At 32.3% G+C, this 72,089-nt stretch overlaps 4 protein-coding genes across 5 annotated transcripts; all 4 read left to right on the top strand.

The window, feature by feature from the left end:
- The first annotated feature begins 7,840 nt into the window (after window positions 1–7,840).
- Window positions 7,841–9,427, top strand: LOC105349099 (perlucin-like protein). Its single transcript, XM_011458776.4, has 5 exons — window positions 7,841–7,993; window positions 8,466–8,554; window positions 8,655–8,751; window positions 8,851–9,085; window positions 9,257–9,427. Exons 1-5 carry the CDS (start codon window positions 7,861–7,863, stop codon window positions 9,288–9,290), a joined length of 588 nt encoding a protein of 195 aa, XP_011457078.4. The 5' UTR covers window positions 7,841–7,860; the 3' UTR covers window positions 9,291–9,427.
- Window positions 9,428–11,497: 2,070 nt separating this feature from the next.
- LOC105349103 (echinoidin) lies at window positions 11,498–15,199 on the top strand. The gene is made up of 5 exons (XM_011458790.4): window positions 11,498–11,573; window positions 13,781–13,869; window positions 14,064–14,160; window positions 14,267–14,504; window positions 15,123–15,199. The coding sequence occupies exons 1-5, from the start codon at window positions 11,513–11,515 to the stop codon at window positions 15,172–15,174; spliced, it is 537 nt and encodes a 178-aa protein (XP_011457092.2). The 5' UTR covers window positions 11,498–11,512; the 3' UTR covers window positions 15,175–15,199.
- A 5,143-nt stretch (window positions 15,200–20,342) lies between these two features.
- Window positions 20,343–49,118, top strand: LOC105337457 (sacsin). Of its 2 annotated transcripts, none has more exons than XM_066086894.1 (9): window positions 20,343–20,462; window positions 26,907–27,058; window positions 28,152–28,268; window positions 28,551–28,698; window positions 29,057–30,205; window positions 32,912–33,044; window positions 33,369–33,652; window positions 34,024–44,759; window positions 47,476–49,118. In XM_066086894.1, the coding sequence occupies exons 2-9, from the start codon at window positions 26,933–26,935 to the stop codon at window positions 47,740–47,742; spliced, it is 12,960 nt and encodes a 4,319-aa protein (XP_065942966.1). In that variant the 5' UTR covers window positions 20,343–20,462; window positions 26,907–26,932; the 3' UTR covers window positions 47,743–49,118. The 2 variants fall into 2 exon arrangements, with proteins under 2 accessions (XP_065942966.1, XP_065942967.1); XM_066086895.1 differs by lacking the exon at window positions 20,343–20,462 and adding an exon at window positions 22,991–23,054.
- A 5,895-nt stretch (window positions 49,119–55,013) lies between these two features.
- On the top strand, window positions 55,014–65,300 carry LOC105338338 (sacsin-like). The gene is made up of 7 exons (XM_066088640.1): window positions 55,014–55,068; window positions 58,170–58,313; window positions 59,959–60,075; window positions 60,472–60,619; window positions 61,677–62,813; window positions 64,112–64,235; window positions 64,506–65,300. Exons 2-7 carry the CDS (start codon window positions 58,188–58,190, stop codon window positions 64,990–64,992), a joined length of 2,139 nt encoding a protein of 712 aa, XP_065944712.1. The 5' UTR covers window positions 55,014–55,068; window positions 58,170–58,187; the 3' UTR covers window positions 64,993–65,300.
- The last annotated feature ends 6,789 nt before the right edge of the window (window positions 65,301–72,089 follow it).

Genomic DNA, 72,089 nt, shown 5'->3' on the forward strand with positions numbered 1-72,089 from the left:
TCACATTTCTGTTTGACACAACTACCCAAAGTCCACAATCTTATTGAAATGTTTCTACTCAAACTCCATTCTGTATGTTGTTCCGATGGGGCCACTTCGACCTTCGCACTAAATTTCGCCTATAGGGCGAAGATGCGAGAGTGCGAAGTTGCGATTACGAAGGAGTGAAAGTGCAAAGATGCAACGGCGAACATTCTATCTACACTCTCATTAGAAATATGATGTGAATTTTTCATGGAATCAAATATTTCTTTGCCTTTAGTCTATGTTTCCACAATATCACATTTGCATGGATAAACTCAGAAACTATAATACACATATGTGTAAATCTTTATTGGAAATTTTCTGAGAGAAATTATAAAATAACAAATATATATATCAACTTCTGTCTTCTTATTTGAACATCGTGATGAGCCTTCCGTGATTTAGCGTGAATGTAATGCGCACGCGCAAGATTGTAAAATCCAAAAAATCCAGATGATTTCCGGAATTCTTATTTTAGAAATTTTTGTTGCTTAATAATTAGCGAATCTTAATTGAGAAAAAATAAAAACATATTGGTGATCTTCAAGTACCAATGATGTTTAAAATCTACAAGTTTGGCTTTTTTTAAAAAGCTTACCGTCTTTAGAACAAACCCTAAACAGCAATTAGTTATCAAAGACAGTCTAATTCTTTTTATATAAATGTCATAGCATGTTCTTTTTATGTTGATATATACAAATTATTGCCATACATGTGATTTTCTAATCATCAATACCCAGACCAAGTGGCGGCCTACCATACGCATTATGACTTGCTCACTTAATGTTTTAGACAATGGGTAACTCAATAGAACAATATCGAGCCGCCATAGGGTCTTTCTATATGAGATACCACAACATCTTTAAGAAATCTTACTTTACCATTTTCAAACTTGCTTATTTACTATATGCAGTCCAATCATTGTTATTCAAAACTAAACAATTATTCAAATTTCTTTCAAATTGGTCTATTACTTTCAATTTTTGTGCACAAATTTTTATATTTTGTGTTCTCTTGTTATCTGGAGATATTGAAACTAATCCAGGTCCCTCTGCTGAAAACTCTCTTGATATTATGCATATCAATATAAGAAGCATAAGAAATAAGATAGACTCCTTATTGTATTTAGTTCAAGATTTTGATGTATTATGTTTTACTGAGACCCATTTGGATGTAAATATTAGCAATGACAGTCTAAATATAGAGGGATATAAAACTAGCTTTAGGAAGGATCGCAACTCCTATGGGGGAGGTGTAATGATATATATTTCTGACTCTATAGTTGCATCTCGGAGGTATGATTTAGAACCCAACGGTACAGAAATCTTATGGATTGAAATACCACATGCTATTGAGAATCTTCTTTTATGCTGTGCATACCGCCCACCAAATTCTAGTAGTACTTTTTGGCAAAAATTTTCATGGTCGATTGAAAGAGCTAATGATATCTCTTCTAACATCATAGTTCTAGGTGATCTGAATGTCAATTTTCTCAACCTTATTTCCACACATGAGATCCACACAATTATGAGCTCGAACAACTTAACAAATACAATACATACACCTACAAGGATCACTGAGCATACATGCACTTTAATAGATCCTATTCTTGTAAGCAAAAACATCAAAATCCACGATTCAGGTACTATTAGTCATACACTCAGTGACCACAAAGCAACTTACATTTACATACAACAAAATTCAAATGAAAATATTTCATACAAAAGAAAAATTTGGGACTACAAAAATGCAAACCTTATACTACTTAACAATCTTATTAAAGAATGTGACTGGAGCAATATCATTAATAATACAGATGACATAAATACTGCTGCAAACAATTTTACACATCAATATATGTCTATCATACACAAATGTTTACCAGAAAAAACTGTTACTATTAGGCCAAATGATAAACCCTGGATGGATTCACTTTTACGCAAAACTATACGTATCAGAAATAGGTTGAGAAAAAAAGCTCAGAAATCCTGCAAAGATTCAGATTGGTATTTGTTTCGGAAATTTAGAAATAAGGTCAACAACATGAAAAAATATGCCATTTCAAATTATTATGATAATATTGATTCCTATTTGAGTGATGCAAGTAAAAACAATCAAAAGCTCTATTGGAAGTTGATGAAAGATGTTTTTCACACTAAATCTACAACTGAAATACCACCTATGCATTACACAGACAATAATGGCACTGATAAGTTTGCATTCTCAGATAACGATAAGATTGAACTTTTAAATACATACTTTAGTTCAATTTCTAATTTAGATAATAACAATAAGGACTTACCTATTTTGCAACACAAGTGTACAGACAATTTTTCAAACCTTGTCATTCAAGAACACGAAGTTTTTGACATTTTGTCAGTAATACCTGTTAATAAAGCAGTAGGCCCAGACAGTATAAGTCACAAAATGCTCAAATCCTGCAAAGAAACTATTTCAAAACCTTTGTGTCTTCTATTCAACAAATCACTAACATCTAAGACTTTTCCTGACTGCTGGAAATTGGCACATGTAATTCCTTTATTTAAGAAAGATGATCCATCTATCACATCAAACTACAGACCTGTGTCATTGCTGAGTTGTATTAGTAAAATTTTTGAGAGAATCTTGTTTAAACATCTATATAATTTTTTACACGCCAACAACTTATTTTATAAATACCAGGCTGGTTTTTTGCCTGGACATTCAACTGTTTACCAACTTTTAGAAACATATCATTCTATTGTGAAAAGTATTGACGATGGTAATTACTGCTGTATGATCTTTTGTGATCTTTCAAAAGCTTTCGATAGGGTCTGGCATAAGGGTCTAATTCATAAACTTAAATCGTATGGAGTCTCTGGGCCAATTCTTGAATGGTTTATTAGCTATTTAAGTAATAGAACACAGAAGGTTATGTATAAAAACAAACTCTCTTCCAGCCAATTCATAAATGCAGGTGTTCCCCAGGGCTCTGTTCTTGGCCCATTATTGTTTTTACTCTATGTAAATGATGTGGCTGATAACATGAGATCAATATGTAGACTTTATGCTGATGATAGTTCATTACAACAGTGTTCAAACAATATTTCTGTCATAGAAGATAATCTTAATTATGATCTTCATGTACTGAAGGAATGGTCAAAGCAATGGCTTCTAGAATTTAATCCACAAAAAACAAAAGTTGTATTCTTTAGTTTTAAAAATGTTGAAAAATTTCCTAATTTGTTGTTTGATGATTGTACCTTGGAATATGTTTCACAACACAAGCATCTAGGAGTATTGTTATCTTCAAATTTAAGTTGGTCTAATCACATAGACATCATTGTTAAAAAAGCTTACAAAAAACTTGGTCTACTTAAAAAACTTAAATTTACTGTATCTAGAGATATTTTAGCACAAATGTATGTATCATTTATAAGACCACAACTAGAGTATGCTGTTGAAGTTTGGTCTGGATGTACCCAATTTGATATGGATAAGCTTGAAAAGGTTCAACTTTATGCAGCAAGAATAGTTTCAGGTCTTTCAGTCATAGCCTCAAGAAATTCTCTATATTTGGAAACAGGATGGGAACCATTAATAACGAGACGAGACCGCCTTAAATTATCTACTATGTTCAAAATTCATAACAATCTTGTTCCTTCTTATCTAAAAGACATAACTCCTGGAATTAGAAATGTCACTTCCAACTATAATACTAGAAACTCCTCAAACTATTCTTTGCCTAGATGTAGATTAGAAGCTTTTAATAAGTCATTTTTTCCTGACACTATTCGTAAGTGGAATAGTCTGAATAATAATACCAAGGAAGCTACTTCGTTAAATATTTTTAAGAAATCACTACAGAGCAATTATACAAAACCTCCTAAGTATTTTTCTTTTGGTAAAAGATTCTTGAATATCATTCATACAAAATTAAGGCATAATTGTGTTCTCAATTGTGATCTTTATCGGTGTAACATAATAGCCAACCCAATGTGTTCATGTGGAAGTTTAGAAGATGCACATCACTTGTTCTTCGTTTGTAAAAAATACTCATCATTAAGACAATCATTTATGTATAATCTTTTATCACTGAACTTTTTGAATATAATTGATGTACATTTGTTACTTTGGGGTGACAACACTTTATCTTATGATGAAAACATAAAAATATTTAAAGAAGTTCATACATTTATACAAAAGTGTGGTAGATTTATCTAAGTTTTAAATTATTTGCATAACTTTCTTATCCAACCTAATTCTAATTCTAGATTTAAAACTAATGATTTATTTGTATTTCATTACATGTTTTATAACTGTTATCAATGTTAACTGGCATTGTATGGCACTGTAATATATTATGTACAAGGAGAGGACATTCTAAGTTTTTGGAACTTGTGTCCAATCCTTTTGGCATTAGTCAATAAAATATGTTCAACACAACACAACACATAGCATGGCGAGTGAAACATTTTATGTCATGTGTCGTTTAAGCCTTCGTGTCTAAAATTGAGAACTGCGTACCCGAGCTTGTAAGTTGTGATCGACTATAGGGTAAAGAGATCTTAGGTAGGGTCGTAGACTCGTATTATTTTTTATAAAAACAAAGTTATCCCACTGCATTTATCTATCTAAGGTGCAAATAACTTTGCCGATATTAGACACACCGCATCAATTTTTTTTATTTTGTATAAATATTTGAATAAACAATGCTAAAAGAAAAACAAATAATTTCAAAAGATATTACAGAATATTACTTTCAACTAGTTGGACCTGAAAACCAAAGGCTGAATTTCATTCATAGCAATTTTGTATTGCTTTTTCGTTTTCTCACTTTTTAAGATTTGAAATCTACGAAATTTGTTAAGTCGTACATGGAAAAGATCATCAGAAAATAATCTCCCTTGCGCCGAACAGTATTTCAACCAATGAAATAAATGTAAATTTTCACATCAAGTATTTTCTACCAATCACAAAGGAAAGGAAGTGCACAACCCGAAGACTGTAAATTATTTCAACTCTTTATACCGTCTTCCAAGGAAGACGGTAATGAAACATAAGACAGACGATGAGTGCTCTTCCGATTTATTGGTATTAAAGGCCAAACATTCGAGTCTATTATTTTAATATTATAGTAAGTATACATGTAACTTAAGTTCATTTCATCGTGAATTTAGTATATAATTAGTATCTTTTTTTCCTTCTACAAACATCACCAGAAACATCACCTTCGACCAAAATGCCGGTCATTACCACTACTAAAAAGCCAGGAAACATCGGAGCCATTCTTCCAATCTTAGGGAGTGGAGTCCTTTTCCTTGCTTTAATCGCCGGTGGGGCCGCTGCTTTAGCGTCCTCGGCTGGATAGAGGTCACACCTGTCCCTCAATGCCACACAAAATCGAAATCTGGATTTTATTTTGCCTTTCTGTCAAATAAGTCAAATTTCATATCAAAAAATGTTCTGTTGTTTTTCACTCTGATTTTTTCTTTTTGTGTTGTTTTTTTTTTTTTTGGTTTTTTTTTTTTTTTTTTGGTTTTTTTTTTTTTTTTTGGGGGGGGGGGGTGGGTTTAAATAAATTAAATTCAAGTTTATACTTCTCAATTATACATGTGCTATACAATACTGGTTCTTAAAATAAGTTTTTCTTCGTTCCTTAATTAAATCTAACTATGATATTTCTTAATTTTTGTTTATTGGCTAATTGTATTCGGCGCGCCCGTGCGTTCATCTTATCTTTTCTATTCCAAGTAAAATCTTCCCGTGGTAAAACACTCAAATGACGTCGATTTTTCTTTATTTTAAAGCATTATCGCTTACATTCATGTCAAGAAATATCGATCCCGATAGTAATTACCTTGACAAATAGTTTTGATTCACTTTTATAACGGTAGGCGGTAGAACTTTTAAATATCGCAGATTTATTCTTTAGTTGTACAAACCAATGTTCTTTGTATTATATCTTTTAATTCATGATTTGACCATGGATATTGTATATTTTGCTATAACGACATTGATCCTGGAGTCTACTCTTGTAAGACAAATTTCGGCCATAAAATGTCATACAGGGTATCAGTGTTTTACAAACACGTACTGTCCGTATTTATTAATATCAACTTAGAATATATTATATATAATCGGCTGGATATTGGACTTGTTGAGTCAATAGCCCAAGTGGCCTAAACATTATAAACCCGGGTGTGGAGTCGCCCAGTATGTAAATTAATTTTACATGTATAGCTAAGATGGTGCCCAGGGCACAAATGTCTAACATTGTAATATCTATTTTAGAAATATGACAATATTCAGTACTATGATAATAATTATTATAGTACAGAGAATTATCTCATTATCGCAAGAAATATTTTTAACATCATCCAGCTGCTTCCCTCTCCCCAATGCTCTAGTGAAAAAAATAAAGCTGATTTCTAGTGGTATTTAGCATTATATGAAAATAACATGATGTTTGATGATGAAAAAAAACCCCGTAAAACTGTATTATAACCAACACATCTATTTCGTAAATGTCCTATATCATATGCAATGTCAATCCGTGCACGCACGGGTTAAAGTCTTGTACCTTTTAACCAGCGCTGACTAGGCCTTATTATTACATGTATGTACTCCATATAGAATGTAATGCCCGCCATAATGTATGTGCATTTCCAGACTTCTGTCACTTACCAGTCTGCTTACCTCAGTTCAATACATGTACCATGGTTAAAGGGACATGGTCACGATTTTGGTCAAAAATTATTTTTTTGATTTTAATGTTTACAATACTTTAGTAAAGCATTTTTAATAGGCAACCAAAATTTGAGTGTCATTTGATGAGTTATAAAACACTGTGCCGGATAACTATGCCAGTGCCAAGGTGGCATTTTTGCACCCGCTTAAGCTGCACATATCGAAAAATTCAAATATGCCATATGATAGACCATTGCTTAAAGAGTTAACAACCACCTTTGTTATCATTGTATCTCACCTGTCAGGTGAGATATTTACCTCTCAAAAATAAATTCCTTTAGGAAAATAATTTTTCCTGTAGGAAAAACAACATTCTTATAGGTAATTTGAAATTTCCTATCGGAATACAAGAACTTCCTATAGGAATTTCAATTCCGATAGGATTTGATAAAATCCGATAGGAAAACTTAATATCCTATAGGAAAACTACATGTCTGAATCAAATTCCTACAGGAAATACCATTCTCCTATAGGAAATATAATTTCTATAGGACTTTTAAATAATCCTATAGGATTGTCAATATTTCCTGTAGGAGAATCAATTCTCCTATGGGAATTATCATTTTCATATGGGATATTAATTTTTAAAGGTAAATATCTCACCTGTCAGGTGAAACACACTAAAAACAAAAGTGGTTATATACCCTCTAGACAATGGTGTATCATTTGGTATACATGGATTTTTCCGTAACTGCATCTTAATTAAGCGGGTGCAAAAATGCCACCTTGGCACTTGGATAATTATCCGGCACAGTGTTATAAGCGAGTTACAGAGCTTACAATTCTTTGCTTTGTAAACAAAGCGTTTGTTTACATTTCGAATGTTGAAGTGAAAATTCCAGTTTTAGACCGAAAATAAATGTGTTAATCATTAGGAACTGTTTATTTATGCTTTAAATGAATAATAAGATAGACAAACCAGCTTTAAAGAGAATTTTTACTGGTATATTTAACCTATGTAAACAAAATTTTTCACTTTATCCACGAAAATTGATACCCTTGAATTTTATTGAAACCACAGTATAGCAACGATAGTTCATGGCCACAAAGCGTGAAATACTAAAATTTACATCTATCATTTAAAATTTTCACGATTAATCCCATTTAATGCCGAGTATAGGACTGAGTCGTCTTATCAGTTGGGGACAGGTAACTTTCATTCAGAAAAGTACATTTAGAATGGCGACGGAATACTATTCCATCGCACTGATTGCCTTGTCTTTGAATATCCTGCAACCAGGTTGGTAAAATTTAAGTAATGCTATATTTTCAAAAGTTAGCAATAGGAGCGCGAAAAGTAAATCGATATTTTCATAAAATTCATAAACTGATAAATTAAAAAAAAGCTGGTTAATGAACCAGTAACAATATGAGTTTTATAAAATCAAAATTAAATAAGTAAATATAGTTTGAAAAAAACTAATTTGGTCCACATCTTTAGACGAATACAACTAAGGTTCCATCTAAGCTATTTAATCACAGTGGGTATGCTAGAATTAAAGAAAGAAATTTCAAGGGTTTTAAACTTAGGTGCCTAATTATCGTGCATCTTCGTCATAAAAAAGTACTATTGAACAAGTTTTAGCTTTACATTAATTAGAACACTTACTATCTATTCTGTCTATATTGGTGCATTTTTGGCAATGTTCCATTCACACTACTGAGTGTTTTGCATCCTGAATGTTCATTTGTTTGTTTGGTTTTTTTCTAAGTGATCGGAGATTGCAGGGATGGATGGACAAAATTCCAGGGAAGTTGTTACTTGTTTGCCAGTGAGCAAGCCAATTGGCCGGAAGCTCAGGTTATGAATTATATTTGATTTGTCTATAAGCCCTATTTATAAAAAAATACAGGATTCAATAAAAAAGTTTAATCTAATATAATTTTAACCTCATTATCAGGCCGTCTGCTCAAGTATGAATTCCCATTTGGTCGAAATAGAAACCCAGACAGAAAATGCTTTCGTTGAAGGAGAACTAAAGATCATACATAACCATGGTTTGTAGAATGATATATTGAGTCCACTTGTGTCGTTTTTAATGCAGCGATGTGCTGGTAGATCAGATCATTAAATTATACCCCATCATATTCAAATAGATTCACATTCCAATAATCAAAACGACGTATCTTACTGGTTGGGCGGAAATGACATAGAAATTGAGGGAGTGTTTAAATGGGTCAGATCTGACCAACCACTGACGTACACGGACTGGAGCCCGGGCCAGCCTGATGACGCCAATGGCGAGGACTGTATGGAACTGAGGGGCGCGTTCCAGTACCACTGGAATGACCTCCCCTGTAACATTCCCCACCACTTCATTTGCGAAACACAGTAGGTTTATGTAGTGTTGTATTCAGAAACATGGTTGCAACAGAATTTTACTCGACAATCGCCATTGTAGTAATTTGCATTTCAAATCATGCACAGCATGGGTAGTTTTTTGTTAACCATACAAGACAGTTTTGTTCGCCAGAAAACGTTTTATCTTATTTTTAATTACAGAGTGTCTGAAGGAGTCAATATCATAGGAAAGTGAAAAGAATGGCAGAAACAGAGCGTCTGAAGGAGTCAATGTCATAGGAAAGTGAAAAGAATGGCAAAAATATGGTTAATTTTTGTAAAATGGTTTATACATTATAATAAAATAAATGTTTCCATTGATATATATTTACACTTGCAAATGTTTTCCCTTATATAACAATGTTTGCGCAATCCGCTGTTATTCCTGCATAACATGGGTCAAGATGTCAAAGAAACGCATGAATAATCTAGGTCAATATAGTAAATTTTTCTATGACTGTGCTCAAACAAACCGACTTGTGCTCAAACTAACCAACTTGTGCTGAAACATACAGAATTACAGAATTAGATATTGTATTGAAAACATAATTTAGGCATAAAAATAAACGTGTCTGTATTTTGTTATACGAAGTTTTATTCATTCATTTTCTTAAAAAATATAACATTAATATTGCGGGGGATAAATGATTCATGTTAGATAGGCCTGTAAACCGAATAATGTTTATGGATCGACATCGAAACGGGGTGTTCTTGAAAATAACAATCGCAATTTGTCAAAGGAGTTTATTCAGTTAAAATTCATTTCTGACTTTATTACAAGACTCGAGCAAAATCGCAAAAGCAATATCAGAGATCTTTCGTGTTAAGTCCCTGTCTACACGGATCACGGTCAAATTTAACTCCTTCTGCTTCTCTGTCCGTTTTATTCCGTAAAAAAAACTTAGTCTAAATTGGCAGAGGAAAATCATTACGCTCTTGAATCTGATTTTGCAACAGAGTTTCCCCTGATAATGCCTAAGTAGACTCTAACTCAAATTTCAGTCACTTTGTTTTCAAATTTCTAACCGCTCTGCGACTTTAACAGAAGTGGTACTATTCCGCCAAGCTTCAATCGGTTTTTTTTCCAATTGTACAAGTGAATTATCTTTTGTGTTTCACTTTCTTATAATAAAAAAAGTGTTGTCTTGTCAAAAGTAGTGTCATATTTATTTATCATGATAATCAAACACTTGCAACATTGTTGTACTATTTTTTGTTACGTCATCTTAATCGAATCGGATTTCTAGATCATCACAAAAAAGAAAGTATGGAGCATCGTTATTGTCATAATTTGCAACAAATGTAAATATAAGAAATAAGGTATCATTATTGGATGTATATCGGGCTTAATGGGATTTGATTACGTGACCAACCCCTATTTATATACCGATATACATCTAAAAATGATACCTTATTTCTTTTAAGTATACCAAATATTCTATTGCTTCAGTATCTACATGTATTTTTCTTTCTGGTTTTTTTTTTATGGTGGCCTTTTAAAAATAAAGATGCCTCAATTTGAATATGCGAGTTGCATTAATTCAGATAATATATGCAGATTTTAAAAACTCTTTTCTATAGACAGAATTGAAATAAAGTTCATGCACTTTTTTGAAAAGAAAAGTAAACTAGCTGTCAAGTGATTACTGTTTAGCTTAGCTGTTTAATTATGCCTGAACATTTACCAGCGAAAACCCAAGAGTGAACATAATATTAACACAAAATGAAAATATAATGTCTCAATTTATATATCACAGACTTGATAAACTGTTGTCACCATGAGATGCATTGGTAGTTTTGAGCCTTTAGTATACACGTGAAAATTAAAGTATGTACTGAAAATGAAAACGACGGGCTAAACATAATTATCATAAACAGGCTTTTAAAGCTAAAACAATATTTTAAGCGAATAAAGAGAGTTTTAAAAAATATACTTACGAGATTAAGGTGTCGTTAAGACCATAAGATAGAATTTTCTGTCATTGAACAAAGAATAATTAAGCAATGAACAAGCATAAAGCAATCAGCTCCTGCTAAAGCATCAGCTATCTAACTGCAGGTAATGAGTTCGAAATCAATTTGGGGTTTTACATATGATTTTACTTTTAAAAATTTTCAAAATGCATGATGTGGTTAAGTACGTACAAATATAGAATAATGACTTTGCTTAAGTCTTATTTGATATGTCAAAATGTCCGATACAGATGGTAATCCATTAGTGAAAAAAAAGATGAGAATAAATGAGTGATAGAAAAAAGACGTTATGATATAATTAGTCACTGGTAAACTGCAATTTAGTAGGAAGTGTTCCCGAGAAAGTGATTTTCCTTGGTAGAGTTCTCTTATCAGTTTTACAAGTTGGAGATTAGGACATATAGTCTCAGGTAAGTACATTTACACCGATCTATTATTCAGAAAATGGCGATTTCTTACTTAGTTATCGCTCCTCTGTTCTTGTCTTTGAATCTTTTGCAATCAGGTCAGTTAATGTTTAGAATTAATAGATCTATAGGAAACGTTGAATTTTTACATCTGCAATTATATGCTTACAATGACCAGAAGTTAATATTTGATATATATTATATACTAAATTTCTAATCCACCTTAAGATGCACTTTTGTTCATACACTGTGCGTTTCACATCTACTCTTTACTTGGTCAGTCAGTTGCCATCTCATTATGCATTGGGTGGATACTGGTAGCAGATTCATGAACTATTGGTTATGCTGACCCACAAAATTATCGTCTGATTACTCTTTTGAGCTGTCTCGGAAAGTTTGTACTTCTGTATTGTGTAGAAGGTTAACTAATTTTTGCTGATAATGTTAATCTAATCAGGAAAATCAGAGTGGATTTAGGGAAAATTATTCTATAATTGACAATATGTTTGTTCTTTACTTCCTGTCTGAACTGTCTTCATATAAGAAAAAGAAATTCTTCTATGCCTTTATTGATTTTAAAGCTGCATTCGATAAAGTGTGGAGAGAAGGATTATGGAAAAAACTTATCGAATATCAAATTAAAGAGAAGTGTTTAAGGGTTGTTGTTAATATGTTTAATGGTTCTAGATCAAGAATATATTTAAATAATGATTTTTTCCGAATATTTCCTTGGTGTCCGTCAGGGAGAAAACTTATCTCCGTTTCTTTTTGCATTATATCTTAACGATCTTGAAGTATTTTTATCACATGAAAATGTCACAGGACTGAAAAGCCTGTCAAAAGAAATTGGACAAAATTGTTATCTAAGAATCATGATTATGTTGTGCGCGGACGATACTATGCTGATGTACGAAACTGAAGATGATCTACAATATAAGCTTCATTGTTTTCAAATGTACTACATTTGTATAAAAATGGAAATTACAAGTGAATGTTGAGAAAAGTATTTTTTGGGGTAAAGGTAGACAAACTTCAAATGCATCGTTGGTTTACAATGGTAACGACATAGAAATAGTAAAAGAATTTAAATATTTAGGAGTTATATTTTCATGAACAGACTCTTTCTACAGTACTAGAAAATATGTAGTGACGAGAGCTACCAGAGCTATGTACGCAATAATTAAAAAGTCAAGAGAATTAAATCTGTCGATTGATTGTCAACTTGATATGTTCAATAAAATGATTGTTCCATTACTGTATGGTTCTGAATTGTGGGGTTTTGAAAATTTATGTATCATTGAGAAATTGCATCTTAAATTTTGTAAATTTGTATATAGTCATAAGACGTCCACACCAAATTTTATGATCTACGGTGAACTTGCTAGATATCCATTGTGTGTGAAAGTAAAAATTTGAGTGTTGAGTTTTTCGATAAGATTGTTGGAAGGTAAAGAATAAAAATTGTAATATATTGTATAATTTTTTACATAGCATCACAAGAATTATAAATTAAAATGAGTTGAATGTATACAGAATATTTTACACGAATGTGGTCTAAGCTATGTCTGGTTGACGCATAATTAATGTAGAATATGATAAATGGATTTTAAATGTTGTTAAGCAAACTTTGATTGACCAATTTCAACAAAAATGGGTCTCAGATTGTAACGCATCTAGTAAAAGATTAACCTATAATTTGTTTACCAATAACATTTTTGTACCTAGAAATTACATAAACTCTGATGCTTATATGAATAATATTACAACATTATTTAGATTTAGAACAAGCAATCATACACTGCCAATTTAGACAGGCAGATGGAACAATATACCTAGAAATCACCGATATTTTAATTTATGTAAAAATAATATTGGCGATGAATATCACTAAATTATGATATGTCCAGATTTGAAAGAATATAGAAACGCATATTGACCATCAATGTATTTTAGACGACCAAACGCTTTTAAATTTTTTGAATTATTTTCATGTAAAAAAAATTATCTGTTATTAATAACTTATGTAAATTTATCAATATTATAAATAAAAGAGTCAACTCTCCAGGTTGATGTGTACAGTATACACTCTTTCTTTTTGCATAAAATTTTCTGTGTTGTATCATAATATTTTCTCTATGTTGTTTTATACAATATGAGAATATATAAATGATATGAAATGGTATAATCACTTCTAAACGCGGAATAGATCAATATGTGTCAGAATGGTCATTTTAGGGGATAAGAAAGGAAACAAAAAGACTGTAAATGTTATAAAATTTTTATCATAGTGTATTCTTCTTTAAAGTAACCGGAGATTGCAGGGATGGATGGACCAAATTCCAGGGAAGCTGTTATTTGTTTGCAAGTGATCAAGCAAGTTGGCCAGAAGCCGAGGTAAATGCTAGTTTAATTTTCAATATCTGTTTCATAAACGAAACTCAGCACAAAAAAAATAATGAAATATTTTTTTAAATATAAACCACCCTCTTCCAAATCTTTCAAAAAACAACAAACAAAACAAAACAAAAACCCCAGAAATAACAAACAAGAAAAAATCTCAAAAACAACTTTAATTTGATCTTTTTCAGGCATTCTGCTTGAGTATGAATTCCAATTTGGTCGAAATTGGAAGCGAGTCAGAAAATGCATTTGTTGAGGGAGAATTGAAAATCATTCATGGCCATGGTTTGTAGACTAGACACCAAATATTTCTATTCTGGTTGTATATCTGTAACCATGGTGTCAAGTAATTTGGTAAATAATGAGTTAAACTTTATTTATACATTTGTAGATTCACATTCGAGTCATCAAAACGAGGTTTCTTACTGGTTGGGAGGAAATGATTTAGAAATGGAAGGAACTTTCAAATGGGTCAGAAGCGATGCTCCTTTGGTCTTCACCGACTGGAATCCAGGGCAACCAGACGACTTTTCCTCTGGAGAAGATTGTATAGAACTCCAGGGCGCAATGGACTACCACTGGAACGACCTGTCATGTAGCGCGAGGCATCGATTCATTTGTGAATCATCGTAAGCAGCAATCGCAACTTCTCGGGCCTTTTCGGCAGGCTCGGAAAAACACCTCGAATAAAACATTACCGGATGTTAGAATTTTTATACAAAATGGAGTCGCTTCCCATTAAAATAATAAGTATCGGCTAAACAGCCTCGTGTGTCGCTCTTGTGGTATATTTTAGGGTATATCATTGACTTTAAAGAAGTGTAGGTTACATCTCAACAGATGTGTTGTTAGTATTTATATCAAGTTTTATATTAAAAAAAGGGGGGGGGGTTGTCATGGATACCTAGGTAATACATTCGAGGTATTTTTTTCCGAGCCTGCCGGAAAGGCCCGAGAAGTTGCGATTGCGTAAGCAGATGTTTGCATTCTGTTGTACATCGTTAACTGATACCATATACCAAAGCAAAGTCATATAAAGTCTCCAATCCTAATCTATCAGCTTCCACTGAAAAATGCTTGATCGAATTTTAAACAACAATGAAGATTTTGAAGGTAGAAATAGACGTGTTAAATTGCAAACTTTGGATTCACAATTCTTAATAAGTCATAGCATTTGCTCTTTCGATATTTGATTTTATAACTTTTGCCGATAATCCTTAGCATTTATTTTATATTTCTCTTAACAGAGCTTATGGCCCGGATAATGGAGCGATATCCAGTGTGATTGGAAAACGCTGAAAATAAAATCTCATTAATTTCAAGATTAAGGTGTAATATCCCTCTGATATGAGAGATAACTTCTGCAGAAAATTTTCATAATCTTACTTTGTTTCTGTTAACTCACAATTATTAAGGCATGTAGCAACAAAGGGAGTGCTGGGCCCCAATTTATGTTGGAAGGCAACACTTATTTAACATTCGATTATAAAAAAAAGAAAATTTGAACGAAACGAACTGAAACCAAACTTTTGGCAGAGGAAAAACAGTAAAGAAAACTTAAAAAAAAAAATAAAAGAATTAAGTGAATCATATTTATCAAAAATTTTAATAAGGCAATATCTATATGTATATACCCCTTCCCCAAATGGATCAATTTTTTAAAAAAAATATTCCTAAATTTTATGTACTAGTTCAGTACATGACCAGTACGTGTTTGATGTTTTAGGCCAGAGAATTTTGGATGAAATTTGGCTCTCTCTCTCTCTCTCTCTCTCTCTCTCTCTCTCTCTCTCTCTCTCTCTCTCTCTCTCTCTCTCTCTCTCTCTCTCTCTCTCTCTCTCTCTCTCTCTGTTATTGCTCATTCACAAAGGTGAATGAATTATAATTGAGAAAAACGTGACCAAGACAATTGTAAACTCTAGACTTAGTTATCGTCGTTTGAAACTTATAACATTTAAAATGCTTTAAATTGAATAAGGATTTTCTTATCTGAGAAATCAGATAAAGGACAACAAAATTTAAAGATACAATGTAACATTATAACATTTTATTCAAGACAATTATATATCCCTATATTGAGATCATCCAATTACTGGAAGATCATTCATTGATCCCCTTTTTGTGTTATAACAAATTGCTCTACGACTGGTATACACTTCTAGCATTTCTGAAACATATGGATTCATTTATATGTACTATTATCTTATCCAAATTAAAAACAGAAAACCTTTCTGATTAATTAGAAACTGTGTCAATTTATCATGTACAGTATGTAAAACATGAATGTTAAACCTTCAATAGTCTATGATAAAGAAAGATAACTCTTGCTAATTGAATCAATTTTTGTTACAAACCCATACAACGAAGTGCTATTTTGAACTAAAAAGCAGTGCTTTATTATGTTTTGTAATATGAAATGGCAATGTTTATAAGTATATTATTTTTTTCAAATACAGTTAATATTTTTAATTCTATGCTGCGATGGTAAAATTTTGCTTTTTCTATTCACTATGTTTAGTTTTCTTCACGTCATGATTAGACACATTATCAATTTTTGAATAAATCTAGCAGCGCTTCATTACTTCAACTTTATTTCATTTGAATCTATTGATATTGACTTCCATGAAAATCAATATGAAATTATTAAAAAAAAAAAATATATGGTAAAATTAGTAGCAGAGGAATATTACACCTTAAAAATTAAGTTTGACTATTTTACTTGATAAAGAGAATTTTGTGGAAATAAGCTTTTATTATGCATAAAGTATTCCAGAAGTTTCAGTTTTTTCCTGCGTCTACACTTAAAAATACATAATAAAATATGAGAAACAAGATATCTATGAGAATTTGCTCACAAGTAATACCCTCGCTCTGTTGTGAATCTACAAAATGAACAACATTGACTAGAAGTTGACGTCTGATTGGTACAAAAATAAATCTCGCTATTATGTTATACCTAAACCAAGAGTGTCGTAAAAATTTTAGCACCTGCAATTAATAGTTGCTTTGACATATTTGACGAGAATTTGAAAATTTAGGCTAAAAAATAAAAACAAAAATAAAGTCGACAGGTAACAGGAAGTCGACAGGTAACAGGAAGTTGACAGGTATCAGGAAGTTGACGTCTAATTGGTACAAAATAATACCGCATACCGAAACATAGAGTGTTGCAAGCACCTGCGATATATATATATATATATATATATACCTGTGGAGTTATTGGAGGAGGAATTTTTCTGAAAACTCGTCATTACACAATAGGCAAGTTTTATCTTACTTTAAATACTAGCATTCACTTTCAAATAATGTCTGACGAGAGAGAGAGAGAGAGAGAGAGAGAGAGAGAGAGAGAGAGAGAGAGAGAGAGAGAGAGAGAGAGAGAGAGAGAGAGAGTTCTTCAAACATAAAATAAACTAGCATTTTCTCTGATTAATAAAAATAAACACTAGTCTAATACATTTAGTAAGAGAATTTTTTTTTAACTTTCTTTAGGGATACCTGATTATTGATTTGTATGCAGTCTGACATTCTGACATCTGTGTCACAAATACTTTCATTAGACCACCCCTCCCCTTCCTCGATCATAAACTGAGGGTATACATGTACTTCTGTGTAAATTAAAATTGATATAGCTTTTGAGATACTTTTGATTCAATTATATACTGATTCGCCAATTTTGCATATTTTTTTATTAAACATCATGCATGTATGTATGAAATATGAAAGACTATCAGAGAGATCGCAACCACTAAAAGCACTGATTGACACACAGACAGGCAGATGAAGTTCGGTATTGAAATAACTCCACCCCCCCCCCCCCCCCCATTATTTGACATTAGTCAATCATTCCTTATTTAATAATTGAAATGTATATGAGTTTGCAAAGTATGATATGAAAGCACAGGCAGAATCAGGAGTATAACTTACAGATTTTTTTTATTGATTTTTTAAAAATTTAATCCCAGATACACCGAACATTATCAACAAATAAATAAATTTAAATTTATTGATGACACAACAATAATATTTAGTGGCTAGTGCTTGTCACAATATATTTATTTTAAAAAAACCCTGAATGAAATCACACCGGCGGAACCCGGGAAACGCTTCCTGTCTACAGGGATGGACCCTGATCGCTTGCACCTGCCCCTACATGAGAATGTGGTTGGAACAGACCTCTTTGTACCCCCACCAAAATTGCTTGCCACATACATGTACATAGATCTGGCCCTGGTCTTAACTCTAACCTGCCACCCCTGATATAACAAAATTAATCGAGAACACCCCCATGGGAAGACCCCCCAAACTTGTTCTTTGTACCCCAAGAATCAAGCTGGTCCCTCCTTCGGGGTATTCCCCAAATTCCGCAGCCAGATTGTGACGTTGAAAATTTACCATTATTCCAAACTATAGAGAAGTAAGGAAAAATTGCTAATATATCAACTTTGAATTTTAATATTTTCGTAAAACTCTAGGCTCTTCTTTTAAAGGATAAAACGGGGGGAATGCATGGCCGCCGTGGATGGCCGTCATCTAGCTCTCTTGATGTCACATGTTGGAGGGTCAACGGCTAAAGAGATAAACTTAAGTAAATTACAGAGTTGACGCTTGAGCTTTCTCCGGCTATATCCCGATTTCCTGATAGGTTAACTCATAACCATTTGAATTTGCTTCAATGAAATTTTAATGTTGTTTTACAACTTATCTTAATATCTATTTTTGTAATTTTGTTCACTGAAAAATGAACTAAATAACTACGGATAAATTGGATTTAATACTCCCCATAATATCTAATCACAGAAAGTGACCAATAGATCTACTATTTGCCTCTTTTAACTGATGACGAATGAATATCGTTTTTAGCAGTACGAGTGCTCGCAAGCGCTCGCCAAAATCCCGTGCACAACAAATTTGGGGGAGCGCTCGCGAGCACCATCTCCGCTGAACACACGTGCACCTCTGATCTGATGAGTAAGACAATACGTAATCATGTGTTTTATTGACAGTTGTACTTATCGTGATTCAGAATTGATATCTGATTACCTGCTATCCTTTTTCAAGCCGTTTGCCTGGATATACATGTATAAACATAAAAATACCTTTCCATGCTTTGTTTCGTGTAAATTACATAATGTAGTTTCCTTTAATATTTATTTAACATTCTCAATCCTTTATCTCTTTGCACCCGAGGTATCGCACATGTAGAATATTTGTCCAGTGAATAAACAATGCAAGGACTGATTAAATAAGCCAAAGGAATGTACATGTACAATGTGTCAACATATAAAGCAGGGCTTCATGTAGTCCCGTATTAAAGTACATGTACATGTAAGTAGGAATTTTAATCAGTGATTTTACGTTAAGCTACTAAATAAGTAAGTAAGTAACTAACGTTTTATTATGACATATTTATGTGTTCAAGAATAGGCGTGCTCAAATCAGAGACATTTTTTTTAGATTCTAAATAAAAGCGTTCACTTGGTGTTGATTAAGATGCAAGTATACATATTGTCCTTTTTAATGTTCAATCTTAAGTGAGAAAAAATTGACAATTAGTAAAAGAGACAATGGGTATACAAGCGATTTGTTTTACTTTTCATTCACACGCAAATTAAGGGTTGCATGACGGATTTCGAATATATGCAAGAGTAGAACAATGTTAGATCTTAAGACACCATGTAGTCACGTATTTTAAAGCAATATGATATAAACTTTTCAAAATTTTATTTTGTAACAAAAAACTGGTAGTAGAAGGGGCCGATTGTTACGTGTTTCATTTTGTGTACTTATTGAAATTATATATACATGTATATACTTCCGTAATGTGAGGAAATACACATGGTGCATTGGTGCATCAATATCACGCATACATTTCATGACATGCTTTAAAAGATGGCGTGTCTTGTTTTTTAAAAAAAATTGCGCTGTCTCAAATTCTGCCATTGCAAGACTGATTAAATTGCAATTGTAAATTGTACATTCTTAATTATTTTTATTGACTTTTCACTGATGTGCATTTTTCCCATAAACGTGAAATACCGTATGTTACTGTACAGTTTTAACTGTTTGATTGATATGTAGCATGTGCGGATCCAGAAAATATTTTAGGAGGGTATTGATATTTGAGTTTGAAGGGGGAGGAGGGTCTGAGATATATTTTGGTAATTTTGTAATGTAAATTTAGAGAAATTTAAATTTGAAAGGGGGGTGTCTGGACCCCCCATGACCCCCCCCCCCTCCTAGATCCGCGCATGGATACACGTAATATTTGCAAAACAATAGAGCAAGCGTTCTGGCTAAAAAAAAAATATATACAGAAGATATACATGTATATTCTTTTTTAAAAAATGAGGCCAGTAATTTTCGTTGAGGCAAAATTTGAGATTAGACAGAAATCGGGACCAGAATTAAAAGTGAGATCAAGCAAGCTTTTAGAGTATGCCTAAATAGAATCTGTTTCCTATCTGCCTAACTCTAAATGAAATTGAATAAAGTCTACTTCCGTTATGGTTTCGCAGTACGACTGAAAGTGAGTAAAACCACCAGCGTAGACGAGTTGCTGTCATTCTAGATCGTGCACTCACAAGGTAATGTTAACTAAAACATTATGCATGTTTGTTTACTCAGTTCTTTACTTTATTAACGGACTAAATAAGTTTCATGTGGGTTGTGTTTTTTTGTTAGAGTAAATTTACACATCTAAAGCACTGCAGACTAGAAGATAATATTTAGGATTAAGGAATTCGTCCATGAATGTTATCTCGTGTAAATAATCTTTATTAATGATACCTTATTGTGTTTAATTAGATTCAAATACATACAGTACAAGTAATTTAATAAGATGGTAACGTAAAAAGTAGACTGGCAATGGATGTCTGATATGTGCGAGCGATATACGGATGCTAGAGACAGAGGACCAGTCTAAGTAAAAAGGCAAAAATTTCCGTACGCCATTTGCTTCAATCGGCGTACTTCATGAGGCAAGTACATATGTGCAACCGCTGTGTGTGTGAATGCGGGGGTGGGGAGGAATATAAGACAAGGTAAGACCCTGGGGGTGAGAGAGGGCAGGTTTATTTGAGTTATCATGATTCAATAGCTACAATATATACATAATATCACAGGGTTTTTTTGTTTTCATTTGAAAATCAAATTAAGACTGTTCTGTGCTATATCAATAAATAAATAAAAAGCATTAGTCTTCCATATGGCTGATCATAAGTTTATTGTACGGAATGCCTCTATTCATATTGTTGTGCTTCTTCTATTTCTAAACGTCTTTGACACATGCAACGATTTAAGAAATGAGTAGAATTTTAGATGTCATGTCTTTATAATAAACTGCTATTTATGGAATAAAGAATCATTCTCTGACTTTTATTGGGTGATCATAACTGTCAGCCACGTGATCAAATCCATTAAAGCACAAAGATCTTTACGACACATTTGATTGCCTAGCTACCTATTGTAATGATCAACCCATTGTAAAATCAAAGAACAATTCCTTAATACTGTACTTATATTAATATAGTTATTATGATTATATACGTACAATCAAAATTAATAATTGTTATATTTTTTACATTTTTTACATTATTTTATAATGCCAACCCCGTATGTGCCGATACATTATAGTTTATTTTATACTGATCGGTTTTTTAAATAAATGTAGACTATGTAGTTACACGCAGTGAAAACAACTTCTTGATCTTGTCAGACACGCAAATGATAGCAAGCTGTAAATTCTTTTAATGATGCTTCATAACAATATTTTTGTTTCATAGGGTGTACCGGGGCTTAAATCTTTTGTTAACACAATGAAAAATCATGTTTTAAAAAAACCATTTTCTATGAGATATAAAGGATTAAAGTAACAAATCTCGGAATTTTGTCCCTTTTTGACTAATGAAATATATCTAGAATGCCTAAAACGGCCTTAAACAAGCTCTTGACTTCCTCTTCAAAATGATGTAAAAGATACCGGGATTACTTTTCCCGTGATTAATTATAGAATGTCAAAATATTGTTTTATTTTCCACATAATTCCATTAAAGCCATAAAATAGGGAAAAGATTCATCAAATAAATTACGGCGTCATAATGGTTCTGGCACCAAAAGGACAGTCTGTAATCATTTAGTAGATCTTGACCTTAACGAAATTTGAAAGTTTAATACAGTCGTCACACATAACGGAACTTAAAATGAAAAATGGTCAAAGACAAAGGTTTAAAATATAAATTCACATGCGCAATACCGTGCACTTTTTTTTCGTTTTAATTCATTAAATGTTAATTTGGTTTGAAATTACTGATTAAATGTTTGACACAGCATTTTATTTTTACAATGCATGCTTTGATATTTTTTTTTTCAAAGATTATTCTTGTTTGGCAATGGTGGCAACAAATTATTCGCTTTAGTCTTTATTACTTACTATGTACATGTATGTTAGAAAAGAAAAATCAATTCTCTAGATAAGACTTCTCAAGTATGTGCAACTGCAAATTCTTGGCAGATTTCCCCCTTTTTGAATAGTTCAACCAATCGATTTCTAAAGGTAAATGTAAATTGTTGTCTGCAAAACATAATTTGCTTAGTGATTTTCCTTTTATAATATTATTACGTGTATGTTTGCTATATCCACAGAAAATCAATGGATAGAAAATCAAACAATGCAAAATTTGTTCAAATGCCAAGCATTTAAACTAAAAACAGAAGTTTTGATATCAATAATAATTCATATCATTAAAAACTCAGGCACCACTATTTCGTTTTAGGCTTAGTTTTGTGCAGTGAATGAGTTCCCGGGCAATATGCTTGAGTCAAATAGACATAAGTTATTGAAATATAAAACTATTAACAGCAATCTCTATAAAAAAAAAAAAAAAATCTTTTACTGAATTTCAGAAATCATTTTAACGTGAATGGAGGCACAAATTGTTTTGCTGCAACGTTTAGCACGATCTGACTTAAACAAAACAATAGATGTTAAATCCGCTAGAATTAATTATCAGATACATGATTCATCTAGATAGCAAGTATACCGTTCATACAATATGATATTATAGATTTTTTTTTTATAAAATGGTGTCTACTTTCGTTATCATTTCGCAGTACTATAAAAAATAGTATATGCACCGACATTGAACTGTTGTCGTCATTCTAGATCGTGCACTTGCAAGGTAAGGTCGACATAAATTGTTTATATACTAGCTTTACGCTGTTTTTTTCTGATAAGTTGATACCTTCTTCAATAATGTAAATTAAATATATTTGATTAGATTGATAGTTAATCTACCACAATTATTAAAGACACCGAAAGTTTCGGGGCATACACATAGGACTGGAATTGGTCTCTATAGACCTATACGAGGGTATCATTTAGTATGAAAGAAAACTATCTTATAAAGAAAAAAAAGATGATTAGTTTTCACCAAACTAATAGTTAATGTTTTTTAGTTGTTTGACTAATTATCAGTTATGTTATTATTGTGGGGACATTTGATGGACTGGAATCCCTAGTCTTACATAAATAAAATTATGACACTAATGTAAAATAAGAAAAAAAACAGTAGTGATCACGTGATCAAATCCAGTGAAACCCAATGGATGCAGATTGAGAGGTGATTTTTATTAAATGCAAGTGTAATGCATCGTTTTAAGTTGAACTGGTTTTAAGCTAAGGTGTCAAAGACCACACGGGAGACGGAGGGGATCGCGAAATAATTTTTACCTATAAGTTTAAAGCGAAATTTTCAGCTGATGTTACAGTTTTAATTATAAATCAAAGGTAACGGCGATGTGTAATATGTGTATTGTCATGAGAAAAGATACCCTTCTTTTTTTTTTTTTTTTTTTTACTAATTTGGTACACTTTAACATCACCTCATTTTTTATATTAAACAGAAGATTGTCAAAGTATACGGTGTACTTTATGACTTAAAATGTTGTTGTTTTTTGCAATTCTGTATAATATTATAATCCAAGTATTGAAATGACAACAGCATGACATATATTGAAATGTACACCATTTTACAAATCCAAAGCATTTGAGAATTACATAATCAAAGCATTGAATTTTCAAAACGGCGAGGGGTTTAAATAACTAACAGATAAAAAGCATTAATCTTCCTTGACTAAACATGGGTATGGTACAAGGTTTGATTTTTATCTAAATTGTTGTGCCTTTTGTATTACTGTGAAATTAAATTGAAAACATGCACAACTTATTGAATATAAGTGGTTAACTTTTATTAACATATCGTTGATTGATTTTAAATTTATTTTACAAAAAAAAGTAAAACAAGATATGCTAATTGTAGAAAACTGAACAATATTTGTACTGCTTTGATTTTAATTAAAGATACACACACACACACACATATATATAATATAATATATATATATATATATATATATATATATATATATATATATATATATATATATATATATATATATATATATATATATATAAGTGAAATATCAAAATCAAGCTTGTAATAATTGTAAGCTTGGGGTATAATGTATAATGTATTATAATATATCCAATAAATTAACCTACAGTGCAATTCAGTACATATTCTTTTTCCAACTGGATTATTTTATCTGATATGTGATTTAAATTTATGTAGCTATCAAGTTCATGCACATTTACAACATTGAATGTAACGTTGATAACGTCTGAAGGTAATGATTGTGCGTCTTACATTAGTTTTAATGCATGTTTTAACAAAGATCTATAATTGCTCTAGCTTTAGTTGGTATTAGACAATAATCCTATCTATAATCTTGTTCAACAAAGCGCGCGGTGACAGCAAACTAATTGCTTGTAGGTCTTTAATGGTTGACAAATTGGACAAGAGTTAATAGGAGATAAGAAGAGTTATTGTACAAATATGCAAATAAAAATTCTCATTCTGAAATTTTTAAAATTATTTATTGGAACTGTTTGATCTCTATAAGCATGCAAGTAAGATACAAGTAAGACTAATTGTTTAATTGAGCAAAAAAATGCTAACGGTTTTCATTCATACTCAAGGAACTGCGTATTAAGAATCTGTTTTATTTTTGCAATATATTAAGAGAAAATTTGACAATAGAAAATATTACATACTCTGCATTACCTGGTAGCAAAAAATAATGTAACTAATGCAGATTATCTCAAATATATCACTTACACACTACCTTTTGTTTTTGATATTACATGGTGATCCATAAATCCTGATATTGTTTTGAACGCCCACTGCAATTTAAATGAACAGGTGACCATACTGTGAACATTTCATATGGATAACGAAGGAATAAAGTTTTATACTATGTAGACTAAGTATTCTTTGAGAACCAGTCGGAGAGTAAGATTAAGTGCTCACAATTCCTCGTAAACAAGACTCGTGCCCTGTTTTTGTTTACATAGGTTCAATTTACCAGTTAAATCTTTTTCAAGCTAATTTGTCTATCTCTTTATTCATTTTAAGCAAAAATAAACAGTTCCTAACGTTTAACACATTCATTTCAGGTCCAAAACTGGGATTTTACTTCAGCATTCAAAATGTTATCAAAAGTTTTGTTTACACAGCAAAAGAATTACATGCTCTGTAATAGGACATTCAAATTTTGGTTGCCTATTGATAATGCCTTAGTAAATCATTGTAAACATTAAGATCAGAAATATAATTTTCGACCAAAATCATGAACACTTTTAACGTCAAACCAGCAGTATTATGTTATACGCTTTATTTGACGTGTTTCATTCTACAAGTATATAGAGAGTTTTTATGACAAATTATCATTGTACCTGATTTACATCTCTCTTAGGTTCCTCTTCACCTTTCTTTCAATTAACAACTTAAATGATTTAAGATTTTAAGGTTTTATCTATGTACTTGATAATTTAATGACATCAAATGAAATATCTCCACCCAAGGTTTCAACAAAGGTGTTTGGTAACCCAGCAATAAGTTCTTTTTTCACCATATAAGCCTGTACGGTGAACTCTATATTCCCTATTCTCCAATTCTTTACTACTTTAAAGAGTTTTATTTCTGCGAAACCCAGTTCATCATAGAACGGATCACAGTTTCCTTTATTCATCGGATGAGTTATTGGTTACGTTAGCCATTACTCAGAAATGAATGCACTGGAATTCTTTTGACTAATATGTTTCATGTTCAAAATTTACATCTTTTACACCGAGAAGCCCCTCTGAGCATTTACGTAAAACGATATATTTTCCGCTTTTCATTTTATTAATGCTTAATATGTAATTAAAAAGTACTGCTGTCATTATTAAATCTGTTTGATTGAAAAAGCAAAGATGTATATATTTCAACTTGCACAAATTTCTTTCTGAAAAAAATTTGTGGTAAAACACATGCACTAAGCACCAGTACTTTATTAAACTTTTAGATAGTAGAAGTTGAATATCGAATGAAAATTGTTAATTTGATAAGGGCATGTCTCATGCTATTGATGTTGATACAGTATTTTGTTCATGACCTCCATTCGGAAAAATTTGATTATCAACACACTTCACTTGATTGTCACGTCTGGAAATGCACAACGTGTCATACCGAGTGGAATTGTTTCATTGAAACAATGTTTCATTATACGTCGAATAATTATTATGTTGAGATGATTGTAGACGCATTCTTTATGTACGTATAAATTCCGTTGACATATTTAGTGTGCTCCTTTAAAGTGGTGTAAGTTATCGTGTATACGTATAATATTATGGTGGTAGCCAGTGCAGAAGCGATTGACCCCTACATATACATGTATATATATATATATATATATATATATATATATATATATATATATATATATATATATATATAATATATATATATATATATATATATTATATATATATATATATATATATATATATATATATATATATATATATATATATATATATATGAATGCATTATCATAATTATTTTACAAACGATTGAAAACTACAGGAACATCCGTTTTATGCCATATGTTTTGAATGAATGTTTCTATCAAAAGCACTTCATTATTTGCAGGTTGAGTCTCTGAGTGCATTGTAAAGATGGCGGACGACGTAAATTCCGATTCTGATGATGAGATCGAATACTCGGGGATGATACAACCCCCTCTCATTAAACAGTTGCAAACTATTCTGAGTGAATATCCCGATGATGGACAAATTCTTAAGGTATTGTACAACTATATTATGAAGGTGGTTATAATTCTTTGTCGTTTAGAACCAAATGCATGTGGAATATTATATGCATGTTTGTTTTAATTACCGCCGGTTTGGAATTTCCTTAAACTTCAGTTCCTTTTAAAGGGACTTGGACACGATTTGACATAAAATTTTTAAATTTATTTTTCCATTTTCAATGCTTATACTGATGAATATAAAAGTTTATAATGCTATGTCAAAATTTAAAAGTCAAATATCAAGTCATAAGCAAGATACAGAGTTCATAATTCTTTGTTTTGTAAACAAAGCTCGAATATTGTCATTTTTTATATGTGTTGTATTGGTGTAAATTTCAATCTAATGTATCTTTCTTTTGTTGATAATAGTATTTATGAAAATATTGAATTAGTTTAAATTGTTTTTTACATGTCATTTTGTCTAAGAAATAGTAATTCTCTACATTACATTTTTTGTAAACAATTATAAGACTCGAGCTTTGTTTACATATTAACAAATTCTTACTCTGTATCTCGCTTGTAACTTGACTTTAACATTCAATATTTCGGTCAATCATTTAAAATGCAGGTTACCATTTTATACATAAAAAATAAAGATAAAAATGTTGATGTCAAATGGTGTCCAAGACCCTTTATAGATAATTATACAAACTAGAAACGAAATTCTTTGTTGCCTTAAAAATCAAGGCCATTGCAAATAATCAGGTCCAATGTCAGATGTGTAATTGAAGATTAAATCAATTACAACGATTAATTTCATAGATAGTGCCAGTACTTGATTTATGAAAAAAGTATACTGAAAAAAATAAGCAATTCGATATCCTAGCTAGGGTTTGTGTATACTTGTGTTTAGTTGATTTAAAATTCTGCTTCTCATAATAAGAAATTCAATAATCTAAGAAGGAATTCTAAAATCAACATAGCTGCTGTTGAGAGTAATTATGCAATTAAACAGTCATCCGGAAGCTCAATACACTACTACTACTACTACTACTTATGTTTTGATATTGTTGTATAAGTTGGTCATTTGGAGTTTCTGGAACAAATATTCTTATCTGACTTATTTTACTTTATATTTTAAACAGGAAATCATCCAAAATGCAGAGGATGCTGGCGCCTCGGAGATGAAGATTCTTTATGATGCCAGACCAGCAGTGCAAGAACCTTCAACAAAGAAAGCTCCGTTTAGAAAGTATTTCAAGGTAAATTGACAAGTGTTTTGTAATTGTATAAAAAACGTTTTCCAGGAGAATGAGCCAGAGAAAAAAACAATTTATAATTTTTAAAGAAATTCCAATCATGAGTGACAATGCTAACTATCGCCCCATCCCCGAATTAACAGAGAAATAAATGCAAATCATTTAGTCGATCAATTTTTGAACATGCTTATAAATCGTTTGCATGTTGGAATCTAAAACTTTTCTTGATGTTTAGTTGATACATAAAATGTTAGATAAAGAATTGAATGTAAAATTTCTCTGAAGGGACCTGCACTCGTAGTTCATAACAACGCAGAGTTCACTGAAGATGACTGGAAAGGAATAAAGATGTTATACAGCAGCATAAAAGAGTTTGACAAGACCAAAGTTGGACGATTTGGTCTTGGATTCAAATCTGTCTTTCATATAACAGGTAACTTGCAACATTACTATGTGCTGCACATCAGGCATGCATTTATTACATGTTATACATGCACATGTACTTCATATGAATTAATGGGTTATTCTTTTTAATGATATAATTGTCTCTGGATAGGAATCCAACATGTGAAATAAAACAACTAAAACTGTTGACTGTTTGACATAAAAAATAACAATGTCAGAGGGATATCAAAATATCTATTAATAGCAATAATAAAAAGGTCGCTTGCAAGTTTGTTTGTGAATTTATTTTAAAAACCATGCTGATTTTATACATTTTTAATAATTTGATAATAAAGAATAAATTGTCGCTGCAATTATTATATTGTTACTCGACTGTATTTTTCAAGATTATCCAGTTATCATAAGTGGAGACCAGCTTCTAGTATTGGACCCACATCAAGATTCCTCAAAGGTCTGTCAGACCATGAAACTGAAGAAACTTCACAGATACAAGAAAATGAATATAGAAGACTGCCTTAAGACTTTCTCAGGAGTGTTTGGGTTTGATCAAAATACTCTAGAAAGTGGACACTTTCAAGGAACCATATTTAGATTTCCTCTGCGCCAAGAGGAAACAGATCTTTCGGACAACATTTATGACAAATCCAAAGTGGATGACCTGTTTATGTCATTCAAGGATGAGGCCCCAGTATCATTGCTCTTTTTAAAATGCCTTGAAAGTATCACTTTACTTCGAGAAGAAAATGAATCAAAGACAGGAGACATAGGTGAAAAGATATTTTCTGTTCATATAGACGAGACTACCATTGAAGCAGTACAGTCCGCCAGAAATGACTTGCGATCAAAGATTTTAGGTTTACGAAATGACTTACCATCAAAAGCAATAATGAATAGTTATTACCTGAAAACCTGTGTGGAAGATGATGGTTTGATTGTGTCGAAAAGAATGTGGAAGGTGATGAATATGTTACAAGGAAAAAACAACATGTCCTCCAAATTGCAAAAACTTTCCAATGATGACTCTCTGTCTTACAGTCCCTATGTAGGTTTAGCGATGGATATGAATTCTCCTTTGGATTTGCAAGGCCATGTTTTCTGCTTTTTGCCACTTCCATTAACAGAGAAAAGCATTAGCGGATTGCCAATTCATGTCAATGGATTTTTTGCCCTTAGTCAAAGCAGACGGTTTGTGAAATGGCCGACCGCTGACCAGATACGTAATCATACCCACACAGATAAGTCCATCCAGTGGAACCAAGCACTTGTTATTGAAGTTTTATCAGAACTTTACTCTTGTTTTTTACAAGAATTGATAGAAGAAAGTTCAAAGTATAAAGACTTGAAAGTACATGCAACAACTGTGTCACACTGTATTCCGAATGCAAATGTAGTTGATGAACATTGGAAGATTCTTATTCCTCCTTTGGTAGAAAAACTGAAAAATACTCCAATCTTCTTTACCATCAACGATGGTGGAAAGTGGATCCAAAAGAAGCAGGCTGTGTTTTTGAGACCAAAAAAGATCCCACTCTCAGGTATAATGTATTATAAAACTAAAACGTTTTTCAGATGAGAAATTGAATCGAATAAACGTAATCAAACGTTTATCGCATATCAGTTCAGTTGAGCTGAACCCAAGTGCTTCTTAACAAAATGAGCTTGAAATTCATGGTTGTTGTCCCCTTTGCGTACACCCTTTATGTTAAGAGCGTTCTCTAGTATCATTTTCAACCAAACGGGGCATACATTTTGGATGAGTGGTTTTTTTAGGTCACCTGAGTCACTCAGGTGACCTATTGCAATTGGTCTTCGTCCGTCGTCGTGCGTTGTGTGTCGTGCGTCGTGCGTTAACAATTTTACATTTTTAACTTCTTCTTGAAAACTACCAGGCCAATCGTTACCATTTTTGGTGTGAAGCATCTCTATGGTAAGAAGAATCTAAATTGTGAAATTTATGGCTCTACCACCCCTGGGGTGCCACGGGCGGGGCCAAATATGCAAAAAAAGCCAAATTTTCAAAAATCTTCTTCTCTACTTCCACACAAGTGAGGAAAAAACTGAAGGCATGGTTATGATGTCCATGAGGCCCTCTACCAAAATTGTGAAATTTATGGCCCCTGGGTCAGGGGTTCTGGCTCTAGGGTGGGGCCAATATGGCCAAATAGTAAAAATGTATTAAATCTTAGAAAATCTTCTTCTCTACTATCATATATATTTGTTAAAAACTAAATGCATGATAATGATGTCCATGAAGCCCTCAACCTAAATTGTGAAATTCATGACCCCTCGGTCAGGGGTTCAGGCTTTCGGGTTGGGCCAATATGGCCATGTAGTAAAAATGTATTAAATCTTAGAAAATCTTCTTCTCTACTCTCATATATATTTGTTAAATACTAAATGCATGATTATGATGTCCATGAAGCCCTCTACCTAAATTGTGAAATTCATGACCCCTGGGTCAGGGGTTCTGGCTCTAGGGTGGGGCCAATATGGCCAAATAGTAAAAATGTATTAAATCTTAGAAAATCTTCTTCTCTACTCCCATATATATTTGTTAAAAACTAAATGTATGGTTATGATGTCCATGAAGCCCTCTACTTTAATTGTGAAATTCATGACCCCTTTGTTAGGTGTTCAGGCTCTAGGGTGGGGCCGATATGGCCATATAGTAAAAATGATTTAAATCTTAAAAAATCTTCTTCTCTACTCCCACACATGTGGGCAAAAAACTGAATACATGGTTATGATATCCACAATCTCCTTTACCTAAATTGTGAAATTCATGGCCCCTGGGTCAGGGGTTCAGGACATGAAGGGGGGGGGGGGGGCAATATGGCAATAAATTGTTAATGCATATAATGTTTAAAAATCTTCTTCTCTATTCTCACACATCTGTATAAAAAAACCGACTAATAATTATGTTTACCAGGAAGTCCTCTACTGAAATTTTAATTTTCATGTCCCCTGGGGTATGGGTTTTGACTCTAGGGCAGGGCCAAAATGGATGTATAGATGCTAATGCATATAACGTTAAAAAATTATCTTCTTTACTCCCACACACCTGAAAGGAAAACTAAATTCATTATTTTGTAGACCAGATATTTTAGTTTTTCACCAAAATTATAGGTTTCACAGTTCTTTTTGAATTAAATGTGGTTGTCATTACAAATTTATAATTTTTCTACTCCAGTATGAAACCTAATTAATTAAATGCATATATGAGACTCCATGACAAGTTTGTGTATTGGATATATGCTACTCAGGTGACCGTTAAGGTCAATTGGCCTCTTGTTTTTAATATTTTCGAAAACATTAAAAACCTTTTCCCTTTATTGACGTCCCAGCACATTAAAACCACTTGTATTTTGAAAACTCACTGGTTAAATGATAAACATATTGATTGATTCATAAAACTATTCCCAGTTGCAGGTAACAATTGGTTACATGTGTATATGTATTCACTGAAATATGACCATGATTTTATCTAACAACTTTCTTTTAAATGATAACTTACGAAGAGACACCGAAATTTAGTTGAGACATACATTGTCAAGAAATGTATAACACGAAACATACATGTACATGTAGTTGATCATTTTACTTTGGCAGTAATTGAGAAAAAAAAGAATAAAATGGAAGATTAAAACAAAGATGTATGGTTAAATATGTAATACAATAATTTTGCTGGTTTTTTTTTTGCTTTGTTTTGTGTACATATTAATTTTAAAATGAAAACATTTCTCAATAACATACTTTTTTATACTGTAAAAGTGGTTATTTACGCGTTTTCTATGGTCAAACAATACCCGGGTTAATAATTCGCGGAAGCGTGTTTTACTACTCTGAAGTTGTCATTGTTTTACCATACGCGCAGGGGCATTTGCGCGGTTTTAATCTTACCGCGTAACTAGTGTAAATTTCCCCCACGCGTAAATAACCCACTTATACAGTAAGTAGCTGTTCAAACAAAATGTAAGTTTTAATCATAACTATGCCTCCATACATAATGCTCTTGTTCATATGTCAAACTATATGCCATGATTGTAATGATTAGCGCTTTTTTAAATCGTATTTTCAAACATTTGAATAGTGTATTATAAAATCATATCTCATTTGCTGGAATAAGATATTTCAGCAGTCTAAAAAATGAATAAACCTAACTTCTTAACAATAGAAATGAAAAATAACAATATCTTATGATAGGTTTATCAAACTTATGATTGGAAAATATTTATTTTTAGACCATGGAGTGGAGTCAACTGTTAGAAAAATACTTGAAATGTATCATCAAAATACTGTGGAGGTGGATGATCATGTATGGGAGACAATGAAGCTGCAAGGACAACAAGAAGTTACACCAGAGTTTATCAACAGGTCTTCACACACAGCACTCATGTTTAATTTTAAGATTAATTTTTTATTCATTAATCAATTACTTTGCGTTTTGAAGAAAAATCTTTTCAATAACCAAATTAACGTTCGATTTGCAAAATATATTCGATTAAGTAACCCAGGACTCTCCTAATAAGATGCTCTTTCAAATATAATTGTAATTAATTGTTAACATTTACCTACTGCCAGGGTATTAGATTTGCCATGGTTCGTCAATAATTCATAAATCGGGACTTTTGTTGGCAATTTTTATTTTTATTGCTTGTTAATATTACTTTTACAACTGATTATATAAACAATTTACAGGATTTTGAGAACCTCGGATGCATACACCACCTGCAGCAATGGTGATAAATTCAATCTGATCAGATATCTTCTCAGTGCTGGACAATACAAATCTATCGAAGGTCTAAGTCTTCTCCCTCTTCAAAATGGAAGCTTTATCAAATTCTGTCGAGGCAACACCAAAGCTAGTGAGATATTCATGACACCCCCTTCAAAGATGGAGTTACTTGTTGGAATGGAGGATAGGATGTTATCAACTCTACCAACGGATATTGAGGACATGTTTGAATCAATTATTGAAAAAGGTAATTGCGATTATTTATTTTATATTGATTTATTTAAAAAGGATAATGTTAAAAACATAATACATAATACTTTGTGAAATGAATAATTCAAAATCAAATCTAAATCAAATTCAGCATCTTATTGCCTAACAAAAATCTTCTTAACATGAAATATGAAAAAAATACCAACAGTTAAAGCAATATTGGTAGTTGATAATGTATGGAGCTTTATTTGCTAATTCTGTGAGCAATGCTTTATTTCCATAAAATAAAGAAACTATTTAACTGCTAAACTGATAGTCTTTCTAGATATTTGCACCCCAGACATTTATTGCTTATTGAATTTGTTTTAATCTTTATTGTTAAAGTTCGCATCATTATTAACATTCTAGGTATATATCAGATTCGAAAGTTACAAGAGCACACTTTCATTCATCTGATTAAAGAAACGGTACAGAAAAAAATAGGCCGAGGAAAATGTCCAATAAGATGGAAAGTATCTAATTCCTGTGTTGATTTCAAATGGTTAAGGATGGTGTGGAAATGCATTGTAAATGAGTTTTCTCAGAAGCTAGACAGGTTTCAAGATCTTCCCCTTATTCCAGAAAAAGTCGATGAAAATGAGTATCAGATGCACGCCATGAGAGAAAACATCATGGTTGGAAGTGTATCTAAGAACATTTCAATATGTTTGGATATGCTCTCTATAAAAGTTTTAAGAGATTTACCAAAATATATTTCATTGCATCCCCAGTTGAACAACTTTATTCCTGCTGTATCTCTAACAAATGTAGTAAATGCTATTAATTTACTAGGCCAGATATCTAGCTGGGAAGAAAGTGTCGAGCTGTTTAACAACCAAAGCACTGAAGATCAAAAAATTGATTTTCTGCAATTTATCAGCAAAGAAAGTTGCACATTTGGGACTTCTTCATTGGAAGTATTAAAGTCTTTAAAACTTTTTGCAACCCAAGAAAGGTTTGTAAGCATAAGGGAAAATAAGAAATTATTGACAAGGGATTTACCAGTGCTATATCCATCTGAAATCATCAAAACTTCAGACAAACAAATCATCTATTTTGCCACGGAGCTTGGTGCGCATGAATTGCAAGATACAGAAATATTCTCCTGTGTTCTTGGATGCATATTGAATGGAAACCTCTACAATAAAAAACAAATACAGGATGTTATGAAATATATAATTGAAAATAAAATTTACAATATCAGTGACAATATGTTTCAGCTTGTTCAAAATGTACCATTTGTAACAACAGAAACAAATGAGCAAAAGACAGCGACAGAGTTATTTGATCCCGAAGATGAGGTTATTTGTTATCTAATTTCTGACAGATCCCGATTTCCATCACCAAACATACAACGAAAGGGAATAAAGGTCTTGCGAAAGCTTGGACTAAAATCTCGACAGGATTTGACCACAAGGGACATATATAATGCGGCCAAGGCAGTGCATGAAAGTAGTATCAATGACGACGTCACTGTAGAGATTAAAAAGAAGCAATCTGCAGTATTCAAAATTCTCACAGAAAGAGAAGAATTATTAAACATTTGTATACCAGGCTCAGATGCATGTCTGAAAAATATGTTGATGGATATGGAAATTGTTCGACCTTTCCAACCTCCGACTTCTCCCTTACCAAATATGGAGTGGTTCAGATGTAACCATTTCTTTTGCAAGCCTTTAGCGGTTTACAGTAGTGAATATCTGGATCTAGTTGGATATGTTGCTCCAGTATTTTCATCTGATGAATTTCCGAAGCTTGCCCTCCATCTTGAATTGAACAGAAAACCAAGTTTGGGAAAAGTTTTGCAACAGCATTCATTATATGTTGTCAATTACCGAGAGGAATACAAGTCTGAATATCTTCTTCCAATAAAACGAATTTATACATTTCTAGCTAGGACCTGTACATCGTACGTTAACGACATCAAAGTGAAGAAAATGTGGATGGGTGATGGTTTTGTTGAGCCAAACCAAATCTACATTAACAGAGGTGCCGACGATATAGATGTTAAGCCCTATATTGTGCCGCTGCCCAAAGAATTTGAAACAAAAAATGACATAAAAGATTTAGCTGAACACTTTGGCTGTAAGAAAAACCAAACACCTGAAACACTAGTTTCTATTTTACACTTATTGAAATCCAAGTATGAGAAACATACTCATGAAATGGACTGTGTTTTGTTTGATATGGACATCATAATCAGAATCCTAAACAAACTGAAATCTGTTCCCGAAATTGAAGACATGAATGTGCCGATACCAATTCATTCAACAAAGAAATCAAAGCTTGAGTTTCGAGTTGCTAAAGAATGTAACTATTGCAATGCCGAATGGTTGAAGGAGTTGGCAGAAGAGGATGGTGAATCGATGTATTTTGTTCACGAGGATGTTTCGTCTGACACTGCAGCAAAATTAGGTGTTCCTTCTCTTACAGAAAATTTACTCTCAGAGACTGAAGGAATTCAGGAATGGGGACAAAAAGAACCATTGACGATGCGCATTAAGAATCTTCTTAAAGATTACAAAGATGGCTTTGCAGTCCCAAAAGAATTAATTCAAAATGCAGATGATGCAAGGGCCAACAAAGTTTGTTTTTTATATGATGAAAGAGAAAACATGGATTGTCGAACAAGACTTATAGATGAGAATATGATTTCCTGCCATGGACCAGCATTGTGGGCTTTCAATGATGCTCTATTTTCTAAAAAAGATCTAGAGAACATTACAAAGCTAAGTGGGGCAACAAAAGCAGAAGATTTAACCAAGGTTGGAAAATTTGGCCTTGGGTTTTGCTCTGTATACAACTTGACTGATGTCCCTAGCTTCATAACAGGATCTAGTATGGTGATATTTGACCCACATGCAAAATACATCGGAAAGGCTGTTAAGAAAAATAACCCGGGATTAAAAATAGATCTCACAACAACGAAAAATAAGATATTACTTCGCAGGATGAAAAACCAGTTCAAGCCTTTTAATGGCATATTTGGATGCAATTTGAATACAGAAGAACCTTCTTTAAATGGAACTCTATTTCGATTTCCATTTAGAACAAAAGAGCAAGCTGTCGATAGTGAGATCAGTGACAAGGCATACAATGAACAAGAAATTATAAGTATGATTAAATTGTTTGTAGAAAATGCTGGAAATTTGCTTCTGTTTACTCAGTATGTCAGAGAAATTGAATTTTATCATCTTCCAAAAGAGAGTCCTACTAACAAACCTATTCTTTTGCATCGTGTCTGTCGAAAAGTAAATTCATCTAAAGATATCCACATTCTTCCAACATTTGGATTAGCTATGAAAAATTACCAACAGGATTTTAAGAAGATTCCACAACAGGTTTTACAGACTATGATAGTGACCATTTCAACAGAGATGACCCAGGAATGTCATATTTTTTGTGACTCAATCAATGGAAATTCGGAAGCAAAATGGTTTATATCATGGGCATCTGGTACAACAATCAGCTTGAAAATGGGGGAACAAATGTCTCACACGGCTGCTTTGCCTTTGGCAAGCACAGCATTATATCTGACGGATGATGCTGGTATACTGAAGTGTTCATCTCTAAAAAACACCCCAAAAGGATTTTACAAAGACAGTCATATTTTTTGTTACCTACCATTGCCAGTTAACTCTCCACTTCCATTGCATATCAATGGGTCATTTGCTGTATCCTCAAATCGAAGGCAACTATCTTCAAAAACAACAGATGACAAAAATTATTTTGAGAACGATTGGAATGAAGCATTGCTTGCTGATGCCGTGGTCAATGCATACATCCATTTGATAGAGAATCTTGGTGACAGTAACATTTTTTGTGAACAATACCAGGATTTATGGCCAATTCTAAACCAAAAATTCCAAGATAATCTATATTTTGAATTTTACAGAACGTTTTATGACTCAATTATTCAGCGAGACAGCAAAGTATTCTGTAAAAAGAGAAGGTGGTTACCTTTAAGCCAATGTTTCTTCTTAGATCCAGATTTGAAAAATTCAAAAATAGGACAAATTGCTTCAGAGGCAGCAACAAATTATAGAGAAAATGAACAAATGTTTCTGATTTCCCTTGAAAAAGTGATAGTTGACAACTATATTGAATTGTTTGAAAAATTACCTAACAAGATTCAGTCGAAAATTATTTCCTTGGAAAATTTTTACTTGGATATATTTTTAGCAAACATTGACGATGGCTATTGGTCAACGGACATGATCACAATGCTGGTTGGATTTGCATTAGACATAAAAAATAAACATATCTGCTCAAAGCTAAAAACAACGAAATGCATTCCAACTTTACCAAATGGAACTTTGAAAATGCCACAGGAGCTTATTAAAAAAAATGGAAAAGCAGCATCGTTATTTTGTGATGAAGATGAAAGATTTCCACTAAAAGAGTTTGAAAGTTATCGAAGACTAGATGTGCTTGAATCGTTGGGAATGATGGTTGATATAATATCTGATGACCTTTTGATTGAACGAACCACTTCTGTTGCAGATGATGCCAAACGCTGTTTAAAATGTTGCATTGAGAAATGTAAATGTATTATTTTGTACATTGAAGAAGGCACCATATGTGAGCGTGAAGTTGCCAATAGAATAAGAAACATTACATTTCTTCCGGCATTACAAAAACCAAACGACTGGCTCTTTCCTTGGTTTCTTGATGAAAGCAACAGCAAGTACTCTACTTTTTCTACAACATGTTCAAAACATAGTAGTGAAAAGTATACCATTACTCTTGCTAAACCAGCTGATCTTTACATGGGCACGTGTACAAACATAGTTGGATGTGAGAAACTCATAATTGATTTGTCACCGTTTAAAATTTCTTTATATCACAGAAATGCCCTTCAAAAAATAGGGGTTCTTTCCTCGAATGACGTTCCTCTAACAACAGTGATCAAGCAGCTAAGCACAATATGCCAACGTGTTAGTCCTGCATCACTTCCAGGTGCATCTAGACAACTGCTTGGAGAAGTCTGTTCTGAAATATACGGATATTTAGACAATGCTTTAAAAAATGATCCTCAAGTAGACATTGAGAGTCTTCAGAATGTACCCTGTTTATTTATTGACGATATTTTTGTAAAACCAAACCAAACTGCTTTTACTATACCTATCAAGTGCAGTCCAAAGTTATACGGATTAGATCGAATCCTATGGAAGAAAAACGAATTCTTCTTAAAAAAGATTGGAGTGAAAAATACCTTTGAAGAAGGAGATGTTATATCAGTTTTGAAAGAAATGTCAGAGTTGTACAGTGGAGTATTGGATGAAAGATCATTAGATTTGGCGTGCAATTTAGTTCAATTACTCGCCAGTGTTGTTGAAACGCCCGTTCAACGAGAAAGGTACAAAGATATTTGTATACCAGATGAAAACGGAACCTTGTCTCCAATTTATACTTTATGCCTGGATGACAGCTCATTGCTACAAAAGGGAAAACTATTGAAATTCATAAACCCGAAAATAAGAGAAGCCGATGCTAGAAAACTGGGAGTACAGTCCAAAATAAGTGGATCACTTATGCAAAATTATGTTCATCAGTTGAGACCATTTGGACAGAAAGAAGAATTGTCTAGCAGAATCAAAAGAATACTCAAACAATATCCGATAAGTGAAGCGGTTTTAAAAGAAATGCTACAGAACGCAGATGATGCAAAAGCCAGTGAAGTGATGTTTATCACAGATTTCAACACATATGGGACTGAAAAAACATTTGATGCAACATGGCATCCCCTTCAGGGACCTGCTCTTTTGATCTACAACAACAGTCATTTTACCGATGATGATATTTCCGGAATTCAGCAATTAGGGCGAGGATCAAAAGGAGATGATCCAACAAAAACTGGACAATATGGTGTTGGATTCAATGCAGTTTACCACATCACAGATGTACCTTCATTTCTGTCAATTTCCCCAAATGAAGAAAAAGAAACGCTTTGTGTTATGGACCCGAATTGCAAATACGCTCCAGGTGCAAACGAAAACTCCCCAGGCGCTAGATTCACTGGATTGAATGACTTGCGCAAATCTTTTCCCGATGCTTTTCATTGTTACCATGAGAATATTTTGCTTCAATCTCCTGGAACAGTGTTTCGATTGCCACTCCGAACCAAGACTTTTGCTGAACAATCTGAAATTTCAAATAAAATAGTGACGGAACAAATTGTAAAGACTTTGCTTCAGAATCTTGAGTCAGAGATGGCAAAGTCATTACTTTTTCTAAGAAACGTGAAAAAAATTACAACAGCAAGCATAGAAAATGGTAAACTTTGTGAAAATAATTTTACTGAATTAGTAATATCAGACAAGCATCAAAAGGAAAAATCAGCTTTTGATGAATACGTAGTAGAGAAAGTCACACAATTTAATACAGAGAGGGAAATTTTCAACACAGATCGTAAAGATGTACAGTATGATGTGACTTTAAAAAGAAATTCTGAAAATGATAGCCAATGGTGCATTATTCAAACATTTGGATTTAACAATGATACCGAGATTCCAGAGTCAGTTCAGGAGGCCTTTGATGATGATGATCTAGGTCTTTTGCCTCAAGGTGGAGTCGCAATGCCTTCAAACACCCGGGCATTAAAAGAAGCATCCGCTTTTTGTTTTTTACCTTTACCTTGTAAAACTGGATTAACTATGCATGTTAATGGTCATTTTGCACTCGACAATGAATCTCGAAGAGGATTGTGGAAAGAGGACAAGAAAGCATATCGTACCGAATGGAACAATTTGTTGCTGTGTCATGTCATTGCACCAATATATGCAAAAGCTCTGGAAGCTTTACAGGAAAAATTTGGTCTAGGTTCTTCAACAAAAAGTGGTGGTCGAGAATCAATAGACAAAATAGAAAGATTTCACAGTTTTTTCCCAAATTTTCAAAGTGCTAGTGACCATTACTGGAAAAATTTCGTGTTAGCTGTGTACCAATATATATCCAAAAAAAACTTGCAAATATTTTTGTCTTATCACTTTGTTGATCGAATTCAGATTTCAATGTCATGCTTTTCTTTGCATGAAGAGATTGGAGATGTTCTTTTTGTAGACAAAGCAAAGGACAACGATAATGGAATAATTACAATAGCTAAGGACCTTGGAGCAAAACTAGTAGATACCCCATCATGGGTCTGTGCCAGCATGGAAAATGCAGGAGTAGAAATTGTCAAATTAGATCCAAACAGTTTTATCAGTTTTTTGAAATCGCCGTTATGCGAAATCAAAATGCATATTGAAGATAACGAACAAATAGACTTAACAATGTCATCCCTAAAAACATCTAATCATGTGAAGTCCTGTATTGAATTTTGTATGCAAAGTGAAAACTTCATCAATGATATAGATGGACTACCGTTGTGTTTATTGGAAACTGAAAATCTAGTGAATTTTAGTACGTCCAGTCCAGTCTTGCTGACGTCATTTTCAAAATTAATACCAAAATCAAAAAACAGATTACTGCATCATGAACTACATGAACTTCTGAAAGACAAAAGACTAGGATGCATTGAAGAGTTCCATCTTCCACGATTGGTAGAACTTTTGCCCTTTCACATTGATGATGGTACTTTTCGTCACAGGATATGTCAATGGAACCCAAGCCAGTCAGACATTCCGAATAAATTGTGGTTGAAGGAATTGTGGACTTTTCTTAGAGGTGAAGTAGGAGATATACGAGATCAAACTGGAATAAAGCGCATCCTCCATACTATTTTGCATTGGAGTATTATTCCTGCCACAAAAGAATGCATTGTACTAATTCACGAACAAACAAATGAGGTGACACATGAGTTGTATCCATTGGAGAAGGCCAACCATGTCATTGATTTGTCAACATTTCAAACTACAATGGAACTGTCTTTGAAAAAACTGAAACTGCCCGTCTTAGATCACGATTCATTGCCAATCATACATCCACTGCGCAACCTTGTTGCATCTCAGGAACGCGTTTATGATGTATTAGAATGTCTCCTTGAACATAAACAATTGATCGAGGACTGCAGCCTATTAAATATAAATGACTGCAACACTCTTCTGGACTATTTTGCAGGTGGATTGAAACAGCTTCTTGAAATGCCAAATAGTAAACACTGTCTTTCTATGTTGAGAAAACTACCTTTGTTCACGACAGTTCATGGTAACAAGATAAATTTGGAAGAAAACCGCGACATTTTAGCCCTTCCCAAAGGACTTCCTGCAGACGGAATGAATGATTGGGCTGAAAAGACGAACAAAACATTGCTACGTCAAAATGAAAGATTAAAATGTATTTTTGAGCGTTTCAATGTGACTGAGCAGAGCATATGTGAAGTTTACGTTGTACATATTCTTCCATATTTTCACAACATACCAGAAGAAAACAGAATTAAACATCTTCAGTACATAAGAGATGATTTACTGAAGAAATCTGGAATGTACGATAGTGCCCAGATACGCCTAATCAATGCATTGAAAAAGACACCATTTCTACCAAAGGGTGATGGAACTTATAAAGTGGCTTCATGTTTTTTAAGTCCATTTAATGAGTTAATGACTGTAATGTGCGAAGATCACTCAAAATTTCCACCCAAACCATTTTGTTCTTCGGATTGGAAAACGTTCATGATATCAGTTGGCATGAAAACAGAAATAACAACAGATTTATTTCTGGAGTTTGCAATACACCAAGAATCCCAAGGACGAAAAGGTTTTTCGGAAAAACTTGAGGAGAAATCAAAGTGTCTTGTTCATCATTTGCTACACTCATCATCACTTCACACCCTGGAATTTCTTCAACGAGTGAGTAAAATCAAGTTTATAGTACCTTGTACAATAGAATCTTACTATACTAAAATTTGTTCTCCTCCAACTGATAATTCAAACCACTTGATAGCTCTCCGTGGTTCTATAAAGACTAAATATCTTGACACTGCATGGACTCAATACAGAGTTCTGCCATACTGTGTAACTTCTGTATTCAGAGGTCTCAAATTATCTAAACTAGGAGTTCAGAAACCATCAAAAGAAAAAACCGTCACTCATATTCAAACAGTCTGCAGAAAACTAGGAGAGCTATCTGAAAAAAGTCTTCAGGAAATAGGTGTGGAGAAGATTTCCAAAATTATGAAAAAATTCTATGAATATGCAAATGCTAAAAAAGAATTGTCTTCGGAAGATATACAGGCATTTCACAATATTCCATTTGTTTTCTTGTCTGAAATGCCACGACTATTTCCTTGCGCAAGATTTGTTCTTCATTTGGAGGAAGAATACAAGATGACACCACATTTGATGCCTGTACCAGATGTACTTTTTGGTTTCTTTACACTATTTGAACGTTTTGGAGCTACCAGGAAAGTTTCAGCGAGGACATTTGCGAATGTTTTGCTGCAAATCCACACAAGCAGTGACGAACTGAACCCTAATGAATTAAGAACTGCTCAAAGGGCAATGACATTTTTCTTTAAGTGTCTCTCGTCTGAAAAAATTACGGATGACCGGGCTCTCTTTCTTTTATCGCGAAGTAAGAAAATAGTTGAAGCTGCATCATTAGTTTTTATTGACAGTAGGCCTCTTAAAGTTGTTCTCGAAGATGCAGAAAAATACTTTCAAATAATGGCACCAATCGAGGATGTCAATGATGAAGTTGCTATAAAAGGAATAAAAGTTCTCCCAGAGAAAATTCGTCCAAAGTTCATTTCTAAAATAATCCATACAGCTGTTGAATTTTCGGATAATAAAATCGTCGAAAATGAAACCTCAGGAGAAATAAATGATTTCTTTAGAAGCGAAGAATTTATAGAGGGTGTTTTGAGATTGGTTTGCCAAGAATGTCATGAAAATAAAGAAGACTCACCGCCAGATGACAGAATTCGAGTAATGAAAGAAAATTTGTGTCGAACGCGTATGGTATTTGTTTCTGAGATGGAAAAAATTTACAGCTACAACAACATACGCATCTTCAAACAACCATGTATTAAGTATTTTAATTGCAAAGAAGAAGATGGATGTTTAAAGTGTATTATATACACAAACATAGACGAAGAAAATGATGCTAAAAAGATAATTGAAAACAATCTGGATAACATTTGCAGAGCTATTAGAAAATGCACGGATTGCAATTTCAACAAGACAACCGTGGATTTAACAATGATTTGTTTAAACTTGAAAAGTCGTGCTAAAATTGAAACTTTATTGGATGAAAAGAATGTTCCTTCCTTGGATAATACACAAAAGGATACCACTTATCAACTCCCAAAACCTGGTGATATTCTAGAAATTCGGTGGCATAGCATTCTGGACAATGCATTTATATCCTTTGAACCTGGTGAATTTGTGGCATATCTATCTGGAATTAATAAACGCGGGGTTGTCGAATATAGGTATGCCATTATAAAAGAAAAGTTACCTGCTGTTGCTGATGAGAACAGTCTCCCATTTTTGCAAGCTTATCTTGTTGAAGTTGAACCACGGAAAGAAAAGGAAATGAAAGTGTATGAATTGTACAAATTTAACAGGGCTAATGACTCTAAAGATGGAAAAAAACTTAAGGATTTCCAAGTTCAAGTTCTTCATGAACATGAAAGAACAGAAGATACCACATTTAGTGTTCCGCCATATGATGATAGAGCGCTAAACGAAATATTCAAAGAAATCAGGGAATGTTTAAAACATGCGTTTACACTCCCAGAAAAACAAAGAAGAAATATTTGTCGCCGAGTTATGTTTAGGTGGCATCCAGACAAAAACCCAAATGATGTTCCTAGAGCTACAAAAATTTTTCAATATATACGCAAAATTATTAAAATGCTTGAAGAAAATAAAAATATTGATGAAGACGATACAAAAGAACCTTCAAACAAAAGTCATCCATGGAGTGATGATTTGTTTGATGAATTTGAAACATTTTACCAAAAAGAAAAAGAATACGAGGAGCGTTATCCAAGAGACACACCAACATGGAATCCACGACCTCAAGAAACTTACCACCCTGATCCACAACCTTTTACAGCACACAAATGGCTCGATGAAGCTAAATATGATATGCGATTTGCTTTGCATTCAGATAATACAGAAGAATTATATTGCAGCTGGACGTGTTTAACAAGCTACTTGGTAAGTAGTTTACATTCATGATGAAATTCATTCTTTTTTCTTCATATGCCATGTATAATGCATTGGAACATGAAAATGTTACACTACGGTAAACGCGGTTTGTGTATTTACCGCGAATCCTCGTGGTGTGAAATTAATCGCGGTTTATTACAAGTAATACGGGTACATGTAAAAGTGCGCATCCTCGCGGTAGAGTTTCTCATCTCACCCACATCGTCACAGCTTTGCAAGTTCGATCTTAGGTGAAAACATCTTAATAAAATTTCATTTTCAAATAAATGACAAATTATTAAATTATTTTAGTTAAGTTGAGTTCTTGTGGGTTGAAATTGATCGCTGATTATCACAGGTAACTCGAGCAAAACCGTGCATACGGGCGTTACTGCTTCTCATCTCATCAACTTCATTGCGATTTTGTAAACTCGATCCCAGATGAAAACTGTTTTGTCTTTAATGCGGATTACCTCCCCCATTTTCTTCTCGCACAAAGAATAAGGGAAATATGATAACGAAAATTTCTAGATATTAACTTTTATTCATTTTATATCAATGGAGTTGGTTGCTATTAACACTATATTATTTATTCTTGGAAAAAGGTATAATATTTGGCGTTTTAATTAGAATGTATTCAACATACCTTAGACTTAGGTCAGCTCTTAAATACCTAGATTTCATTAAAATAAATCCCAGTGTAAACCATTTCACAGCGATATGAACGCAGAGAATAACTAAGTATACTTGTAGATGAAAAATGTTAATATCAAATAGTGTGTATCTAAAAAAATTTGACCGGGATCTGCAAAACGTGTAAAGTTCAGTATGTTGAATGTTCAACACCCGAAATTTGAATTTGGAAATCTCCAAATCACATCTAAAAATATCGCAATGAATCAGTTAACCAACAGAGATAATGATGATAGTAATAATAATAATGATAATAATAATGTCTTTTATTAAGAAAGGATAGCACACTTAGTAACAAAATACTAGTTTACATTGTGCTCCTGTATTAAAACATGATTGTGTACAACAATAAGTATAAGACGCATAGACAAATAGTGTAGATAAAATATACACACTCATCAATAAATATACATGCACTGATTTGATATCAGAATATAATTTACTCTGCCTAATAATCTTGTTGTAAATACTTTGTTTTAAAAGAAGCCATGCTGTTTTATGTTCGAACACAACCTGGCAATTGATTCCATAAAATAGCTGTTGATATTCTAAAAGAGCACTTATAATATTCAGTCTTTGAGTTTGGTACATATAACAATCCACTAACACTGCTTCTTGTTTTTCTAGAACTTACTTGATTTACGTATCTAAAAACATTCATGTATTCTTGTGTCGTGGCCTTTAAACTTTTAAAAGCTAACAAAAGTTTTCTGTATATGAAATAATCCTGAATAGGCATCCATTGTAGAACTCCAAAAATATCAGCAGAGGAAGTTTGACTGGATTTAACTCAGTATAAATGTAGCTGCCCTTTTCTGTAATTTAAATGTTTTCCTAATTTTGCATTTTACAATTGTTTTTGGCTAAACACCAAACTGTACAACAGGAGTTAAAATGAGGAAAATAACAGTATTATAAATTTTTAATAAAGCAGCATTTGACACATAAACACGGAGACGACGTGAAATACCTATTTTTTAAACAAGTGTTTTGCTTAAAATTTCAATGTACTTTGACCAAGTAAGAGATTCATCTATGGTAACACCAAGAAGTTTAGCCTTTTCTACAGTGTTTAAACAAATATCACCAACTTTGATATACAACTTTTTACATTTCGATAATTTTTGTTGATATGGGAATTACGTAACAATATGTATACAGTATGTGTAAACAAAATATTGATGGTTGTCGTCGGGTTGGGTGATCTGCTACTAGTGTGACGTGGGGCCTGCTAAGTGGAAGTATATAGTCTGTTCTTACAAACACCGACATTATCTTAATGAAATTTCAATTTTAAACTAATGAAAAATTATTTTTATATGTTCAAGTAAATTATTTTGTCGTATTTTTATCATATTATTTACAAAATAAGAATAAGAGAGAGAGAGAGAGAGATTCCTCTTAAAATCTGTAGCATATTTTAAATTCATCATAGTAATTAATTTATACAATAAAATCAAACGGATTACTAATTTTTCAAACACCCATTCATACATAAATTGCTTGATAAGTTGTTATGCTTAGGGACAACAAATTAAAAAAAATACAAATATTTTATAGGTATTGATATAAATCTTAAATGGTGAAAAGAAAATGATTTTATTTTTCCCATATGTGTAACTTGCTTTTATCTTAAACACCATCTAGGGATCACGGGAAAATACGGGATCCGCGTTGGCATTACTGAACATATATGTTTATATTCAATCTAGGTCTAAGTGTCTAGATTATAGAGATTAAAGGTCTTTTTCTTGAAGTTTCCAATTGTAAAATGCCTTTATTTATCTTTATCTTTATTTGCATTGTACAATTGAATAACTGACATTCTAAACTGATAGAACAAAAGAGATCTAGATTTCCCAGGCTTATAACATTATAGTCTCTATATTTTTTTAGGATAAATCGGTATCATTTCAGATAAAACATCAAAATCTACTATACCTATCATACATTTAAGATATCGAAAGTAACACAAAAATGCTTTAGTTAAATGTCTATACTTTAATAAACATATACTTCATTTTTTTAAAAGGCAGCAGAAAAAGCCATCATAGCATGGCAGTACAACGAAGACTCCAAAAAAGTATTTTTTTCTGAAAACCTTTCCATCCTTGCTCGATCATGTCCTGAAGGTTTACGGTGCCAGGCTAAAGAGTTACAGAATCTGACTCGGGGACTTCAGAGGATGAGGTACCTAGAGGGGGGACATCTGCCATCAAAGGCCTTTACCAGATCCCAAGCCACAACGGCAATGGAACTAGCAAAACAGATCATTTTTACAGTAGATAAGACTCTGTAGTAGTATAGTATAGTTATATTCCTTATTTGTGCATACTCGAATCAAAACACCAAAATAATTTTCCGTTTGAACTAAACTAAAAGATTTTATAAAACGAGGAATGAGTTATACAATTAGAATCTTTAATTATTTGTTGTATAAAATGATTGTGTATATATAAGAAAGCTTTATTTGATTAATTTCCTTTTATTTTAAAGAAACTGTACTGTTTAAACCTTGTGTAGTAAAGATGTTAGATATTCAAAGTGAAATATTTTAAATCAGCATTATAAAAAAGGCAATCGTTTGCTTGTATATTTTTCTATATTTACATCCACTTAGTATGATCGGTCTATTTCTTAAAAATTATTGATATTCATACAAGCATTGCAAGACAGAAATCAACGCCGTGGCGTAAAATCTTATCGTGGCATTAGAATTAACCCATTCTTAGATGCTGAAAGATGCATTGTTCAGAGTCTTAAGTGATAACTTAAATTCTAGTGGTTATAACAAATAAATTTTACATTGTTTTTCATGTATTCTTTGTACTTGTGATATTGACTATTGCTTGGATTATTTCTTAATCGATTGGAACTAAAGCTTCATTGGGAGCACGAACTTCACCACCCTAACCTGTTATTGTTTAAATTTTTATTTGCGTATTTTCATCACAATGTAAAGTTGATAAATTTTACTAGAATCTAATCACTATTTCACATTTGTTTGTTCGTGGTTCATAGAACTTTTATATTATCCTTGTATTTGGTAGCTTAATGTTTAACTTCATTTGTTTTATCGTGTTGTTGTTGTTGTTTACATCACTTTGAGTATTGCTTTAATCGTTGAAGTACGTTTATGTGAAAATTGCAACAATTTGAAATAAGTCGCATTATTATATTAACTGTGAATATCAATTTATTTAAGGAATAAGGAATCATCATTTTTTGAGTATTATGAGGTGATAAAATACGGTCGGGGTTGATCAAATCCAATAAACCCCTAATGGCTTTGTGATAGATTTGATCACAGCTGTCGTTTTGTTGCCCATGTTAGTTTACATGAACTTTATCATCCAATATTAAGAATATGCCCAATGATAATAACCCAATGAGTTGATCAAAATAATGGTTTTAAATATCATTATGTGTTGTCATTACAAATGCTTCAAAAGCTGAAAGTTATTATAATTTATGGAAAGTTATACGAATTTCAATTCACACACACACACACACACACACATACATACATACATACATATATATATATATATATATATATATATATATATATATATATATATAGCTTCTGAAGATTTTAAAATGAAAGCGCTTAAGCTATATTGAACGTTTTTCGTGTTTTCTTTTTTACTCTCTCTCTCTCTCTCTCTCTCTATATATATATATATATATATATATATATGACACTGATATTTCAAAATGAATAAAATGTTGATTTATTTATTATTGTCAACTATGTTTTCTGCATGTTTTAAATAAAAGCTTTTGAAGTCTAGAAGAGTATTCATTCATAATTCAAATATAAGAAACATTCTTTGTAAATAACAAACAATAAAGCTGAATTGTATGTTGAATTTGTTCTGTAATCAATTTGAAGACTAGTATTACATAAAGTAACTTTTAAAAAAAAAACCAGAATCTCTCTGCACAGTGTTACTATGTAGAATGAATATCAAAAATAGGAAAAAATGATGCTGGCCTCAAGTGAAATATGCATTGGTTACGAAGGATCAACATATAGAATTATGCCAGTGTTAATTTCTGAAAGGCAATGCTTTTGAAATAAACAAAAGGACTTCATTGATCAAACAGTTGTTAGAAAAAAAATGTCCAAAGTGTATGGATTTGTTTAATTGCCTAATTTTCAGTAAAATATCATAGTGATTCTGATGCTCAGAATTTAAATAGGCAATCAGTCTGCTTATCAACTTGCATTATACGTTACGTGTCATTATCAAATCTGCAACATTATTTTAACACATACTACATGTATATTAGAAAATTAAAGTCATTCACATACCATAAAACCTTCTTAGTATTTATCATTGAATATTTTTAGTTTTACATTTTAGCCTTGCGTTTCCTATCAAAACGGTTAAGGTGGATCTCTACACCAAATAAGTGCAGAAGATTTTTGTTGCATGCATTTGTTACTAATACTAGGCACAGTATTCAACAATAATAACCCTCAAAGTACAATACTTTATTTTCTAGAGATTTTTTAAAATATCAGCCTGTTTCCACATAACCCTTTATTTGTCAAATTTTTAAATATTTGTTTTAGAAATCTTACGAAAGTGAATTGTTATAGAGTTTAGAATTGAAAAACAAAATAATCATGAATAAGTAAGTATGATTTTTAATTGAAATAAACATATATAATTATGAAACTAAAATATAAAAAATAATTCTTTTAAGACAAAATCCCACAAAAATATGAAAAAGTAAACAGTGTTCATTGGTTAATGAGATAAAGAAAAGAAATTGAAAGAAATTTGAAAATGAAAAGAAATATTGAGTTATAGTAAAAGTTTTGGTATAAAAGATCCTGTTTATTTAGTTCTTTTTTATTTTACATGGTCTCAAATATCTTGGGACCAATTTTTTTATTAATAAAAATGACGAAGACAATTTTTAAAAAAATATATTTTTGATGAATGCATCATATATATCTCTTAAAACAAAATGTTAGTAGTTGAATTGCCATTTACTTTTTGTATACAATAGCAATTATAAACAACAACAATCATTGAACCATGCACATATTAATACATACATTAGATGCTCAAAGTGATACACATGTAACGTGTGGTAATGAAAAATTGATATTGAACAAAACATGGTGGGCCTTTTCTTTTTCTTTCCTTTTTTACATGAAAATGATGAGTTTTCTTGTTAAAGGGGCATGGTTGCGATTCTGTTCAAATTCTATTTTTCTATTTTTATTATTTACACTGCTTAAGGAATGCATTTCTAAAAATCAAATGAAATTTGAGAGTCATTCATTAAGTTATAAGCAAGATACAGAGCTCACAATTCTTAGTCATGTGAACAAGGCCCGTGCCCTTTTTTGTTAACATAGGTTCAATATAAAAAAAATTCCAAGCAAATTTTTCTATCTTGTTATTCATTTCAAGCATAAATAAACAGTTCCCAACATTTAACACATTCATTTTAGGTCTTAAATTGGGATTTACACTTAAACATTCAAAATGTAAACAAATGCTTTGTTTACATCGCCAAGAATTGTAAGCTCTGTACCTCGTTTATAACTCAACGAATCACACTCAAATTTTGGTGACCTATTTAAAATGCCTTACTGAAGCATTGTAAACATTAAAATCCGAAAAATAATTTTTGATTCAAATCATGACGGTGCCCCTTTAAGGTGTAATATCCCTCTGCTATTAATTTTACCATATCTTTTTTTTTTTAAAAATCATATTGATTTTCATGAAAGTCAATATCAATAGACTCAGATGAAACAAAGTTGAAGTGATGAAGCACTGCTAGATTTTTTAAAAATTGATAATGTGTCTAATCATGTTATGAAGAAAACTGGACATAGTGAATAGAAAAAGCTAAATTTTACAATCGCAGCGTAAAATTAAAAAAATTAAATGTAAATGAAAATAATATATATAGTTATATACATTGCCAATTCATATTAGAAAACATAATGAAACGGTGCTTTTTAGTTCAGAATAGCACTTTGTTGCATAGGTTTGTAACAAAAATTGCTTCAATTAGCAAGAGTTATCTTTCTTTATCATAGACTATTAAAGGTTTTACATACATATTTTACATACAGTACTTGATAAATAGCCACAGTTTCTAATTAATCAGAAATGTTTTCTGTTTTTAAATTTGGAGAAGATAATAGTTAATGTCAATGGATCCATATGTTTTAGAAATGCTAAAAATGTAAACCAGTCGTGAGAGCATTAACATTTTGTTACAACTCTAAAATGGGATCAAATGAATGATCTTCCAGTAATTGGTATGATCTCAATATAGAGATATATTGTCTTGAATAAAATGTAATATTATTATTTCTTTAATTTTGTTGTCCCATATCTGCTCTCTCAGATAAGAAAACCCATATTCAATTTTGAACATTTGAAATGTTATTTTTCAAACGATGATAATTAAGTCTAGAGTTTGCAATTTTCTTGGTCACGTTTTTATCAATTATAATTCATTCACCTTTGTGAACGAGCTATAAATGGGGAGAGAGAGCAAAATTTCATCCAAAATTCTCGGGCCTAAAACATCAAACACGTACTGTTCATGTACTGAACTAGTACATAAAATTAGTAATATTTCTAAAAAAAAATTAATCCATTGGGGGAGGGGAAGGGGTATACATGTAGACACTGCCTCATTAAATTTTGATAAATATAATTCGCTTCTTACATTTTTTTGTAAAATTTTCTTTACTTTTTTACACTTGCCAAAAGTTTGGGTTTAGTTCGTTTGGTTCAAATTTCCCTTCTTTTTTTTTATAATTGAATATTAAATAATTTAATTCTGGTTGTAACGCGCTTTCTGATTGGCTAAAAAATTATTTTATATCGTATAAAGAATGTTGCCTACGTCATAGTAGGAATAACGTCAAAAACGTATCAATACGCCTGTCGTTACGTTTGAATTTTGTACAATTTTACGTCATTTTAAAGGTCAAATGACCGTTTTCATCTACAATGCAGAGTAAAAAAATTAAATTATAAGCAATGAATTCAATATTTATTAGTTTTATACGATATAAAATGGTTTGAAACAGTTTACGCTTTTTAATAAACCGCTTCGCGGTTTATAAAGCGTAAACTGCCCCAAACCATTTTATATCGTATAAAACAAATAAATATTGAATTCATTCCTTAAATAAATGTCGCCTTCCAACATAAATTGGGGCCCAACACTGCTTCCCTTATTGCTACATGCCTTAATAATTGTGAATTAACAGAAACAAAGTGAGATTATTTTCTACAGAAGTTATCTTTCTTATCAGAGGGATATTCCACCTTAAAGGAAAACAATACAGCAATTATGCATTTTTAAAATTGATCTGTTGAAAATTGGGACAAAACATGAACTTGAACATACTTTTTTCTGAAAGAAAGACAACAAAACTTCTTTTATTATCTCTTCTTAGTAATCATTGCTTGGATTTTCGAAAATCAAATCACTAAAGTGCATGTTGGACAAAACCTCAGGTCGACTGTTATGTAATACACTGTTTTGATTGCACGTTTAAAGACGTTTAAAGGTCCGTATAGATTGAATTCGTTCTGCCGAGCAATTTTAAACCATCTGATAGTCCAGGTTGTCTATTGATCAAAGATCTCCGACTCTAATATTGCGTTTGCATTTACTATTTGAAAGTTTTTAAAGTCAAATTTTCCTTTGCATAAAAAGGGACTTCAAAGCTATTTAAGTGTTGCATAAAATAAATAGACAGATCCAAACATAAATTCAGAAGTAAATGAAATCGTTTAATAAACATTTAAAATATTTTTTTCCGTGGTTTGTTAGATTTATTCACAAGATTTGAGTGTATTAACCGGCTTTACTTATGGCTAAAAATGTGAAAACCGATATCATTTTATGAATAAAATCAGATATAATAAGCGATTTTGAATCATCCCTTCATATAAAAATGTAAAAATTTATATTATTTTATACTTTATAATCAGCGATTTTGAATCATGTTGATAAATAAAATACCATGAAAGTATTTGTTTAAATAATACGTTATAGAGTGACGTTATTTAGTTTTAAACAACAAAAAGAAAATTTTAGGAGTGATAATACCAACAAATGACTTATGAAGGCTCATGTACTCTCCTTCAGTGTTCTGTAAAGCAAAACACACAAAGGACATAGAAGGATATACGTTCACGTAAAAAAATTCATATACAGTGGAACTTTCGTTTCTTTTTCCCAGTAGACAGCTTACATTTTTGAAAAATGGAAAAAATAAAAAATCAATGCTTTATTGGACAAAGACCCAATTCAAGTTTAAAAGCCCTTGATCATATTTTCAAAAAGTCAGACACTTTATCAGCGTTTATTGATTGAAAATTTTGAATCTCCATAAAACGTAGTCGTGTCAAATTAAAAAGTTTTACTACTAGATATCATTTTAAAGGAAATGGCAAAAAAGTTCTGGTTCTTATAATAAAAAGAGCGGGAATATAAATTTACACACAAATAAGCATTTTTTACAAATGTTATTTTGGTTTGCCCATACTTTCATAAATAAATTTCTTTGAGACATTTGACAGTTAGCAATTTCTAAATACGTCATTGCATGGTGGAATAACATTAGTGTTGCACGTTTAACACTAAGTCTTAATAATGAAAAGTAAAATCTAATAAACATGTACATTAATTAAAGGAGCTTTAACTATTTGCTTCATATTCATAACAGTATTATCACTTGGTGTTAAAACACTACAATTTATGAAAAAATACTTCATATAAATTAATACTAATACATGTATTAGCACCTTGGCTCCGATGCCTTTCGTACAAGACGTGTTTTGCATAGATTTCATAGTCCCTGATGTCTGTACAGTGGAACAAAATGATTGATAAGCAAATAACGAAAACACTCAAAGAGTGACCTTGAATGCAATTGCACACGTCCTGAATTAATATTTAGGCTTTATTCGATAAGGTTAAGATAACATAACCTTCATGCATGTCAATAATAATGACTTTTCTGTGTGTTGAATTGATATATTATGCAGAAAAATTCATTGAATGAAGATGAATGATATTTTTCAAGATGGCAACAGTTGCTATCGTCACCAAACGAGTACGAATGCAGATCAAAATTTACATTCAGATATACAAATAAGAAAATCTACAGAAAAAATGAATACTAGAGTTTGTACTTTATGCTGAGAATATTTGACTTATACTTTACCATAATCTCTTGCCAAACGGTGTTATTCTTTATTGCAGTTTAAGTTATGCGCGAATACAACACCTAAATCGACTTTTAGACTGCTGTCTAAATAATGTATACTTAAATAGACAGCTTTATATATTTACATTATCTTAGTTTGTTTATCAAATATGTGCGAATGTCATGATGGAGTAAAACTTTTGTGTGACTCAAAACTAACAATAGTATACGCAATACTAACTTTTAAACAATCGAACACATCAAAATAAAATAGCTCCATACAAACCAATACAGTACAGAGTGACATTAAACATATAGCTTTTCCCATAATTACTTTCGTTTTGATTTCGTGGTATGATTGAATGACGTGTGCAATATTGATTCTACCATTCTGTACGAAGCAGTTTAACGGTAAGGTTGATTTTTTTTTTCCATACTCCAACTGTATGCCTATTCTGCACCTTTCTTTCAGATCAACTAATATGTACACATATGTAAGGACATTCACTAGTACATGAATTAAAAAAATAAATCTTTCTTAAATAACATATCAAACTTTAAATATCGATAAATCTTATAAATATAATATTAATTTTTAAAAAATTGCTAAAAATGCTGTGGATAATAATTCCATATAATAAAAATGTGTTTCTTTTGTTGTATGATACGACAATAAAATTTTAAAGAGTATTTGTTCTACATGTAGGTATTACAGTAGAACATATAAAGTGCATTCAAGAAGAACAGTTGCCTTGGTGCATTCAATATGCTCTTTAACAGTAACGTTCTTGCACGCTATTCATTTCTTCATTGAACGGTTAAACGTATTTGGATATTACTTTGGCACAGGTAAAAGGAACAGTTCAACTGTTCTGCGATTTTTTTTAAATTTTGTTTAAAACAACTTGCACATTGAGCTTAATATCGATCAATGTTGCTTGATTTATATCAAATATAAATCAGCAAAATATATATTATAGTATTAAGTTTTTTGCGAAATTTAAAAAAAACAGCAATAAGTTTCTGTCAGTGAACTCTAGAATGGTTCTCGATACGAGACATCATTTCATCATTTCTTTTAAAAATTGCTGCTTTGTCATTTTACAATAGTTTTCCGCATCATCTATAAGAGGCTAGGTGACTATAAATTTTCTGACGGAAACTAATTATTAGAACTATTTTGTGTGTGGTTTTTTTTTTGTATTATCAGCATTTTGTTCTGATAACCAATTTGTAATCATTTTAAAGAAACCGATGCTACTGCATTGTTACAACGCACTTTGAAAAATTACGCACTTTGAAAAATATTTCAAAATACGGTGCCACACAGCATAATTCGCTACCATTTAGAAATGAAAATTACAATAAATAAAAATCAAAGTACTGAAGTACTGAAAGCCGGGCTCTTTTGGTGTGTCTTTATGCATATTGTGTAGTAAAGACTGAAATCTCTCTCTCTCTCTCTCTCTCTCTCTCTCTCTCTCTCTCTCTCTCTCTCTCTCATGCTTTTAATGTCGGCAAAGCGTCAGAGAGCTACCAATTTTTGTAAGCGGCTATAAACAAAAATATGTCTGTCTAGTAGAAAAAAGTTCAACAGTTGCTGCCTTGAATTTCTCAACAAGCGTTATATATTCAATTCCCATTTCTGCAACGCGCAGCAAAGTAGTTCATGGAAATTCATGCGCATTGTGTCCAAAATGCATAGTCTTGTTTATAAAACACGTTATTAATAAGAAAACTAAAAAAGATAGACAATTCTTTCGAAATTAAAAAAGAAGAAACAAAATGCCAACACTTGACAAAACGTGGCTCTTTGTGTAACTATTTGGTATGGCGGAAGCTTTTACTTTGACGCTGTTTGGGTTTTTGTTTACTTTTGCTATTTATAGTAACATTGGCGATTGGCCTGCCTACAGCCAGGACTCTGCTTTCAGCAGAGCCCGGCTAAAAACTGCATAAAAGATTAGAGCCATTTTAAGAGGGATTTTCGGCCACCTTTTTACATTACATTTGAGGATAAGAATGTAAACATTTCTTGAACTGGCTTGTTTCTGCCCGAACCTGACCAAAACTGTGGCCAAAAGATATAAAAGCAATGAATATGAGATTCTACATGTTGTTTGCGTTCAAGAACAGAAGAATGCCTTTTTAATCAATTGAAACAGCTGGCGAACTGTGCAACTACAGACGTATTTTAAAGATTTAAACATCTGAAAAATATGAAGGGGGTTTATTGGTGTCCTCTCTACAACCATTTGTTGAGAAAAAGGTTGAATTTTGCACATTTATGTAGAAACTTTGCCTCAAAATAGGGTACCCTATTATTATCACTCGGCATGGGATCTATTTTTAGAACAAGAAAATTCCAGGCTTTACTTAGAACTCCCATTCTGACAAAAATTATGTATTTTCTTCTTGATTGGCTATGGAAAGCTCATAAGTATTTAAAGACTGTAAAAATCTAAAATCTGTTTTAAAGATCTGCTTTATTGTGTGAATTTGACGCTGTTTTAATTGAAAAATACAGTTTGGATGAAATTGGCAAGTATCGTTGCGTTTAATGTATTTATACCTATTAGCCAATGACTAGACTGTTAACCATTAGTGGATCCTGTTCTTATTCAATACGAGTTTGGCATATACTGCCCTAAGTCCAAGCTGTTGTTAAAATGGCCTGACGTCATGACGCATATCTAAAGTTTGGAAGTTGTCTTCTTCGAAACCTATGTATGTTTAACGTGTCAACATTTAAATTCTTAAAAAATAAATTATTATTTGGGATGTAATAATCAACAGCGAGCGAGAGTTTTCAAGTAAATTGTGTGTAATCCTGTTTTTAAAATAGACAACCATGTAATGGAGGGAGGAGGGTGACACAACTTGTTACCTACTGCCTACTTCAGTAGAATGTACTAAGTAATAATTAATGTTGTTATCATAAACAAAATCATCAGTTTGCTTTAAAATAATGATAAAGGTTAATCGTAGCAGGAATATTTACTGGAGAAACTAAATCACCGAAGCGGGCCGTTTTATTTCATTTGACCGGAGGAGTCCAAAATGGGATCATTTTAAAGAGTTATCATATGATGATATTCTATGGAGGACACCGTGTGTATACATGTAGCTTTGTTTAAAAAAAAATTCCTGGTACTTTTCTGTTCGGAGAAACCTTTGCTTTTGAATGACAAAAAGACCTTGCAATCTTAACATGACAAATATAATTCAAACTTCACTATTTTCTTTTCCGCTTTCAAGCTGACGATTTGTTGATGCATGTACTTTTCTGAAATAATTCAAAACAATGATATAATTTAATTTAAAATAATATATTTGCAGTAAAGTAAAAGAAAATTACTTACTAGTATTGTTTCTTAATCTAAAAATGAAATGATGAGCATCAATCGAAACTTACTATCTGTAAAAGGAATTTATAGATGCTTCCAATGGAAAAACGTTGTTAAGTCAGGCAAGCTTTTAAGAAAGCAATTACTTGTATAATTGTCTTACAGTCTGAGTCGGTTGTCAACATGGCAGACGACGTAGACACTGAATCTGATGACGAGATCGAATGTTCGGGGATGATACAACCCCCTCTCATCAAACAGTTACAAACCATTCTGAGTGAATATCCTGATGATGGACAAATTCTTAAGGTAACTTTCTTTCGACCCGATTGATATTTTATGAACATCTGCGGATATTTAAAAAGGGTGTATATGAAAATAAACTTGACCCTAAAGCTCTATATGCATTTTTAAATAAATTGTCTAGAGAATGGAAATGTTTATGTTATCCATCGTACATATGTGATAAACTTTCTGCAAATTATATAATTTCAAAGGCATCAAAAAGTATTGAATAAAAATTTTTAATTATTATTTTCACATTCCGATACAGACTATAAATGTTACTTTGAAATATCCATTATCCTGTTTCACAATGTTTACAAAAAGTTAGCGCAAAAATGTGGTCGGCATGTTGACGGTGGTCAATCGCATTCAAAGATGAATGAAAGGAGAAAATCATAAGAAAAGTTTGAGTAGAGGCGCTCCCAACGGGGATATATTGATATTTTGGGCTGTCATGCCTCTTCCATCATGGTGTTTCTCTTTGTTAACTTTTCCTGCACACACTACACATAATTATGTGAATAGATTATAAACATGCATACGATTTCTTCGTACATTCAATTGATTAAACACTCCTATTATTCAAAAAAACCAAATTGAATGATGCTTAGAAAGTGTCTGCACATAAACAATATAATGTTTTACTTTACAATAGTTTGGGCGAACTCAGAGGAATTACAAACAGTTCGTCCTGATATAAACTATAGTCTGTCCCATGTTACCGTTTCTATCACTAATGGACAATTTTTAACAAAAAATATAACCGTGAGAGAAGTATAATAAGTAAAAAATGCAATTTTATGATATATTTTTCCACTCGGATATATATCAGAACATCTCTCACAATTTTCAAAAGGTATCGTTAACAGATATTGGTATGCTTTTATGCCTCGTTCTTTAACCTTACAAAAATTTGAAACATTTTAAAGACGAATCGTTAAAAAATTGTACACTCAAGTAAAATTAAATTTTTTTTAACATATGTGTTTTTAACAAAAACTTATTTTGTAGAAATAAAATCTGAAAAAGGTTTAAAACATATATACTAAAATATTGGAAAGTCGGTGTAAAAAATCAAATTATGCTGTTTTTTTACAAGGCGTATAGAGAGCTAAGAAAGATAATAGTATCAGGAACCCAATGTTTCATACGTTTTATGATCATGAACAACTTTCTCGAATGTCTTCGGGTTCATAAAAATCCTGCCAATATTTCAATTAGATCTTTCCCATTTCTTTAAAATAAATTTCACCAATCACATCCTGTTCACTAGAATTTATCGTTCAATTTCATGACGTTTGCTCTTAATGTTGGGGAACATGAATAGAAATTTTAAAAAAAATGCATTTTTTTTTTTACAGATTTAGAGATACGTAATAGTTGAAGATATCTATAATGTTTTTTGTCTTTTTAAGAGAGTTTTTCTATATATGTGTGTAAGTCCTGTTTTGTTTTGTTTTTCTTGAAAAGATTCATAAGTTTATACTGAAAAATACGTCCGACACAATTGTTAAGTGTATTTTCCTGCCCCCCCCCTTTACACTGCAGAACAATGATAATTTTGTTATGCAAAGAAATGCATGTATTATTATGCATGGGTGCAGCACAATAATATAACTCTAAATATGCAATGATATATCACTGAAAAAATCACAATCATTTCAAACAGGAACTCATTCAAAATGCAGAGGATGCTGGCGCCTCGGAAATGAAGATTCTCTATGATGACAGACCAGCGGTGCAAGAACCTTCAACAAAAAGAGCTCCGTTCAGGAAGTATTTCAAGGTAAACTTGGCTTCGATATTAAATATGATTTCCAAGACAAAAGGGAATAAGTCATGATCATACCCTTTAAACGTACTTGTATTTTCTTCTTTGGGTAACATTTGATTTATAAACATTACAAAAATATCATCTTTCAAAGTAATAGATGTTGGTATATCTTTAAAATTAAACTATATTTTCAATAAAAGGGGGGGGGTGATATGAGGAAATCTACTAACAAAAGTATAACAACACTTTCAAACTCTCTATCTTAAAGATTTTGTATTTGAGATATTTTTGTAATTCATTAAGTACAAGTTAAAATACACATTTGTATGTTTACACAATATTTTTTCCACAAATTGTTGATTACTAAAAAATTAACTTAATAATCATGGAATTTTTTTTTGGCAAAAGGGACCTGCACTTGTAGTTTACAACAATGCGGAGTTTATTGAAGCTGACTGGACAGGGATCAAGATGTTGTACAGCAGCATAAAAGAGTTTGACAAGACCAAGGTTGGAAGATTTGGTCTGGGGTTCAAATCTGTTTTTCACATAACAGGTACTTTCAGTTCAAATGATTTTTTTTCAGCATGCATTTCCTTGTTCAGTGATAAAAGTGTCACGTTTGCGGTCAGGTATTATCTCTTAATGAGTTGATTAACAGGTAAAGATATTCATTCACGGATGCTTGTTATTGTCATATGATTGTTATGACCACAAATATAGTACCTATTTAAAGAAAGTAACTATTTATAGCGAAATATTATTTGTTTTTTTAGGCAAGTGTAATCAAACTTTACATCGGAATGCTGTAAATGTATAATAAGTCATAGACGATTTTTTGCGGAATTTGATTTTTCAGAAGTTAGCATGATTTTGCATTAGTGTATTTCCTAAATGTTTAAAAAGCAGGCGGAAAAACTTGATTATTCCCGTAAAAACTTCAAGAATTTGTAAAACGAAAAAATTCATTTAACAAAATAAACCGTAAACAATTGAACAATATGTAGATTGTTCAAACATAAATATAATAAAATAACACAAACCCGAGTACATACAAACTATGCATGCTTTCTATTTGTCATTCTCAAGGTTTCAACTAATGCCCATGATTCTTTACTATGATAAATATTATACAAAAAACTGTGGAATCATCATATTTTCTTTTGTAGATATATGAGAATACACGAAATTACGTCCCCACGAACCTGTAAAATTTGAGACATCCAGAAAAATTGGCCCCCTCGAAATTTAATGATGCCACATTAATCAAAAATTTTAGAAAATTGCCCGATTTTGTCTGAGTATTCACTTTCCAAATGATGCAATTACAAAATTACTACAATATGACCTGATTTAGATTAATATAAGTTGTGTTGTATTTCAGTTAATAATCCAATACTACATTTATGTAACTTCCTCCGTAAGAAAATGAACTACTTTTATTAACTTTCAAATTGTCATCGAATAAATGACATTAAGATTGATATGACATTGTTTGAAAAAATGCATTAGTTTATTTCAATTTAAGCTTTTAATAACTTAATGAAAATTTAAACTGTGCATATTTTGGTACCCCTGCATTTGCTACATGATTTACGTTTTTTTTCTTCTAGACCACCCAGTTATCATCAGTGGAGACCAGCTTCTAGTATTGGACCCACATCAAGATTCCTCAAAGGTCTGTCAGACGATGAAACTGAAAAAGCTTCACAGATATAAGAAAATGAAAGTAGAAGACTGTCTAAAGGCATTCTCAGGGGTGTTTGGTTTTGATCAAAATACTCTGGAATGTGGGCACTTCAATGGAACCATATTTAGATTTCCTCTGCGCCAAGAGGAGACAGAACTCTCAGACAACATTTACGACAAGTCGAAAGTTGATGACCTGTTTATGTCGTTCAAGGATGAGGCCCCAGTATCATTGCTCTTTTTAAAATGTCTTGAAAGTATCACTTTACTTCGAGAAGAAAATGCGTATAGAACTATTGACATAGGGGAGGTGCATTATTCTGTAAAAATAGATGGAACAACAATCGAAGCTGTCCGATCAGCCAGAAATATCATGAAGTCGCATATTCAAGTTGATCTTCAATCCGACATTGAAAACAGTTATTTCATGACAATCTGTGTAAAAGATCATGGATGCGATGTCATGAGCATATCATGGAAGGTAATGAATTTGTTCCAAGGGAGAAGCAGCATGTCCTCACATTTGCAAAAACTTTCAAATGATGACTCTCTGTCTTACAGTCCCTATGTAAGTGTAGCTATGGATATGGATTGTCCTACAAATTTTCAAGGCCATGTTTTTTGCTTTTTACCACTTCCACTGACAGAGGAAAACCTTAGTGGATTGCCAATTCATGTCAATGGATTTTTTGCCCTTAACCAAAGCAGGCGTTTTGTGAAATGGCCGACCACAGATCAGATACGAAATCATACCCACACAGATAAGTCAATTCAGTGGAACCAAGCACTCGTTATTGAGGTTTTATCAGAGGTTTATTATACTTTTCTACGAGAACTAGTAAAAGAAAGTTCAAATAACGAAAACGACAAAGCTCATGTAGCAACCGTGTCACGTTGCATACCAAATGTGAATGAAATTGACGAACACTGGAAAATTCTTATACTACCCTTAAAAGAAAAACTAGAACATTCCCCAATATTTTTTACCACCAACGAAGGAGGAAAATGGATTACCAAGGAACAGGCCGTGTTTTTCAGACAAACCAAAATCGCGAATCAAGGTACCAGACATGAGTTAATTTATTTATTATTTATTTTTTTTTATCAAAGTGTTTATTGTAATAGCTTCAAGCTCAAAGTACTTTGGAACATGTAAGTACAGTTTAGTTGATATGATCTTTTTTCTTAGAATACTTGGATTTCTATATCACTTTTAAATATCAATATCATTTATGCTAATACATGTATTTTAAAATCACTTATTCACTTACCAAAACCAATTAGTATGATACTTTCTTAAAACAGTCAAAGGTCAACTGAGTAAGGTTTTGTGTGAATAATTTTATCGATTTCCTCATGGATATTTTTTTAAAAAAAAATATCCATAATGGGAATAGGAGCTAAAATTATATTACAGGTTATAAGGTCAGGGATGTTCTAAAGTTTATTAAAGATGAGGTGTAGATTAGCATCAATGGTCACATGCACACACTATCTCACTCGTACGTTTTAAAATGTTTATTGTTAAAGGAGCAAGACGACGATGCATTTATTATTGATGACCTTTTTCCCACGTTCATAATATAAAAGATGCTCACCCCCTCCCACCCCCCGATTGTGACATCCTTGCTAGTTACCGCTGTGATTAACCTGTTTCAATAAATACACAGGTGTATATATTTTTGCTTCTTCATTAAATAATTTAAATGGGTGATCAACAAAAAAATATCATTTTTTTTTTTACATTTTGATATGAACTAATGATAAATCTTTCCATCCATTTTGAAACAAGAGGGAGATAAACACGGCTGTTGGTGGTGTCTAGACTCCGCTTACAACACTCTGATTAGACAATCGTTAGCCAATACAATGTGTTGAAACTCGTTTTGATTAAATGCCTTCTTTCATTCATTCTTTCTTTATTTCCTCCCTTAGGAGATTGTAGCATGAAATTTTACTAAAAACAATATACAAATCATCAAATGCATGTAATATATATTCCTTTGTCAGAAACATAATGGAAATGAAAAGATGCTAATATGTTATATTTCAAGTAATAATTTATAGCTGTTTTCTCATGAACTTTAAAATTTTGTATATTTACTAGTTTTACATATTTCCTACAGTAGACATATAAGTTTCCTTTAAGAATAAACCTATGAGTATCAAAGCTAATGTGAAAAATTCCTTTCCGTTTTATTCATGCGGATCAAATCTTGTAAATGTAATAGGTTTTTCAAGATTTTAAAAATTACTACAAAATAATTAGGTTTTGCATTTGATGTCCCTCAAGCAATCTTGACTGGATCGAAGTATTTATATTAATTTGAATTCTGTTTCTTATTTCAATATTTTGCAGTGGACACAACCTTAAGACGAATCCTTGAAATGTATTGTCAAAATACTGTAGAAGTGGAAGAGCATGTATGGGATACGTTGCAACTGCAAGGGAAACCGGAGGTCACACCTGATTTTATAAACAGGTCACATGAACAACTTACCTATAGTTTTTTTTTTTAAACATGGATGGTTTCATGCAAAAAAATTTACCCAGAACATTTTTTTCAAAGTTTCAATTAAAGTATATTTTTGTTTTGATAAGTACTCATAAAACAAATATCAATGCAATCAATTAATTTTCATACATTCGTCAGTGATAAAATGCAGTGTAAGCTCTGTCTATTTCTCCAATTTACTTTGGTTTGTTAATTTATCACTGAATTCTGTTTTTACTGATTTCAAACAAATAACAGGCTTTTGAGAACCTCCGACGCCTACTTGAACTGCAGCGATGACGAAAAAATCAACCTTTTAAGATATCTTCTAAGCGCTGGACAATACAATGCCCTTGATGATCTTGCTCTACTTCCTCTGCGCAATGGCACCTACATTAAATTTGATCGGGATAACACTAGCTCCTGTGAAATATACATGGTGCCCAATTCGAAGATTGAATTACTCGTTGGAATGGAAGATAGGATCTTGTCACCTCTACCAAAAGACGTTCAAGATATTTTTGTAACCATCGTTGAAGAAGGTGATTGGCAATATTTATATATTTACATTTATGTTTATGTATTATGTTTGGCTAATTATGCTAGAATGCCTCAGATGATAATTGGTTCAGAGTATTACTGTCAAATGATATCAATTCGGTGGGAGTCAATTTTAATGGCGAGTCAAATTTTTGCTGTTTTAGTTCGTGTAAACATAATTTCGTTGATATTGCGTATCTTATAAATAGAATGCAACCTATATCGCTACATGTAACTTTGATGACTTTGTAATTTAAGCGTATAGAAATTATGCAGTTAAATATATTTATTTTCTAATAATAATTTCTTGCCAATTCCCTTTTTTGTATGGGGACGCAAGTCTTGTATACACTACATCTACAAGTCCACAGTAGATGAAAGCTCCCGACACCGATACATCTCGATGACCTCATCCAAAACTCACCTTATCTGTTTACACGTTCTAGGCTTTCTTATTCTTTTCAAAAATAAACAATACTTGTTTCACTCATGGCCTTCACCATTTAGAGTCAACTAAATATATAAATCTGTGACGTCTTATGTTTATATTGATTAAAGAATGCATTTGTCCAAAAGTCAAATATTATACTATTGCCAAATTTTTATAAATAAAACTGAATTTTTATAAATAAAACTGAATAATTTTTATATATTTAAAGAATGATTTACATGGTTGTCTCCTTTCAAATATATTTGGTATCTGTTGTGCCAATTTTTTCTTTGATAGTACTTAAACATATTTCCCTTTTTAGCTCACCTGAGGCTTACGTAAACTTTTTTGATAAAAAAAATAAATAAAAATAAGCTATAGAAAATGGACCCTTTTTCAGTGCCGTTTTTATGTACAAAATATTAACAAATTGCTTTTTTCGTAATATTTAAGCTCTGTTGGATCCTTCTGATTTATATGCACGCTTAAATTTACTAAAATTAACATATTTTTTAAACAATTGAGGATTTTTAAATGGATAACCTAAATCCGGATATATCGTATCGAACCTACTTGAGCTGAGTCTATTTAAATTAGAGGGAGGAGACATTTAAACCAACATTATTCTGTTCGTGGATCGATCGGCACGTTTGCTGAATTACACTTTTTGCATTACTTTTCGTCTGGAAAAACTCGAAAACGCTTTTTAGTTGCATATTACCATAGTGATTACCATAGTGATCAAACAAACATTCCTGACCATACAAAGTCGATGAAAAGCGATTTAAAACGTGTCAGTGTTTTACAGTGAGCACATTTGACAAGACTACCTGAATAGAACCCACGTAAATAATTTATACCATACGTGGGTTCAAAAATAGGTCACGCAGGTAATGGCTGTCACTGCTACAGGAAAAACCTTGAAATTTTCATTCATTTTTCATATTTTATATACAAGGCTAATATTGTACAAACTTCTTATTTTCACAGAAGTTTTCTTAATGTATGATGCGTCTTTTGTCTTTTCCAAAAGTTTAGGGTAACAGTAAACGAAGGCTTTGAAATAAATGCCCGTCCTCGATTTACTATATAAAATCACAAGTGTCGGATGACCCCTACTATGTTGTAAAGTTTCGTGCTTTTTACATACTCTAAATTCAGCGCTAAAACTTATTGGTTCTTATTGTTTAAATATCAATAGATGTTGGCAGATAAAAAAATATGCTTAATTTGAAATTTCATTTTTTCACTTTTTACTGGGGTCCATAAGTACACTTGTTCTTTGTCTGTTGTCTGTCGTCGGCGTCGGCGTCGTTGTAAGCGTGTTAGTTTACATTTTCAGCTTCTTCTCCAGAACTAATGGGCCAATATCAAACTTGGCACAAAGCATTATTGGGTAAAGGTGGTTCAAGTTTGTTCAAATGAAGAGCCACGCCCTCTTAAAAGGGGAGATAATATTGAATTATTGAAAATACGTTGGAATTATTCAAAACTCTTCTTCTCAAAAACATTTAGTCAGAAAAGCTGAAACTTGTGTTGAAACATCTTCAGGAAGTAAAGATTCAAGTTTATTCAAATCATGATCCCCGGGAGTAGGGTATGGCCACAATGGAGGGTCGAATTTTTACATTAGAATGTATAGGTAAAAATCTTTAAAAAGCTTCTCAAAAGCCATTTGGCCATAAAAGCTGTAACTTTGGTAGAAGCATCATCGGGAAGTGTAGAATCAAATTTGTTCAAATCATTATCCCCAGGAGTAGGGTAGGGCCACAATGGAGGGATCGAATTAGAAAAAGTTTAACTTTGCTGGAGGCATTCCAGATAGTGTAGATTCAAGTTTGTTCAAATCATCCTCCCGGGGGGTATGGTTGGGTCACAATGGGGAGTCAGATGTTTGCATAGGAATATAAAGAGATAAATCTTTAACAATCTTCTTCCCAATTGGCCAGAAAGCTGAACTTTGTGTGAAAGCATCTTTAGGTAGTGTAGATTTCAATTTGTTCTATTCATAATTCTCAGGGGTAATGTGGATCACAAGGGGGGGGGGGGGGAGGAATGAATAGAAAAAATATTTAAAGATCTTATTTTTAAAAACTAAAACACCAGTAGGAACTCAATGTTTAACTTAAAAAGATGTTGAGAAAAATTTAAAAGTTTTTAAAAATCAAGATATATAGTCTATTAAGTTGTCTATTTTGTATTTGATACTCCTAAAGACGGTCTAAAGCTTTTATTGACAATTAAGCTAAGGTGAGCGATGTAGCCCTTGGGCCTCTTGTTAATTAATAGAAGGGAGAGTCTTAAAGTCTTGATCTACTGTAGACATGTAACTAAATTAAACATTTCCAGTTTAATTAAGCGTGGGGGAAATTTGATGAAAACATCATAAGTTTAGTAAATCTATTTTTCGCCGTGAACCAGTCCTCTAACTAATAGTACTAAAATTTTGAAATAAAACGATTGCTCGAGGTACAAAATAATGGGCCACTAAAACATAAAATGGCAAAAGCATCTCCCATTTCTAATTATTACAGTAAATCTCTTAAAGGTCTCGTTTTAGGTCACCTGAGTCACTCAGGTGACCTATTGCAATTGGTCTTCGTCCGTCGTCGTGCGTTGTGCGTCGTGCGTCTGTGCGTCGTGCGTCGTGCGTTAACAATTTTACATTTTTAACTTCTTCTTGAAAACTACCAGGCCAATCGTTACCATTTTTGGTGTAAAGCATCTCTATGGTAAGAAGAATCTAAATTGTGAAATTCATGGCTCTACCACCCCTGAGGTGCCACGGGCGGGGCCAAATATGCAAAAAAAGCCAAATTTTCAAAAATCTTCTTCTCTACTCCCACGCATGTGAGGAAAAAACTAAATGCATGGTTATGTTGTACATGAAGCCCTCTACCAAAATTGTGAAATTTATGGCCCCTGGGTCAGGGGTTCTGGCTCTAGGGTGGGGCCAATGTGGCCATATGGTAAAAATGTATTTAATCTTAGAAAATCTTCTTCTCTACTACCATATACATTTGTCAAAAACTAAATGCATGATTATGATGTCCATGAAGCCCTCAACCTAAATTGTGAAATTCATGACCCCTGGGTCAGGGGTTCAGGCTCTAGGGTTGGGCCAATATGGCCATATAGTAAAAATGTATTAAATCTTAGAAAATCTTCTTCTCTATTATCATATATATTTGTCAACAACTAAATGCATGGTAATGATGTCCATGAAGCCCTCAACCTAAATTGTGAAGTTCATGACCCCTTGGTCAGGGGTTCAGGCCCTAGGGTTGGGCCAATATGGCCAAATAGTAAAAATGTATTAAATCTTAGAAAATCTTCTTCTCTACCCCCATATATATTTGTTAAAAACTAAATGCATGATTATGATGTCCATGAAGCCCTCTACCAAAATTGTGAAATTCATGACCCCTGGGTCAGGGGTTCAGGCTCTAGGGTGAGGCCAATATGGCCAAATAGTAAAAATTTAAATCTTAGAAAATCTTCTTCTCTACTCCCATATATATTTGTTAAAAATTAAATGCATGGTTATGATGTCCATGAGGCCCTCTACCAAAATTGTGAAATTCATGACCCCTGGGTCAGGGGTTCAGGCTCTAGGGTGGGGCCAATATGGCCATATAGTAAAAAAAAATTAAATCTTAAAAAATCTTCTTTTCTATTCCCACACATGTGAGCAAAAAACTGAATACATGGTTATGATGTCCATGAGAGCCTCTACTAAAATTGTGAAATTCATGACCCCTTTGTTAGGTGTTCAGGCTCTAGGGTTGGGCCAATATGGCCATATAGTAAAAATGTTTTAAATCTTAAAAAATCATCACTACTCCCACACATGTGGGCAAAAAAATGAATACATGGTTATGATACCCACAATCTCCTTGACCTAAATTGTTAAATTCATGGCCCCTGAGTCAGGGGCTCAAAACATGAAGGGGGGGCGCAATATGGCAATATAGTGTTAATGCATATAATGTTTAAACATTTTCTTCTCTATTCTCACACATCTGTATAAAAAAACTGACTAATAATTATGTTTACCAGGAAGTCCTCTACTGAAATTTTAATTTTCATGTCCCCTCAAGGATGGGTTTTGACTCTAGGACAGGGCCAAAATGGATGTATAGATGTTAATGCATATAACGTTAAAAAATTATTTTCTTTACTCCCACACACCTGAAAGGAAAACTGAATTCATGATTTTGTAGACCAGATCTTTTAGTTTTTCACCAAAATAATAGGTTTCACAGTTCTTTTTGAAACGTGGTCGTCATTACAAATTTATAATTTTTCTACTCCAGTATGAAACCTAATTAATTAGCTGCATATATGAGACTCCATGACAAGTTTGTGTATGGGATATATGCTACTCAGGTGACCGTTAAGGCCAATTGGCCTCTTGTTTTTAAAGCAATATGAGCTGCAATATTCATGTTGAATCTATTTTTTACAAAAATGTTATTTTCTACTTAAATAACAAAAACATCATGGTTTTTAAATTTCTGTTAGTTATATTTTCGAGGGAAAAGCCATTAAAAAGCCTTAATTGGAGCAAAATTGAATTATTGTCGTCCTGTACAATAATTGATTTGCTATATATTCCTTATAAGAAAAATATTTCTTCTGACAAAAATATTTACAAAAATATTTACATGTACAAACCTTATTTACCATAAAAGTTTAAGTTACATGCAAACTTATATATCATACTAGCAGGTTTTTGCAGCAAAAAAAAATCTAAAAAGTACAGTTCATATTGCTTTCAGAAATTCATATATTTTGTTCCTTTTATGATACAAGTATAAAATTACATGCAATGTTTAAATTATACCAGTAATTGGCATATCTTCTTAAAACTTAAAATTTCAGATATATACCAGATTCGATATTTGCAAGAGCAATCGTTCATCCTCCTTCTAAAAGAAACCATTCAGAAAAATATAAGTGGCGACCAGTATCCAATATATTGGAATATCTCCAATTCCAGTCTTGATTTCAATTGGCTAAGGAAAGTATGGAAATGCATTGTTCAGGAGTTTCCGCTGAAGTTACATATATTTCAAGACCTTCCCCTCATTCCTGAAAAACTTCATGACAAAGAGTATCAATTGCATGCACTGAGAGAAGACATGATGATTGGAAATGTGTCAGAAAATATATCCAAATGCTTGGATATGTTCTGTATCAAAGTGTTGAAAAATGTGCCAGATTTTATTTTAGATCATCCCAATTTGAATCATTTTGTTCCTGATGTATCTATAATGAATGTAGATAATGCCATTGGTTTGCTTGCTCAAAAGTTTACCTTGATTAACTATATTCAACATTTTAACAGCCAGAGCAGTCCGGATCAGAAAAATGAGTTTCTGTACTTTTTATGCAAGGATCGTCACAACTTCGGAACTGATTCATTGAAAGTATTACAGATGATGGAAGTTTTTTCAACATCACAGGGGTTCGGAAGCATCATTGAGAATAAGAATTTATTGACAAGGGAGATACCTGTACCATATCCTTCAGAAGTTATTCAAACTTTAGAAAGCAACATCATTCATTTTGCCAAGCAACTTGGAGCTTATGAACTTCGGGATACTGAAATATTTTCAAACGTTCTCAAAAGCGTATTAGATAAAAAGTACAACACAGAACAAGTGAACAATATTATGAAATTTATCATTGAAAATAAAATATACGAATTAGATGAAACCCTGTATCAGCTTGTAAGAAAAGTGCCTTTCGTCACAACTGAATCAAATGAACAGAAAACAGCTCAAGAACTATTTGATCCTCAAGATGATATTGTTCAAAAAATAATTTCAGATCGATCACAATTTCCTTCTCCAAGCATCAGTTCAAAGGGACTTAAGGTGTTGCGAAAGTTTGGACTCAAATCTCGAAAACAAGTGGCTCCAGAAGATATCTATTATGCCTCTAAGACAGTACATGAAAGTAGCATTACAAACAATGTCAATGCTGAAATAAAATCAAAGCAATGTGCAATTGTTACAATACTGGCAGAGAGGGAAGAATTGTTTACAGAGCATATGCAAACTTTAGATGCTAGTCTGGAAAACGTACTGATGGATATGGAAATTGTACAGCCTCTTCAAACCCTTACATCATATTTACCAAATTTGTCATGGTACAGATGTAACCATATATTTTGCAAGCCTTCTAAGGTATACAATGGTAAATATGGAGATTTGGTTGGATATGTTGCTCCCGTTATTTCACCAGACACATCCCCTATTCTCATCCAAAAGTTTGGATGGAACAAAAAACCAGATTTGGAAATAGTTTTACAACAACATTCATTATATGTTGACAACTACAAAGAAGAATACAAGTCGGAGTACCTTCTTCCTATTAAGCGGCTGTATACATATCTAGCTGAAATTTGTGTGTCAGCGATTAATGTTTACATTAAAGTAGACAAGGTGTGGATGGGAGAAGGTTTTGTTGAGCCAAATCAGATTTGTATTGACCAAAGCTCAGATGACATTGATTTAAAACCATACCTTGTACCATTACCTAAAGAATTTCAAACAAATGACATGAAATGTTTAGCAGAACGCCTTGGCTGCAGAAAACAGCAAACAACAGAGTGTCTTATTTCTATCTTGCACTCCTTGAAATCTAAATATCAGACTTATGATGCCTTGAGTACTTGTATTTTGCCAGACATGGATATCATAATTAGAATCCTGAATAAATTAAAAAATGTACCTGGGATTGAGGAAATGGGTGTACCAATACCCATTCATTCAAAAGATAAAATAAAATTAGAGTTTCGAGCGGCCAAAGAATGTAACTACTGCAATGCCGAATGGCTGAAAGAATTAGCAGAGGAGGATGGT

This window comes from Magallana gigas, chromosome 6, assembly GCF_963853765.1.
Source record: "Magallana gigas chromosome 6, xbMagGiga1.1, whole genome shotgun sequence".
Taxonomy (NCBI): Eukaryota; Metazoa; Mollusca; class Bivalvia; order Ostreida; family Ostreidae; genus Magallana; species Magallana gigas.

What these genes read in the sequence shown, in the direction of transcription:
- LOC105349099 (XM_011458776.4), top strand. Translation starts at nt 7,861, where the DNA reads ATGCCGAGTATAGGACTGAGTCGTCTTATCAGTTGGGGACAGGTAACT. An exon ending in TTTGAATATCCTGCAACCAG is followed by an intron (nt 7,994 to 8,465) that starts GTTGGTAAAATT and finishes TTTTTTTCTAAG; the next exon opens with TGATCGGAGATTGCAGGGAT. An exon ending in CACTTCATTTGCGAAACACA is followed by an intron (nt 9,086 to 9,256) that starts GTAGGTTTATGT and finishes TTTTAATTACAG; the next exon opens with AGTGTCTGAAGGAGTCAATA.
- LOC105349103 (XM_011458790.4), top strand. Translation starts at nt 11,513, where the DNA reads ATGGCGATTTCTTACTTAGTTATCGCTCCTCTGTTCTTGTCTTTGAAT. An exon ending in TTTGAATCTTTTGCAATCAG is followed by an intron (nt 11,574 to 13,780) that starts GTCAGTTAATGT and finishes TCTTCTTTAAAG; the next exon opens with TAACCGGAGATTGCAGGGAT. An exon ending in CGATTCATTTGTGAATCATC is followed by an intron (nt 14,505 to 15,122) that starts GTAAGCAGCAAT and finishes TTCTCTTAACAG; the next exon opens with AGCTTATGGCCCGGATAATG.
- LOC105337457 (XM_066086894.1), top strand. Translation starts at nt 26,933, where the DNA reads ATGGCGGACGACGTAAATTCCGATTCTGATGATGAGATCGAATACTCG. An exon ending in TGAATCAATTATTGAAAAAG is followed by an intron (nt 33,653 to 34,023) that starts GTAATTGCGATT and finishes TTAACATTCTAG; the next exon opens with GTATATATCAGATTCGAAAG. An exon ending in CGTGTTTAACAAGCTACTTG is followed by an intron (nt 44,760 to 47,475) that starts GTAAGTAGTTTA and finishes TTTTTTTAAAAG; the next exon opens with GCAGCAGAAAAAGCCATCAT.
- LOC105338338 (XM_066088640.1), top strand. Translation starts at nt 58,188, where the DNA reads ATGGCAGACGACGTAGACACTGAATCTGATGACGAGATCGAATGTTCG. An exon ending in ATCTGTTTTTCACATAACAG is followed by an intron (nt 60,620 to 61,676) that starts GTACTTTCAGTT and finishes TTTTTCTTCTAG; the next exon opens with ACCACCCAGTTATCATCAGT. An exon ending in AACCAAAATCGCGAATCAAG is followed by an intron (nt 62,814 to 64,111) that starts GTACCAGACATG and finishes AATATTTTGCAG; the next exon opens with TGGACACAACCTTAAGACGA.